Source organism: Ochotona princeps, chromosome 10, assembly GCF_030435755.1.
Source record: "Ochotona princeps isolate mOchPri1 chromosome 10, mOchPri1.hap1, whole genome shotgun sequence".
In the NCBI taxonomy this organism is placed as follows: domain Eukaryota; kingdom Metazoa; phylum Chordata; class Mammalia; order Lagomorpha; family Ochotonidae; genus Ochotona; species Ochotona princeps.
Window position 1 is genome coordinate 73,112,575 of NC_080841.1, and position 58,645 is coordinate 73,171,219.

Consider the following 58,645-nt stretch of genomic DNA (forward strand, 5'->3'; position numbering starts at 1 on the left):
CCATACCCCCATACAGCTCATACATGGTTCAGTAAGGGCTGAGACCTAGCCTAGTCTGTCACACATCTACCCTGGTCCTCCAGAGCACCCGGAGGTATTGGAATCTGGCCCAGCTTGGTGTATCCAGTTTCAGTCCACACTTCTGCCAAGGGAGACTACAACTGTTTCCTGATCATAACGCAGCCCCCATTCCAGTCCACATGCCCCTTGGTGGGAATCTCAACCAAGCTAGGGTGTCCCCTTACCTCCCCAACCGGGCCTGTTCCCAGCCATAGATCATGCGCATGCCAGTGGTTGCCCTGACTCAGCTTGGCACAGCCCTTCACCTGTCCGGCCCCTGCCTTAGATGCTGTGGCCTAGCGTCCCTGGCTCATGCAGACCAGTAGGTGCAAGAGCCTAGCTCAGCATGACCTGTGCTCCATGCTGGTTTCTAATTTTACTTATGGGCTAAGGTTTGCTCAGTCCTGCCAGGTCCATCCTGTTCCATTACCAACCCACACATTAGCCAGCCGTTGGAGCTACTTTGCCGAGCTTGTCCAACCCCCAGGTCTGGACCACATGTTCACCAGCGGGATCTATGACTCACCAGGAAAGTTTCCCGAGAGCCTCCACTTGACCCATTCCCAGACGCAGTTCTCATACATGCCAGTGGGTGTTAGGCCAGTGTCAGGCATAGTCTGGCCTTCAATTAGGCCTTGTATGAGCTGGTGAACATTGCAGCCCGGCCCACATGATGCACATTTGGATGCTGCTGCCTTGACCAGTCCAGACTGTTGTGGGTTCCTTAACCTGTGATTGATGGCAGGGTCCTTGGTCACACCTAGTTTAGTCCATCACCACTGCATCTCTTGAGCTAACCAGTGGGGCTAGAATTTCCACAGGGTTTGGCCCACGTATCCCCCACAGAATCTACCCCCAGGATATGGTTCTCTCTCATGCGCTAGTTAATGTCATGGCCCTGCCTCATGTGACCTGTCTCCTGACCCATCATCATGTCAGGTAATCCGATATGATCATGCTAGACAAGCCCCCAGCCTTAGCTTTTGCATAGACGGGTGTTTGGTGCTCAGCTTTGCTCAACAATTACAGATTCTACACAGGATTCATAGCAGGTTGGTATATCAGACTTTTCCATAAAGATCTGGTCTGGGCCTGGTGGCATGGCCTAGAGGCTGAAAGTCCTCGCCTTGAACGCACCTGGATCCCATATAGGTGCCGGTTCTAATCCCAACAGCTCCACTTCCCATCCAGCTCCCTGCTTGTGGCCTGGGAAAGCAGTGAAGACAGCCCAAAGCCTTGGGACTCTGCACCCGTGTGGGAGACCTGGAAGAAGTTCCTGGATCCTGGCTTTGGACTGGCATAGCATCAGCCGTTGCGCTCACTTGAGGAGTGAACCATCAGATGGAAAATTTTCCTCTCTGTTTCTCCTCGTCTATGTATATCTGACTTTCCAATAAAAAAATAAATAAATCTTTAAAAAAATCATCTGGTCCCTCTTCTCAAACCTACCAGGTCTCATTACCCTCCTTTACATTCAAATGAAAAGTTGCTCTGTCGTTGGGAGTCTTTTTTTTTTTTTTTTTTAACAAGTACAACAGGGACATAGTCCTCTTTGGTAGGCGTTTTATTTCATTTGGATACATCCCCATTATAAATGATTACACAACAAAATCTGCGTATAGCAATCGTTGTATGCCTGTATGTTGATTCCTTAGATCAAATTCTCTATGGCGAGTGACTAAGCACATACAGGTTACGTTATGACATGTTATATGATGACCCTATGTTATGACATAGGGTCAAGGAACAATAGGAAAAGTTACCACTGCTTACCTATAAACACAACTGGAATTACACTGTAAAAATAGATTAATTTGATAGGCAAAAGTATTGCTTTAACCTGCCTGGTTTTGCAAGACGAATTAGTTCAACACATTTTCAACTGTATTGGTCACTTCTAAGTCTTCATTTGTGTCTCGCTTGATCATCTCCTTTGCTATTTCTTTCTTTTTTTTTTTTTTCTACTCATTTATTCATTAATTACATTGTATTACATGACACAATTTCATAGGTACTGGGATTCTCCTCCCTTCACCCCAAACCCCTCCCCCATGGTGAATTCCTTCACCTTGATGCACAACCACAGCTCAAGTTCCGTTGAGATTCCCTAATTAAAAGCTCACACCATACAGAGTCCAGCATCCCACTTGTCCAGTCAAGTTCAACGGCCTCTTAGGGAGGCCCTCTCAGGTTTGAAGGCAGAGCCAGCAGAGCGTCACCTCGATCAATTAGAAGCTCCAACATATCATCAGCAACAGTCCAGGTACGTTGAGACTGGTGCAGAGTCCACTGACTGACATAGTCCATCTTAGAGTTTCCCCTTGTCCAGTTTTTCGCTGCAAGTCGTTGGGAGTCTTTAGGATTGATTGACATCCCAGAAGTACAGTTGGCTGAACAGGGAGGTACCTAAGCAGCAATTCAAAGCCCCAAAAACCCAGAGTTGGCTCAGGGACAGGTCACCTCATGCACGCAGTGGGTGGAATAGGGGCTCCCAGCATGGAAACGATCCTGGAGTGGCAACCACCCAATCTTTGACTGTTTCCTAGGCACAAGTACGGAGCTGGATGGGAAGCAGGACTGCCGGGATTAGAATCGGTGCCCACATGGTATCCCAGCATGTGCAAGGTGAAGACTTTAGCCACTAGGCTGCCACGCCACAGCCCCTGTAACTTTTATGTTGGGCTTTTCATCATATCTTTTAATTCTTGGATAGTTTGTGTTTGTCTGTTTGTTTGTTTGTTTTTGTTGTTGTTGTTGTTGTTTAGCTGTACCCAGCTTTGCTTCCAGCTTTTTGTGTATTTCTTCATGATTACAGGAAATATCTTCCAATTCTGAAATTCTTTCTTTGGCTTCATTCATTTATTTTTGAGACTCTCCATTGTACTTTTAATTTGCTCCACTGTGTTCTTAATTTCTGATGTGTCAGCCTTCATTTGATTCATTGCTGCTATTTCCTGCGTAACATATTCTTTAAATTCTTTGAACTTCTGTACATGTTTATCATTGTTGTTCAGAAGCTTTATAATGAGTTTTCTGAATTCTGTGTCCCCCATTTTTAAATATATTCCTCAGTTAACTCTGAGGGTGGTAGTGGTTTTTTCCCCTTTGCTGGAGAGTCTTCAATAACATTCACAGTGCCTTTGCCTTTTCTTTCCTAAGATTCATTTATCTTTCGCCCAATGATTCACTCCTCAAGCAGCCGCAACGGCTGGAGCTGAGCCATGCCGAAGCCAGGATCCAGGAGCTTCTTTCTGGCTCTCCCACACGGGTGCAGAGTCCCAAGGCTTTGGGCCGTCCTTGACTGTTTTCCCAGGCCACAAGCAGGGAGCTGGATGGGAAGCAGGGCTGCCGGATTAGAACTGGTACCCACATGGGATCCCGGGTGCATTGAAGGGGAGGACTTTAACTACTACACTATTGCGTGGGGCCCAACCTTTTGTCATTGCCATTCTGGTTGGGGGATTTTTCTCCTCAGTGCAGATTTCTAAGATATATTACCTTCATGTGTACAGTTTTGTTTTTATATTCAATCAGTGCCCTGGATTAGAAAACACCAGTTCTTCTGAATAACTGTTTTGCCAGTGGCACTGATGTTGTCCGCTGCAGTTGATCCTGCTGACATCTGCTGACTGATAAGTCTGAGTGACTCGGTGTTAGTTTGGTAGTGTGCCTCAATGGGACTGTTTTTTCTGAGGAGCCTGTGCAGTGCTCTAAGATGGAGGTGATTTTGTTCCCAGCTTAGTTCTTGGGCAGCTCAACTGTCCTCCCTTCAGTCTAACAGTGCCTGGTCCTGGGCCCGGCGGCGTGGCCTAGCGGCTAAAGTCCTCAGCTTGAACACCCCGGGATCCCATATGGGCACCGGTTCTAGTCCCAGCAGCTCCACTTCCCATCCAGCTCCCTGCTTGTGGCCTGGGAAAGCAGTCCAGGACGGCCCAAGGCCTTGGGACCCTGCATCCGCATGTGGGAGACCTGGAAGAGTTTCCTGGTTCCTGGCATCAGATTGGCGCGCATCGGCCATTGCGGCTCACTTGGGGAGTGAATCATCGGATGGAAGATCTTCCTTTCTGTCTCTCCTCCTCTCTGTATATCCGGCTTTCCAATTAAAAAAAAAAAACAAAAAAAAAAACAAAGCCAGTGCCTGGTCCTGTGACACCGGCATCCGGATGCTACTGACTTAGTGCATGCGCAGTTTATCACTCTTCCTCTTGCAGTTTACCAATGCTCTGAACCCTTGCATTTTTGGGCACGATGGTGCCTGTAGAGGCCACCAACAGAGATCTGGCTCTGTTGACCGTCAGCTCCAGGGACCACACAGACCCTGCACGATGCAAGACTGGCAACTGCTTTCTCGCTGGGCTCAACTCAGTGCAGTTAGCTAGAAACAAGCCCACTCTGGGCCATCACTTGAAATTGATACTCACTGCCTCAATACACCAGATAGCTCCTGGTGGGGCGCTGTTGGAGAATTGGGGCTGCTGGGTTCAGCTCTAGGGACCACACAGACCCTACAGGGAGTGAAGCTGGTGCTACTCTCCTCACTGGACCAGTTCCATGTGATCAGCCAGAAACGAGTCCTTCTGGGGCATTCCGTCCACTCTGTACTCTGCTTCTCCGCACAGGATGGCGCCCAGAGTCCCCTGCTTTTTCTCCGCTTGTGGCTGGTTCAAACTATTCAGCGAGATTGGCAGGTCTCAGACTGCATTCGCCTCCCACGTTCCCCGCGTGAACCCAAGCTCCCATCTGGCTGCCACCAGAGCTGAGCAGAGGCCACCACTGGATGTCCACCTGGTGCTGGAGCCTGGATCGCGGGAGTCTAGATCGTCGCTTGCTGGTCGCTGGTGTGTTTGTCCATTGCAACATTGCTCTGCCATCGTTGCCGCTTCCCTCTGTCCAGGGGGTCTCCAGGTACCCCCCTGCCTACTTCCTGACCCCTATATTCCCCCTGTACTCTGCCTCTTGTGTTTCATCTTGTCATACCAAACGTGTCTGTACCCTATGCCGTCATCTTCAAACTAGTTGTTTTTTTCCTCATATTAAATTCTTCACTGACTCATAGGTCATACAGTAGCATCATTTTCTTCAAGAAGGTTCTTGATCTTCTTTTTCATTTCTTCAGTGACCCATTAGTCATTCAGAAGCATGTTATTTAACTTTATGGCCTTGTAAATTTCTATTTTTCTTCGTGTTGTTTATTTTGATATGTGGCTTTTCATTTAAGGGGATGTAATAGTAACTATGTAATGGAAACTATCATATCTAGATTTAAGGATACAATGCAGTATGCATCTTTACTTCCAGAACAAAGATAGACTCCTAATGAACCTGTTAAATATATTTTGAAAATGGGATACTGAGCTCTCAGCCATCATTCATGTCCATCATGATAGACTTATGACTGTTTATGAAGAACTATAGTACACTGATGATACAGGGGAAATCAGTGGGGTCATGGTTGGGGGTTTCAGGAGAGGGTAAAGGAAATCCCAGAGCCTATGGAACTGTATCATAATAAAATAATGATAATAATAACAACAAATGGAAAAACTCTTTAAAAAGAGAAAGGAAGGGAAAAAAATGTAGGAAACGATGCAGTCAGATCTCAAATGGACAGTGATATGTAATGCTGGTGTCACAGACTTAGCTTGCTATGTCACGCTGCCAGCCCCTGACACTTGCTAGTTCTTTCTTTTTTTTTTTTTTTAAAGATTTTATTATTATTGGAAAGCCGGATATACAGAGAGGAGGAGAGACAGAAAGGAAGAACTTCCATCTGATGATTCACTCCCCAAGTGAGCCGCAACGGGCCGGTGCGCGCCGATCCGAAGCCGGGAACCAGGAAACTCTTCCGGGTCTCCCACACGGGTGCAGGGTCCCAAAGCCTTGGGCCATCCTCGACTGCTTTCCCAGGCCACAAGCAGGGAGCTGGATGGGAAGTGGAGCTGCGGGATTAGAACCGGTGCCCATATGGGATCCCGGGGTGCGTTCAAGGTGAGGACTTTAGCCGCTAGGCCACGCCGCCGGGCCCCTTTCTTTCTTTTTTCATGGTGAAAAACATATATTTAGAATTAGAAAGCTGGATGCAGTTTAGATGATCTCAATTTTGTTGGCAACATCCGGAGTATCACAATCAGGAGGCAGCCACACCTATGCGTGCTTTTCTCCATCAGGTCTGATCAGGGTATTGGCTTTGGCCACGTTAGTGTCATCGAGCTTCTTCATGGCTCGTTTGATCTGGTGCTTGTTGGCCTTGACATCCACAACGAACACGAGTGTGTTGTTGTCTTCTGTTTTCTTCGCAGCGGACTCTGTGGTCAGGGGGAACTTGATGATGGCATAGCGGTCAAGCTTGTTCCTCCTGGGGGGCTCTTCCAGGGGTACTTGGCCTGCCGGCGCAGGTGCTGCGTCTTGGGCCGCCAGAAGGTGGGAGACTTGCAGATCTTTTTCTTGTGGCTGTGGACACCTTTCAGTACCGCCTTCTTGACCTTCAGAGCCTTCGCTTTGGCTTTGGGAGGGGCAGGAGCTTCCTTCTCCGCTTGGTGAAAAGGACACTTGCTATGTCTAACAATGTTACTGTGCACAGGTCAGCATTCAGTACTCACTTGGTATACGTCAGCAGCATCAACCCCCAACTGCTTCTGCTCTTGCTCGACCGCCAAGGCAGGCCCGGAAGTAGCCTCTTTCCGTCCACCTACCGCTGCCCTGCATTGCCTCCCAACACACCTTGCATATTCGACCTGTCCTATTTTGTCTGCTTCCCCTGGACAGCCTATGTTACTGCTATGAAGTCATAAGTTCTTCCATCTTTTTGGTCATCACCTGTACTTAGGTGGCTTGAGATGAACAGCTTACTCTTTTTAGTGAGTCACTTGAGAAACACATCACTTCTCTCCCTTCATATACCCTGGGTGTTTTCTTGCCATCCCTTGCTTGGATTCTCTCTTCCCAGTTCTGAGCAATTGTAAGCACGGCATCTGTCTTGGACCGCGGCAAGTGTGAGCTTTTTATTTTTAAGCAGCTGTCAACCCCGCTTTGATCTTACCAAATATCCCTGTGACTGTGACTGGGACTGCAAAGAAATAAAAAGGATTCACAGGTAACTCTCTCCTGTTAAAAGGAGAGAATATGGGCCCGGCACAGTAGCCTAGTATCTAAAGTCCTTGCCTTGCCTATGCCAGGATTCCATATGGGCTCCAGTTAGTGTCCCGGCTGCTCCATTTCCCTCCAGCCCCCCGCTCGTGGCCTGGAAAAACAGTGGAGGATAGCCCAAAGTCTTGGGACCTTGCACTCACACAGGAAACCCGGAAGAAGCTCTTGGACCCTGGCCTCAGATTGGACCTACTTCTGCCTATTTTGGCTACTTATGGAGTGAACCAGTGGACAGATGATCTTTCTCTCTGTCTTTTCTTCTGTCTATAAAATCTGCCTTGGGATGCCTTGGGATCCTTGTACCTGTGTGGGAGACCTGGAATGGGTTCCTGACTCTTACCTTCAGATCAACTTAAATCCAGCAGCTGTTTGCAGAATGAACCAGCAGATGGAAGATCTTTCTCTTCTGTTTGTCTCTTCTCTCCATATATCTGTTTTGACTTTCCAATAAAAAATAATAAATCTTTAAAAACTTATTTATTTCCAAGGCAGAGTTATAAAGAGAGAGAGGAGAGACCAAAAGACAGGCCAGGCCAGGCAGACTTCAGATACCTTTTCCAGGTGGGAGGCAGAGGCCCGAGCATTTGGGCCACCCTCCACTGCTTTTCCAGGTGCATTCGCAGGGAGCTGGACAGGAAGTTGAGCACTTGGGATTTATATTGGGTATCATATGCTAGAGTCAAAGGTGGCAGCGTAGCCCACTATGTCACAGCATTCTAAATGATCCCTCTAAGTGGTGTCCTAACCTCTACCCCAAAACGGATTTTAAAAAAAAAAATTATTATTTTTCTTGAAGCGCAGATTTTACAGAGAGAGAGGTCTGTATTCTGGTTTACTCCCCAACTGGCTATCAGAGATCAGATCCTGGGAGCCAGGAGTTTCATCCGGGTCTCCTCTGTGACTGCAGACTCCCCAGGTCTGCGGCCATCCTGCACTGCCTTGCCAGGCCATAAGGAGGGAGCTGAATCAGAAGAGGAGTAGCCAGGACACCAAGCAGTGCCCATATGGGGTGCTGGCCCTTGAAGGCAGAGGATTAGCCTACTATGTCACCCACCGCGCCAGCCCTCTGAATATGCTTAATAAATGATGTAACCAGGAATGTAAGTTACTAGTGAACACCTAAGAAAAGTGTTACGTTTGTTATACAGAGTACAAAAATAAGACTGTGAACCTGGCATTCCACCTGGGCACTGATTCAAGTACTGGCTATTCTGCTTTTCACCCAGCTCTCTGCTGATGGACCTGGGAAACCACAGGGGATGGCCCAAGGTCTTGGGCCTCTGCCCCCCATAGAGCAGACCAGAATAAAATTCCTGGCTCCTGGTTTTGGCTGGGCCAGCCTTCAGCAGTTTCAGACGAGACTGGGCACATTCAGGGTGGTATGGCTGTAGACAGCAGTTTCACACATCTAGGTAGTAAACCAACCAACAACCAATACATGTAACTTTAAAAATTATGTAATTTTTATTGGAAAAGGAAATTTATAGAGAGGAGAAGAGAGAGAGAAAGATCTTCCATCTGCTGGTTCATTCCCCACATAGCCACAATGGCCAGAGCTGATCTGATCTGAATTCAGGTGCCAGGAGCTTCTTCCGGGTCTCCTGTGTGGCTACAAGGTATCAAGGCTTTGGGCCATCCTCCACTGATTTCCCAGGTGACAAGAAGGTAGCTGGAAGGGAAGTGGAGCAGCCAGAACTAGAACTAGGAACCATATGGGATGCCAACACTTGGAGGTGGATGATTAACTAAATGAGCCATTGCACTGGTCCTTAGAACATTTCTCTCTCTCTCTCTCTGTGTATGATTTTCAAATAAATACTTTTAAAAAAGAGAGAGAGAAATTGTTGTCTCAGCAAAAATAATCAGAAATGAGTGTAGGGTTAAGACATTTTCTTTTAAGATTTATTTTTTTACTTGTACTAGAAAGACAGAGTTACAAGGAGAGGAGAGACAAAGTGAGAGATCGTCCATCTACTGGTTCACTTCCCAAACGGCTGCAATGGCTGGAGCAGAGCTGATCCAAAGTCAGGAATCAGGAGCTTGTGTTTGGGTCTCCCATATCAGTGCAGGGGCCCACAGACTTGAGCCATTCCCCACTGCTTTTGTAGATAAGTAGGGAGCTGGATCAGAAGTGGAGCAGTGGGACTTATATGGGATGCTGGCTCCTCAGGTGGAGGCTTACCCTCCCGTGTCTTGGTACTGACCCCTAAGCCACTTGTTAGGAGGTCCATGATCGATTTCGGAGTCCTCTGTCTTGAGTAACTGGGCTCTTGCCACCCAAGCAGAAGACACGAGCTGAGTTCCTTGGTCGTGGCTGTGGCTGGGCAGGCCTGACCAGCGCAGCAGAGGAGGCAGCAAACGGCAGTATTCTTCCTGCCTCTCAAAGAGACACATTTGAAAAAATAAGTGACCAATCTGAGTCCTTTGGGTTCATATCCATTGAGGAGACTCATCAAGACAGCAGATGGGCAGAAGAGAAATCATGAAACAAATGTGGCCAACTGGAAGGACGAAAGTCTGCCAATGTACCTGGGAAAGCAGTGGAGGATGGCCCACCAGCTTGGGGTCCCGACACTCAGGTGGGAGGCTCAGAGGAGGTTTTGATTCCTAGTTTCAAACTGGCCTAGCTCCGGCAGCTATTTGGGGAGTAAACTAGCAAATGGAATCTCTCTCTTTCTGTACCTTTGCCTTTCAAATAAATAAATGAATAAGTCTCTTGTTAAGATAGTGCTTGCTTAAAAGCAAAAACAATGAAATGGTTTATGTGGAAATTTGGGTGTAGCTATCTCTACAAGAAATGGCTTAGGGGCTCCGCGCCGTGGCCTAGTGCCTAAAGTCCTCACCTTGAACGCCCCGGGGTCTCATAAGGGCACCAGTTCTAATCCCGGCAACTCCACTTCCCATCCAGCTCCCTGCTTGTGGCCTGGGAAAGCAGTCAAGGACAGCCCAAAGCCTTGGGACCCTGCATCCACGTGGGAGACCCGGAAGAACTCCTGGTTCCCGGCTTCGGATCGGCGTAGCACTGGCCGTTGCGGTCACTTGGGGAGTGAATCATCGGACAGAAGATCTTCCTCTCTGTTTCTCCTCCTCTCTGTATATCTGACTTTGCAATAAAAATAAATAAATCTTTTTTTTTAAAGTGGCTTAAAGAGCCTATTAGAAAGGATGTTTTCTTTTTAAAGATTTATTTTTTAAATTCATTTTTATTGGGAAGACAGATATAGGGAGAAACAGTGAGAAAGATCTTCCGTCTGCTGGTTCATTCCTCAAGTAGCTTCAACAGTCGATGCTGATCAGATCCGAAGCCGGCAGCCGGGAGCTTCTTCTGGGTCTCCTACGTGGGTGCAGGGGTCTCAAGGCTTTGGCCCATCCTCGACTGCTTTCCCAGGCCAGAAGTAGTGAGCTGCGTGGGAAGTGGAGTAGCTGGGACAAACTGACACCCATACGGGATCCCAGCAGATGTAAGGTGAGACTTTTGGCCGTTAGGCTATCATGCGGGGCTCAGAATTTTTTTTTTTTCTTCTGAAAATAAACAGGTTCACTGCCTTCTGAGAAACCTAGTTCCTGCGTCAGGCATGCTGGGTGAGCAGAGAAGCCCTGAGGAGGTCATGGCTGGCCTGTTCTTACCTGTGCTCCCTCCTACCTCAGGGCAGAGGGCGCTGTTGAGTCACAGCGGCCATTCTCAGACCTTCTGGTCACCTGTCAGTCAGCAGCTAGTGACCCCCAAGCGCTCACGCATATGAGGATTAAACCCACCAGCTGACACTGAATTAGAAGCCTCCAAGAGACAATATTCTTTATTTACAAGGCAGAGAAACAGAGTTCTGACATGCTGATTCACTGTCCAAATGCCTCTGATGGTCAGGGCCAGGCCAGGCCAAAGTCACAAGGCAGGAACTCTAGGCAGCCCTCCCAGAAGCGTCTGCAGGCGGCTGGATCAGAAGCAGAGCAGCTCCTAGGAGATGCCTGCCTCTCCAGCCACACACGCGGGGCCCCAAGGAAGCTCCCAAGTCAGCAGGTGCAACCAACAGGGAGCTTGGGGCAGTGGAAACAGTCCTCAGTGTCGGGATCTCTGCGCAAACACAACTTTGAGAACCCCAGGATTCCAGGAGGGAGGAAGATGGGGCAGGTTCCAGTCCCGGCCGCCCCACTTCCCATCCCTGCTCTCCTAGGATGCTCCTGGCAGGCAAGCAGAGGGGTGCATGGGGCATGGGCTGCTGTCCCCACGGTGGAGATGGGGAGCGAGTCCCTGGCTTGGGCCTGGTCCTAGGGCCGTGTGGGAAGATCTGTCTCTCTGCCTTTCCAATCAACAAACCAATCTTACGAAAAGAAAGAGGAGTGAGCCAGCAGGTGATGTATGGCAACAAACTGCTGAATTTGGAGTCTGTGGGGTCAGGGCCAGGGGAAGACGGGTGGGGCTGGAAGAAGACACAATTACTGGGGGAGCTGGGAGGATGGGGCCGGGCCTGCCCTGCACATGGGGACCCGGAGGACCCGGGGAATAAATCTGCATTTTTTTTCCGGGGTGGGGGGTTGGATTTTTGTGTTTTGGGGACTGCCGGGGTTAGGTGAACGAAAAGGATTTAGTGATAGGATCCACCCAGGCTGTGAGGCGAAGCTCCTCACCCGGGAAAACCTTTACAAACCGGAACAGATAAAAACCCTATTAACAAACCCATCATCCCGTCATCTAGTTTTTTGTATGTGTTTGTTTTTCTTTTCATCTTTGGCCATTCCCACCGCCAAGATAAAAAGATGAGCCTCCCGGTGATCACGCAGATCTGAACAGCTCCACTGCTGCGGCGGGACGCGCAGTAAGTAGGTTCCCCTCGGACCGCGCGGAGTTCGGGGACGCACAGAAGCGCCGCCGCCTCCTTTTCCCGGAGTCACTCTGAGGCGGCTTCCATTACGGCGGCCTTCGCGAGAACGCCGAGCTGGGCCCCTGCGCTTGCCGTACCGCGGGCTGTACCATCGCTCCGGGAGGGGGGTGTCCGGGAGCAGCGGAAGCTGGCGGCCGCAGGGTGTGTATGTGTGGGGGGCCAAGCCGGGCGCCCCGGAGGACGGTCGTTGTGCTGATCCCGCCGCCGGCCCGGCCTTCTCCCGTTCCCCCCGCGTCCCGCCTCGGGGGCGGCGGCGGCGGCGGCCTCGGCCTCACGCTGCGTTTCCTGGCTCCGGCAGGTGAGCGGCGGGCGCGCGGGCTGTCCGGGCTCGGCTCCCCCACCCCCGCTCTCGGGGGCCCGGTGGCGGCGGCCGGCCTGTGGGGAGGCGGCCTCGGCGCCCAGTAATGGCGGCGCGGGGATCGGGGAGCGCGAGCTGACAGCCGCCGCCGCCCACCTCCTCGCCGTGGGGGGAAGAGCTTGAACCTGTCCCACCGCGGGCCGCCTCCCCTGGCCGGGGAGTCGGGGAGGGGGCTGCCGGCGTGGGGAGACTTCCCCTCCGGTAAATGGGGGGTGGGGGTCGGCGGGTGCTGGGGCGAGCGGGGCCCGAGGAGGAGGAGGAGCGGGTGGACCTGGCCGTGACCTACCGGCCCGGCGTGCTGAGCCTCCACGCCGGGCCTTGTCCCCCACGCCGGGCCTGGGGCGCCTCTCGCCGGCCCCGGCGTGGATGGCGGCTGCCCGGTGCTAGCCGACGCGACGTGAGGTGTGTGTGTGTTGGGGCTGCGGGCTTGCGTCCACCCGGCGAGTGTCCTCACTTGTTTCCGTGGCCAGTCAGTCATGCAGCTGCGGGGAGTGTGTGTGTGTGTGGAGGGTGGCGCCGGGAGCCTCCTTGCACGTTGCACCTCCTGTCTGCACCCAGTGGGGTCTTGGGGGGCAGGCGGGGCTGCAGACAGGATCCCCTAGATTCTGCTGGCGGCATCTGCTGCTTGCACGCTGGGGAGTCGGGACCCTGCCCCAGCCGGGGCTTGCGTGCCCCCAGGACAGGCTACCCTGGGTTCTGTAAGGAACTCTTGAGGTACGCTTTCCCGGTGGTAGGGAGTAGGGAAATAATCTCCTTGACTACCCGACTGGGGAGTAAACGTTTAAAACCACCCTAAAAGCTGCTTTCCAAGGTATCTCTACCTTGCATCTGGTAAACCATACTCAGGATTTGGGAGGTCCTTCCAGAACAGGTAGAATACCAGACGTGTTTTGTCTCCCACTTTCTCTTTCTCCCCGCCCTTCCCCACTCTGCCCTACTGTCTGTTGTTTGGGACATTTCTGGTTGCTTTTCATTGTCTAGGGTGTTCACATTTATCTGGGACACTGTCCCTCAACCTCTGGTCATTTTCGTCGTATTATGAATGAATGTATTAGTGAATTTTGTTTTTTCATCCTTGCCAGTGGGTCACTAAGTATTGTATGCCTTGTTTCAAGTTGATTTTGCCTTAGTAACTGATTAGCAGGTATTTCTTCAGCAGCTGCTCCATACGCCAAGCTACGTTGGACACGTTGGGGAGAGTGAATGAAATCTCCCCCTGGTTGTGGAGGGAAGCATGCTGGATAAGAACAGCCCAGTGGAGAGGAAGTGCGGTGGTGGGGATAGAACAAAGGGGCAGGCGGCTATAGCAACGGAGAGCCGTGGTCCAGACACTGTGGTCAGGAAAGGCCTTGGCAGGGGAGCCTCTGACCTGGTGGCTGCAAAAGATCATGCAACAGCCTTTCCAAATTCTAAGGGAAGGTTTTGTATCCAGGGGACCCCTGGAGTGGTGGCATATCCAGTTAAGCTGCTGCCTGTCATGCCGACATCCACCATGGACACTGATTTGCATCCTGGCTGCTCTGCTCCTGATCTAACTTCCTGCTAAGGTGCCTTGGAAAAGCAGTAGAAGATGGCGCCTGACTCCCATATCAGAAACCCAGATGGAATTGCAGGCTGCTGGCTTCATCCTGGCCTAGCCCTGGTTGTTGTTGCCATTTGAGAAGTGAACCAGCTGATAGGAGATTCTCTTTGTCCTCTCCCTACTTCTGCTTTGCAGATAAATAAACTGAAAAGTAGCCAGGGGCCAGGTCATCAGTCCTTATCTCACTATCAGAAGGGATTTGGCTTTTGTTCATGAAGTACACTGAAGAGCTAATGAAACTTCTTTTGCTTTTTATTCATTTGAGTTACAGAGAAGGAGAAACAGGGCGAGGTCTTCCACTGTTTAACCCCCCAAAAGGCCACAGAGCCTAGAGCCTTGAACTCCTTGCAGGTCTCCTATATGGCTGTCAGGGGCCCAAGTTCTTGGGTCAGCTTCTGCTGCCCTCCCAGGTGCATCAGCATGGAGCTGGATTGGAAGCAGAGCAACCAGGACCCGAACTGGTACCCTTATGGGATACCATTGTGACAGGTGGCAGCTTAACTCACTGAGCCACAATGCTGGCCCCCAAAATGCTGGGCTAACAGGATCTGATTTACAGTCTGAGTGGAGAGGAGAAAAGGAGAGGAACTGTGAGAAGGGGAGTGAGAAGGTTTTGTGAAGATGTGTATTGAACGTGTGGCTGGGTAAGGGTGCAGTCAGTTGGAATAAAAGTGATTCGCAAGTCTGTAGTTTCAACTGGAAGACGGTGACCCGTGCTGGGATGGGAAGAGCTGGACAGCAAGTTGTTAGATGGGGTCGACCTGGGTCAGCTGTCTTTGCCTGGGTCTCGTGGTGCCGGCGGTAGTGGGGACAAGTAGGCGGTTGGATGTATTGGTCTGGAATTGAGTGGGAGTTAGGACTCAGCCATTGATTGCTTGAAAATTATTCAGAGTGGGCAATATGGATCCAGCAGAGAGCAAGTGAGCTTCATGGAACCTGAGTTGTGTTGGAGAGGGCAAGATGGAGGTGTGGAGTCATTGGCATGTGCGAAACCATGCTTCTGCTTTGAATGACTGTTCATGTAGCTCAAAATGCATGCTGTTTACTAGGAATTAGATTCTGTTTCCACACCTTACCCTGTCCTTCCATTTTCCTTGGAGCCGGTCAATGTCAGCTGTTTCAAATGTGTATCTTATTGTCACCAGTTTGCAAAACTGGTATGTTCCATGCTTTGAAACTTTGTGCTGTTAGAGTATTAACTAATATTCAAAAGTTGGAAATGCAGTAGCAGCTATAAAAAGGAAAGGACGCGTGCAGACTCCAGCATTTTCTGATTTTTGTCCCTGCCGGGAGCTGCTAAAGTACAGGAGTGAGTTTTGTCAAAGCTGAGACAAAGCTGAGTGTCCTTTGGGGAGATTTCCTGTGACACTGCGCACAGCAGCTGTTGTGTGCTGCCTTGTCCGCTGTGTCCCTGAATGTACTGTGAGAGTGACTAATTCAAAGCAGTGTTTTGGTGTGTTGCACCATCGGTGAAGTTGACGTGAACTGATGACAGTCATGCCTGAACTCAAGACTGGCCAATTCTGTGTCTCGGAAAAACAAGCCAAAATTGGGACCATTATCCTGGGGCATGCAATGAGCTATTTAGATTTGAGCTTTGTGGCTGAATTCTCTGCTTAGTGCAGGCCAGGATAATGGCTTCTGGGTGTTCTGCCTGGGTTTTAATCTGAACAGTGATGTATCTGTTACCCTGCAGGCCCAGTCGTTCTTGGAGTACTCTGGCAACAACTGTGGGTTTGTCCAGCGTGACTGCCTTAATTTTGGCTTTTCCTTGGGGAAGGCTTGCTGGCAGTGTTAAAGCTGGGTATAGTCGAAATTCTGAGTTACTAGGTAGCAAGTGGTGTTACTAGGTTGTAAGGTTAGGCTTTAGGGGTGTGTGATTGAACCATGTTGGTTGACTTGTTTTGCAGTAATTGTTTCCAGATTTTTAAAAATTTAATTATTATATATACATATATACAAGAGAGAGAGATCAAATATATATATATATATATATATACACACACACACACACATACATACATACATACATATACGAGAGAGAGCTGCCATTCTCAGTGGCCTCAATGGCTGAGGCTGGACCTTGCTGAAGGCAGGAGCCAGGAACTCTGTCCAGGTCTCCTGCTGCCTGCCCAGGCCATTGGCAGGGAGCTGGATTAGAAGTGGAGCAGCCTGGATTCCAGACCAGAGCTCATGGAATGCTAGCAAGGCATACTTTCTGTGGAAATTGATCTGCCTAGTTGGTTTGCTTTTTTTGAGGTTGTTCAGTCTGATTTTGTGGTTATTTTATCGTTACCTTTATTCTTGCTCCCTGAGGAGAAGTCTGGGTTGGAGAATTAGTGTTTGATAGGATCTTGTGTGGACACCAGTTGTCACGTTCAGCAGGAGTCTGCCATGTCCCGTCTGAGCTGTAGGAGCTGCTGCCACTGTGCGTGCCCTGGGCATGGTAACCCACCCCGGAAGGCTTATTCCGTTTGTGTTTGAATTTCACCTGTTTTTCCACTAACAACCACTTTCCATCTCAAGATTCAGAGCAGGGTCAGACGTAACATTCGTTCCTCTTGGTCACCTCCACTCTGCCACAGTGTTCCCTCTCTGACATCATCATGCTTGTGAAGGGTCAGTTGTTTTGGAGAAGGTCTCCTGGTTTGCTTTTGTCGTGTGTTCTTGTTAGACAGGGTGCACAGTGTAGAAGCAACCCCGAGTCCCCTCTCAGGGTACCAGGGCTCGGTGTGTCCTGAGAGGTGACGTGACCTCTCGGGATGGGGAAGTACCTGCCGCAGTTCCCACTTGTGGAGTAACTGGCTTTTCCAGGATGAGTTGATGGCATGGAGCGAGACATTGGCTCTACACAGATACCTGCTGGCATCTGGGGTGGGGGGATCCTGCCTGCGGCCGTTACCACCCTGACGCACTGCTAACGATGACTTTGTGTTCTCATTGCCTTCCACATTCAATAACGGCAATTCATCTGTTAGAGGTTTTGTGATTAGGGACTGGTCCTCAGGATTGGCTGTGCACATTAGTGATGTCCGGTAGTTGGTCATCCAGGCTGTGTGTGGCTGCTCGGTGCTTCCTGTTTTCTAACGCTGTAACAGTCCAGGCTCGTGTTGTGTTTGCTCCCCACTTGGAAACAACCGCTGTTTGGGGGAGCTCCTGTTGGTCTTGTTGGCCAGAGATGTTTAGAACCCTGAGTCTGGGTTCTCCCTGTGCTCATGGTTCCTGGATGTCAAGGCCCCCAGACCCCTGTCCTGCATGTGGAGCCTGGGTCCTGTGTGCAGGAATGTTGCGCCTCTGACTGCTCTTCAGCGACCCAGGGTTTGTGGCCACCCCCTTTACTTGTGGCTTTTCTGACAGTGACAGGTAGAGGATGCTTCTTCAAGTAGGGTTGTCATGTATGTTGTGTAAAAGTTTTAGCAAGCAGTGTGACGTTAGGGGAGGTCAGAGTGCTTTGATTAGTGAATGTGCATTTAAGATGACGGAGAGGGCATTTTGGATTGGGTTTAGGTTGCTGGCTATGTACTCTAGACCTTAAGTACCTCAGAAAAAGGACCATAGAAAGGTTTATTTTTATTGGAAAGGCAGATGTACAGAGAGAAAGACAGAGAGGAAGATCTTCCACCCGCTGGTTCACTTTCCAAGTGGCCTAAACAGCTGGAGCTGAACCGATCTGACGCCAGGAGCCAGGAGCTCCCTCTGGGTCTCCCATACAAGTGTAGGATCCCAAGGCTTTGGGCTGCTTTCCCAGGCCATAAGCAGGGAGCTGGATGGCAAGTGGAACATCTGGGACACTCTTGTGGTCTTGGCGCATGCAAGGCAAGGACTTTAGCCACTAGGCTACTGTGCCTGGCTCTGTCTTAATTGTGGTTAAAATTACACAGCAAAATCGTCCAGGGCAGCCATCTCTCAGTTTGTAGCCCAGTGTTGTCACTGCTGTTACACTCAGGGAAGCTTTAACTGTTTACTTTGCCTTGTCCCTGCCACGCACCCTCCGACTGGATCAATTTCCTGTTCTGGGTACCTTGTGTCAGTAGGATCCTACGATGCTTCTCGTTTAGCATGTGATGGATTTGGCTTAGCTAGTGTCCTCATGGCCCACCGCGTGTGTATGGGAGCTTCCTGGTTGAATATGTGCTTGTTTATTGTCTGCCTCTGTATCACATGCATGTCCGAGTGTTGTGTATGTCTGTGGCTAGTTTATCTGCTGGTGTCCACCCAGATTGCTTTCCACTGTGGCTGCTGTGAGCAGTGCTGAAGTGAGCCTGGCCACAGAGCCCATGCCTTCATGTATGTCTGTTATGCATATGCACATTGCATGTGTACCTCTCTTATGTGCATGCCTGTGTGTGTCATGAGTGATATATATGGCTTGTACACAATGTATGTGTGTATGTCATACACATGTCTGTTACGTGTGTTATATGTATGTAGTTTGTGCTATGTGTTTCTGTGTATGAGGTGTATGTTGTATGTGTGAGGTGTATGCATGCATGTGTTGCATGCGCATGTTATGTATGCATGTGTGTTTCTGTGTGATGTGTATGTTGCATGTATTGGGTGCATGTCTGTGTAGGTTGTATCTGTCTGTGGCATGTTTTTCACGGATGAGCACCAGGATTGCTGTGAGCAGTGCTAAAGTGAACTTGGCCACATGCGTGTCCCAGCCCTTTGAGGGAGCTCTTGGAGGGCAGGTGCTGGGTCGCATGGTCTCTGGGTTGAGCCCACTGAGACCCTACGCTGTCCTGCAGCCACTGTGCCGGTTCTCCTTCCCACCAGCAGTGACTAAGGGCTTTGCTTTCTCCGCGTTTCAAATTGCGGTTGTGATCCTGGGTATGAAGTGGTCTCACACTGTGGTTTGAGTTGCACTTCACAAATGATTTGTAATGTTGAGCATCTTTTCATGGGCTCACTGGTTGTTTGTGTACTTTATCTGAAGAAATGTGTACTTAACCTTTTCCTGGTTTTTAAAGTAGGTTACATTTTTCTTCTGTACTTTGGACAGTAATCCTTCATCAGATATAGGAAGAATACGGAGGATAGAAACTGGAATTAAAGGGACAAATGTTTCATGGAGGCCTTAGGTCACTTCCTGGGATACATATATCTCATATCAGAGTACCTGGTTCGAGTCCCCACTCTTGCACTTGTGACTTAACTTCTTGATGGTGTGATAACCCAGGAAGCAGCAGAACAGTGTGACTTGAGTTCTTGGCTCCCTGAGTCCCAGATGGAGTGATGGGCCTGTGGCTGTTGGAGGTAGGAAAGAAATAGAGTTTCTTAAAAAAAAAAAAAAACAACTTTAAACTAGATTTTTTTCCCCTTGAAATGATTACACAGAGGGAGAGAAGGCGAAAAGGAGGGAGGTGATGAGAGAGAGAGAGAGCTACTGATTCTTTCTCCCAGATGACCGTGGTGATCAGGACTGGGCCAGGTGGACGCCATGTGGGCAACAGGAATTGACCCTCTTCTTTGCCGTGTGTATTACCAGTGACCTGGATTGGAAGTGGAGGAGCCAACACTCCAAACTGCTCATGTGGCTTTGACTCACTGCCACAGTGCCAATGCCAAGTTTTATACTTTTAACTTCTTTGTCTTTAAAAAAAATTACCTATTTGTTTGAAAGGCAGAGTGACAGTGTTACACTGGCAGTGTTTGAAAGGCAGAGTGGCAGGGTTAGGCTGGCAAGTGTAGTACTTGAGGCCAAGCCAGGCAGAAGTCAGGAGCGGGGACTCCATTTAGGTCTGCCGTGCGGGTGGCAGGAGCCCATGTGCTCAGGTCTTCTACTGCCTTTTAGGTACATCAGCAGGAAGCCAGGTCGGAAACTTGGAGTAGCTGGGACCAGTAGATGCTGGCATGCCAGACTGCGGCTTTGCATGCTGTGCCTCAGCGTGGTTTATTTCTGGGATTCATTTGGTGTTTAATGTGTATACGGCATGAGCTAAGATTCTGAGTGGGTATTCTGAGTGGATAGCTTCCTGTTGGCATGTGCAGACTGCTGAGAAGGATCCCTAAGGAGGGTACTCAAGGAGGCAGCCTGTCGGGTTGCCTTGCATGAACTGCCTGCCAGAGTGATGCCACAAAGCAAGGGAGAAGGCCTGAGGACTTGAGCAGTGGTCTAGCTCCCTCTGCATCAGAAATGTGGACAGAAGAGCAAAGTTAGTGTGCAGCTTCAGATAACGCTGCCTGAGCTTAGCCTGACATCTCATAGGTGCTGTCTTCCTGAACTGTTCCTGAACTAGGATGACCATGTGATTGACAGCCAACGGGGGCTGGCACTGCGACTTACCTGGCATCCTCCACCCTGTAGTGTCAGGATTGCATATGGGCGCTAGTTTGTGTCCTAGCTGTTCCACTTCCTATCCAGCTCCTTGCTTGTGACCTGGGACCCTGAGCCCATGTGGGACACCCTGAAGAAGCTCCTGGCTCAGCTCCGCCCATTGCAGCCATTTGGGGAGTGAATCAGTAGATAGAGGACATTCTCTATATCTCCTCTAAATCTGAATTTTAAATAAATAAAATAAATAAATATTTTAAAATAAAAAATTTAAAAGTAATTTAATAGGTGTCAGTGCAGTGACATAACAGGCTAAGTAAGCCTCCACCTGTAAGGAGTGCCTCGGACATCAGTGTGAAGATTGTTAAGGTCTTGGTTTCCTTAAGGCTCGCACCCTTTAGGTTTAAATTTTGTTGTCTGCCAATCCACTATAACCTTGCAACCCTGTTCTCCACCAATCTGCTGTAACCTCATGGCAGCGTGCCACCAGTGCCCTGCAGCCCCTCCCTCAGTACCCACATCTGCCCCGCCTCCTGGCCGGGAGGGCTCTATCTAATCCCTCACAGCCCCTGATTGCCTGCCTTAGGCCCTAAGGGCTTGCTCCCACGTGCTCGCCTCCTGTTTTAGTGCTCCCTCTCCCCCCTCCCCAGACCCCTCCTGTCACTGGCTCTGCTTTCTCTCCCCTGCGGCTGCCTTTCCCACTGGAATAAAGGTCTCTTATGTGACTCATTCCATCTGGTGTCTTGTTAATGTCAAATTCCTATCCCTACTTATGGTGTTGGCATCCCATAAAGGAGCTAGTTCGTTTCCCGGCTGCACCACTGCCAATCCAACTCTGTACTTCCTCTGTTCATCCTTCTCTCTGTATATCCACCTTTCCAATTGAAATAAACGAATCTTTTTTTTTTTTTTAAAGATTTTATTCATTTTATTACAGCCAGATATACACAGAGGAGGAGAGACAGAGAGGAAGATCTTCCGTCCGATGATTCACTCCCCAAGTGAGCGTCAATGGCCTGTGCGCGCCGATCCGAAGCCGGGAACCAGGAACCTCTTCTGGGTCTCCCACGCGGGTGCAGTGTCCCAAGGGTCTCCCACGCGGGTGCAGTGTCCCAATGCATTGGGCCGTCCTCAACTGCTTTCCCAGGCCACAAGCAGGGAGCTGGATGGGAAGTGGAGCTGCCGGGATTAGAACCGGTGCCCATATGGGATCCCAGGGCTTTCAAGGCGAGGACTTTAGCCGCTAGACCATGCTGCCGGGCCCAATACTTACTCATTTTTAAAGGCAGACTTTACAGAGAGATCTTCCATCTGCTGGCTCACTCCCAAAATGGCCGCAATGGCCATAGCTGCTGCTTTCCCTGGTGATAAGCAGAGAGCTGAGTTGAAAGTGGAGCCTCAAACTGGCACCCATGTGGGATCCTGGTGCTAGCAGGATTAGCCTGAGTGTAAGTTTCTTAAAGTCTTAAGTCACAATCTTTCCCATGTGAAAAAATTTTTTCTTTATGTTTAAGATGTGACTTTCTAAGGCTGCTCTCTGGCTTCTACTTTGTCTGAACCAGCTCATGAAAGTGCAGCAAACAGTGGGGGCATCTGTGTGGGTCCTGGTTCAAGCTCCAGGGGGCCAACTAATCCTTAGGTGTAAATGTTGGTCTCTTGGTCTTAAAGATGGGTGGAGGGAGTAAGAGCAGCCATCTTTGGGTTACCTTGAGCAATTAGTAAGGTGATGTTTCACGAGGTGTCTAAAGCACGGGCGGTTACTGTGGGTGCTGCTGTTATGTAATTGGAAGCAGCTCTGCAGTGGGATGCTGTTAGGAAGATGGTGAGTGATGTGCAGCATGTGCTCTGGGAAGATGGGTGTTGTGAGTGTGGCATTGCTTTTATTATCCACCTTAAGGGATATTTCAGGGGAAGAAGGGGATCTTTGGCTGGCTGGGATATCACAGGAGTCAACCAAGTGCTAACAAAATGTGTCTGTCTAGAGCAGGGCGGGGACTTGGGTAGGAATCACATATTATATGGGCCCTGGCAAAATAAATCACTTTGTCTGAAGTGAAGAACTGGTTGAGAATGAGTGGTCTGTCCTAAGAGTGGCTGGTGAGGGCTGATGGTGCTTGGAGCTCTCTCACACAAAGCAGAGAGACAAGAAGTAGGGTTGCATCTGATCGCCCCCCCTGATCTCAGGATGCTTCAGCAACAGCACAGCAGCGGGCGAAGCAAAGAAAACCAAGAACATGTTAGCCTAGTGCTTGTAAGAAGCACTAGTGCCTGGTTGGAACAGTGGTTGGAGTCCCAGCTGCTGTGCTTCTAATCCAGTTCCCAGCCTAAGTACGTGGGCGAACACTACCTCCATGAGAAACCAGATGGAGTTCTGAGATCCTGGCAGTGCCTAAGCCTTGACTGGTACAGCCCCTGAGGAATGAACCAGCAGCACTTCCAGTCACTACTTTTCAGCTAGATAATGAAATCTTTCAAAAATATCAATAAATGGTAGTCATTAATACTTCTGTAAAAGTAGTAATTGACTCAGTTTTATTGCTGCCCACTGTGCCATTCTGTTATTAGGTGAGCATTTGGATTGCTTTCCATTTTTGAAGAATAGGAATATTGATGATATAAATATTTAAGTTTTGATGACTATGTTTTTTTTAATTACTTAAAATTTTTATTTTTATGGTATGATTCTGTATAGTCTGGGATTCCCCTCCCCCAAATTCCCACCCTCTGATTGATTTTCCCCATATTGTCACAACAGTACTTTCTTTCATAAGTACAATTCCATCAGTTTGCTATTTAAGTGTGCCCCAACATTGCTAGTACAGACAATGTTAGACAGTCCAGCATCCCATTGTCTTGATATGTCCTGAACCATGTGAATGTATGTCTTTGGCGAAGCCAATGAGAGTAGACCCAAAGTTATTCGTCATTATTGAGAACCATGTACATTTTTGTGGCCTGTGTATATTTTAGAGTAATTCCAGGAACATGAAATGCTGCTCACTTGTAGTGGTAGAAGAAGGAGTGGAAAGGACCTATGCTGCGCTGACATGTGAACATTCCTGTTTTCCCCTCCCCTCATTAGATTGCTTTAAAAGTCCTCGTGGGGTTTTGTACTTCACTTCTTGGGTATGGAAGCGCTTTATTTTAGCTTCACTTCTGTGGCATTCAGGAGACCCATTTAAAGTGTCCAGATCAGGCTCACAGTTGGTACAGTCACAGGCAGATCAGCGGTTGTGGCCACTGGCTCATCTCTAGGCTGCAGTCATGGCTCAGCTCTGCTGTGTTGCTGGGTTTGCCTGTTTGGGCTGTTCTGTGTGTGTGGAATCCACCATCTTTCACTTGGTGGACTGGTCCTTGTTGGTGGTATATATCGGTGCCTGTGGCTGGACTCCATGACCCAGAAGCTTTCCAGTGGGTGACCATTATGATCAATGGTGCAGCAACATGTTTCCTCCTGGCCAGACTTTGAGGACAGGTTTTGATTTCTCTTCGAAGTCCTTGTAGAAGTGGAGTTACTGGGTCATGTGGAAGCTTTGTTTATCTAGCTCACTTCTGTAATGATCATGAATCACAGTCTAGGAAAATCCCTACTTGTCTTAAAATATGGTAAGACTTCACAGGTATCTGTGAGTAAGGCTGACTCGGACACAGGTGATTACATTTCACTTTTTTTTTAAATTATAGGTGTTTTAAAAGCTGAGTTTGATGGAGTTCATGCTAACCTTGTTTTGTTTTTTTTCTAATTGACAGATTTCAACACTAAACCTGCACAATGTCTTTGAAACCAAGAGTGGTAGATTTTGATGAAACTTGGAACAAGCTGTTAACGACAATCAGAGCAGTTGTCATGCTGGAGTATGTGGAGAGAGCAACCTGGAATGATCGCTTCTCGTATCCTTCCCGAGGCCCTTCTGCCAGGGGTGCTGAGGTTGGTCAGCTTGCTCCGGAGCGAGAGCAGCCGGAAGCTTCTGGAGATCGGAGATGCAGGACAGCCTGCATTCCCAAGCCGCCTCGCTTATAGTGGTATTCAACACTTGATATCTCCTCATTCAGCAAAGCCTGAATGATCCCTGGTTGTTTTAGGGGAAGTACAATTATGAACAAAGCAAAAACTTTCCTGCCATTGTAAGGGAAAGAGGCAAGATACAGACTTGAGTCTAATGCTGGTTCCTCTGAAATGGGAATGGTCAGTAGAAAAGAACGGAGCTGGTGAAGGGAGCGGGAGCCAGGAAGGAAGGGAAGCGGAGCATGCATTCCTCTGGAAGGCTCATGCGGAAGGCCTGTGAGTGAGCAGGGCTGGGAAGAGAGGCAGGAGCCAGGCAGGGGAGTGGGGCCTCCAGGCACAGGCTGAGTGCTGACTCCCTGTGGTGAGAGGGGAGCACCTTCTCTGTTGCAATGGCTGCACTGTGGGTTGGGAGTTGGGTGGAAGTGCAGGCCATGGCTTTGCTAGGACACCCTGCGTGCCATCAACCTGCGGTTGGTCAGTGCCCTTTTCACTGCTCTTAGGGGGTAACGGTGTGCCTCCTTGTTTGGGGTGCCTGTTCCCTCAAAAAGCTCCTGTCTCATAGGACAGTGAGTCAACGTGTTCACAAAGCAGGAATGCTTTTACTTCGTCCCAGCAGCAGCTGTTGGGACCGTCTGCCAGGCCACCAACATTTGTTGACCAGCAGAACATGCAGCCTTTCTGGCAGGCTTCCATGTGTGCAAAGCTGTTGCACATTTTCTCTCACAAATTGTCGCATCACAGGGCAGGAACAGAGGAAGGGGCTGTCTTCAGAGGGGCCGGAACCCGCCCAGTTCAGGCAGTGGGTGCTCAGAGGCACACGGCCTTGAATGCAAGGCCTCTGCTTGTCGTTCGGCCTAGAGGATTGTCAAAGGAATTCTCCCTTTGGAGCTGTATTATTGAATTAATTTCTCCAGTTAGCAGGAGTTTCTGTGAACATGAGGCATTGTTTTTGGATAAGGTTATAAGTCGAAAAAAGTACTTAGGTGCTTTTATATATGCATTTTCTTTTATTACAAAGTCAGCTATACAAGCAGGAAGCTGGATGGGAAGCAGGGCTGCTGGGATTAGAGCCGGCAATCATATGTGATCCCGGTGCAAGTAAGGCAAGGACTTCAGCTGCTAGGCTATCGCGATGGACCCTAAGTGTACTATAAGTGTATATAAGTACATTATAGTAACAAAGAGGATAGAGGAAACGTTGATGGTAGAAAGTGACAAGAAGGAAAGCTGGCTGGCTCCCAAGTGGTTCTGTGGAGATGACAGTCCACAAAATGACCCTTGCAGTTGCTGATCTTGCTAAGATGCTTGTTTGATTCATCTAACCTACTGTTCTTTTTAAAAGATGCTTGGTAGAGAAATGGAGCGGTTGCCCATGGGTTGGTCATACCCAAATGCCCACAGGAAGCCAGGAGCCCAGCTGAGGGACACAGATAACTTGCACCTGCTGCGTCCTAGAGTGACCACAAGCAGGAAGATGTATTGCGAGTGGGGCCCAAACTCAAACCCAGGCATTCCAGTACCTCATGTGGTTATCGTAGAGAGTTTCCTAACCATGACGTCATGCTCACCCAATTCTCCTCCTGGTCATTAACAGTTCTACTCCCCACAAAGTTCTGTGAAAGAGCTTGACACAAAAGCTCAATTGGCTAATCCTGCACCACCAAGCACTGAGACCCCATGTGGACACCAGTTTATGTCCCAGAAGCAGTAGAGGACGTGGGATCCTGCATCTACATGGGAGCCAGTACAATAGCCTAGTGGCTAAAGCCTTACCTTGCATGCACTAGGATATCATATGGTCGCTGATTCTAATCCCAGCTGCTCCACTTCTTCATCCAGCTCCTGGCTTGTGGCCTGGGAAAGTAGTGGAGGATGGCCCACTGCCTTGGGACCCTGCACCTGCGTTGGAGACCCAGAAGAAGCTCCTGGCTCTTGGCTGAGCTCCAACTGTTGCAGCTACTTGAGGATTGGGGACTGAACCAGCAGATGGATCATTCTCCTCTCCTTCTCTTTGCATATCTGCTTTTCCTATTAAATAAATGAGTCATACACACATGCACACACGCGGCTGTTATTAGTTACTCTTAAGTAAAATATCCTTTTTTATCTTAATTTGCCTGAGAAGAAAAGGTTGGTTTCTCACTTTAGGATATATCTTTGTTTTAAGGCTTATTTATTTTTATTGCAAAGTCGGATATACAAAGAAGGGGAGAGACAGAGAGGAAGATCTTCTGTCTGATTCAGTCCCCAAGTGAGCACAACGGCCGGTGCTGAAGCCAGGAACCAGGAACTTCTTCCAGGTCCTTCTCCCTGTGGGTGCAGGGTCCCAAGGCTTTGAGCCGTCCTGGACTGCTTTCCCAGGCCACAAGCAGGGAGTTGGATGGGAAGTGGAGCTGCTGGGGTCAGAACCAGTGCCCATATGGGATCCTGGTAGCACGTTGAAGGCGAGGACTTTAGCCACTAGGCCACCGCACCCGGCCCCACTTTAAGATATATCTTTTTTTTTTTTTTTTTTAAAGATTTATTCATTTTTATTACAGCCAGATATACACAGAGGAGGAGAGACAGAGAGGAAGATCTTCCGTCCGATGATTCACTCCCCAAGTGAGCCGCAATGGCCTGTGCGCGCCGATCCGAAGCCGGGAACCTGGAACCTCTTCTGGGTCTCCCACGCGGGTGCAGGGTCCCAATGCATTGGGCCGTCCTCAACTGCTTTCCCAGGCCACAAGCAGGGAGCTGGATGGGAAGTGGAGCTGCCGGGATTAGAACCGGCGCCCATATGGGATCCCGGGGCTTTCAAGGCGAGGACTTTAGCCGCTAGGCCACGCCGCCGGGCCCTAAGATATATCTTTCCAAAAAAAATTAACTGTTTTTAGAGACAGATTTAAAAAGGAGAGACAAAGGTCTGCTGTCCACTGGTTTCACTCCATAAATGTCTGTAGTAGCCAGCGCTGGCCAGGGCGAAGCCAGGAAGTCCTTGCGGCCTGCTGTGAGAGTTCTTCGTCCCTCTTGTTGCCTCCCAGGCTGTGTAATAGCAGGAAGCTGGAATCTTGAGGGCAGCCAGGCACTGAATGCAAGTTGTCCACCACAGGATGGGTAGGTGCTGTAGAATGGTAGTATTTCCAGCCTGTGTAGAGGAAATTACACACATGTACTGGGTTAAACACTGACTCTTACACTTCTGCCAGTTGAAGGCACTTTTGAAAAGTCAGATATACAGAGAGGAGGAGAGACAGAAAAATCTTCCGTTCTTTGATTCACTCCCCAAGCGGCTGCAATGGCTGGAACTCCTCCGATCCGAAGCCAGGAGCCCGTAGCCCCTTCCGAGTCTCCCACATGGGTGCAGTCCCAGGCTTTGGACCATCCATTGCTTTCCCAGGCCACAGGCAGGGAGCTGGATGGGAAGCGAGGAGTTAAAGGCAAGGACTTTAACTAGTAGACTACCGTGCCAGGCCGCACAAGCACTTTTATGCACTGGCCTCTCTGCTTTGGGGTGTTGAACTGTGTTCTCACCCAGAGCTCCAGGTCTCCCAGCACACCTAGGGAGGTGGCTAGCCGCAGTCTCTCCCCTTCCTGCTGGCTGGTAGGAGTTGGTTCCCTGCAGCTTGCCTCTTGTTGACCCTTGACTGGGAGTGGCTCTCAGGGACCTGTCTTTCTGCAGCCAGCTCAAGGGAGCCACATGAATGTCCCAAATGAGGCAACTGAGTAGTACTAGTAGTTTCAACAGCCGAGTTCCTTCTGCTGCTCATCGGCCTGGTGTCTTATATTTGTAGTCCTGGGTATGGGGGGTAGCTCCTGTCAAGACTGGCCGGCACAGGTAATGATGATGTGTCCTCGTGGGAGTTGTCAGGTTTTTTTCTTCCATTTTATTACTTTTATTATTATCATCATTTTATGATACAGCTCCAAAGGCCCTAGGCTTTCCCTTACTCCCTTCCCATGTCCCCTCCCCCCCCCCCCACTGAGTTCCCCGTTTTACCACTGTAGTATAGTTCTTCCTTAAGTTAGAGCTGGGTGTGGACATGGTTCTTTGGCCTTTTGGCTTTTAGCTGCTGTCAGGGCAGGTCCCTGAGGCACTGTGGGACAGAACGGCTCAGGTGGCCTCCACATGGTCCTGTGTGAGCAGAGATTGCTCCAGCAGTGGAGTAAGACTGCTTTGCCAGAGGTACTCCAGTTCCTTCCAGATCTATTGGCATATTTTTCAAATAGACCTGATGTGGTGAGCTTGGGAGCAGCTGGGCTCTGAGGGGCCTGCTGAGAAACTGGAATCAGCACTTTGTGCCCCCCGCCTCGCCCTGTTCTGCATTTGTCTCCTGAGTGGATCGAGGCAGGCTGGTGTCATATCCACTTGTTAAGTGGTGGTTTCAGTGACACTTCATTTTTCACGTTGTATTGTCATTCTTGCTTTTTGAAAATGTCAGCAAATCTTGCATGGATTTTTATAGCCCAAGACTCTTTGATGTATTGTTTATCATTTTGAATGTAAGAATGATGTTTTAATTCCATTGTTAAGCCCTCATTGCCTTTGACCCGTGCTGTAGTGAAGGACATGCTATAGAAATCCATTTAAGCTCCATGTTTAGGGAGCATCTTTTAATATAGAGTGAAATAAGTGTCTGTTGCTGGTCCCCAGGAGCTTTGGCGCTGAAGCATAGCTTTGCTCGCGCCCGAGATGAAATGAAAAGTTCTAAGAGGTGGCTGTTACTGCTGTTCCCTGAATATTGACTTAGCAAAGGATGAGTATGGGGAGCATTTTCAAATTAAAATGTGGCCTCTGCGGTTTTTTTCTTGTAAAGTATTTGGTTCATAACCAAATTGTGACTGAGTGCTACACACTAAAAAAATGCATTCCTTGCTAGGTGTTTTTCCTAAGGGCTTAGCCTTTCAAGGGCGGGTGGGCCTTTCAGTAGGTCAGAGGGAGAAACAAAATAATTTAACAATTGTCTTTAGACCCTTGAGAAATGTCGTGCTAAAAATGGGACCCTCAGACCATATGCTAAATTTTAAGGTTCACTGAGAATTAGGGTGGCCTGTGAGTATGTTCTCACCTGAGGAATCAGGGGGCACAGGAGGTGAGCAAGCATTGAGTGGCAATCCCCACCCCTAACCTGCGTCAAGTTGGGGAAGGTAAGCCCTGAGGTGCACCTCCAGCTACATCTTCACATTTACGAGATACAGATCGTGACAGTGCCAAGCATTTGGCCACATATTCAACATGCTGTGGTAAAAATTGTGGCATTGAATCATTTTACATTCCCAGTAACAAGTTGTATGTGTGTCGTGCCAGGAAATATAATTGGCAGAAACACGGCGGACCACAAGCAGACCGTTAATCCTCACATGTACCGTCAGGTGCTGTGCCTTGTCCACCTGGACCGCCTCCGGCCCTGCTCCTTGTGCACACCAGTGCCAGGACAGCCTAGCAGGAGAGTAGAAGTTGTACCTGGGAGTGTTGGGCTTGACTTTGGGGTCAGCAGGGAGGGCTGCACACTTCCCTAGAGAACCGTAGTGAAGGTGACGCAGCTGGTGAGAAGCTGCAGCGGGGCCTGGCTGCTGCTCCTGTGTCACTTCTGTGAGGGCAGGTTCTCTGCCCACCTGAACTTGGCAGCACAGTCAGACTGTTGGCTTCTGAACTCTGACCTCTCCCTGAGGCTGTCCCCCCACATGTTGCACATTTATTGTACTTGAAAATTGGAATTAGAAGGGGAGAGACAGAGTGAGATCTGTCCATTATTGCACTTCTCAAATAGCTGTTAGAGCCATAGCTGGGCCAGTTTGAAGCCAGGAGCTTCCTCCAGTCTCCCACAGGAGTACAGGGGCCCAAGGACTTGGGTCATCTTGCGCTGCTTTCCAATTTGCAGGAAGCTGCCCAAATTGTCTGGCAGCACCGTACGTGGAGGATAATCTTGCTATGCTGCCATGCCAGCCTCCATGCACCCCATGACAGCCTCCTGGCACCACAGCCAGGCTGAGACACCTGTACAGTCTCCTGGGCAAATGGAGTTTCCCTCCTGTGATACCAGCCAAGTACCTGGTTTGAGCAGGGGTGCTCTCCTTACCGTTGATGCTATACAGCACAGATGCTGGAGGGTACTGGGAGAGTGAGTATGGGCTGTCCTGCATCCCGTGATGTGGGAATAGCACATCTGCCTCTGACATCCTCTTATGGGGTTCCCAGCTGGGCCCCTCCACTTCTTTCAACCCCTTATAGTGCTTTCTAAATAAAGCGAGGTTATCTACATATCTATCATCTAGTAACAGTATGCTGTACATATTATAATGTTATAATATTGTCATGATAAATCTGCCCTTTAAGAATTGAAACTTTTAGTGCTAAGCTTGAGTTAAATGTCATTAAGTCTTGAAACTGTGTTCCCAATGAATATGAAAACCTTAATAATTTACCTAGAGATATCTATGCTTTATGTGTGGCCTACCCTGAACCCCTTGGAGAAAGACTTTATACGGAAACCAAGATTTTTTTGGAAAATCACGTTCGGCATTTGCACAAGGTAAGAATGGCGTATACGTGATAGCGACATGCCTACAGCTGAGGCATTCACTGGTTTCTAGTATAACATTTCCATCAAGTTCAGGTTTGTGGTTTTGTTTCTTAAATAGCATTTTCTAGTGATCCCAGCTGAGGTTCGATCTTGTGTAGGGAGGCTGTCTGCCCTTTGCCTGGGGTCTCATTTGTTTGTGTGTATGCTTTGCTTCTGGGAGCTTTGATGCACAGCCACGTGTTTTGTGGCATAAATTCCTAGATGAATTCTCCAGACTTAAATGTTACTTGCTGCTTTAATGGCAAGGCGGATAATGTTGCCTTCCTCCCCACCCTTGATGCGAGTGACTACAAGGTATAGTACTTTTTGTTGCCTATCTGATAGGCAGAAGTCACTAGTTATTTTTCGCATCCTAAACCTTAGTTGTTAATTCGAAGTAGAGAAATATAACAGTTCATCAGATAACTAGATAAAAATTGAGGTTGTGTGGACAATTCATGAGAGTATTATGATCAGAGAACCCTAATACCAGTTCAGGACATGTACCTGAGGAGCACGTAGTGTTTGGCTTAGTGGTTGAGATGCCGATGAGGATGCCACTGTCGCGCCTTGGGGTACCTGGTTGGATCCCAGCTTCCTGCTAATGCGGACTCTGGCAGATCTGCTGGCTAGATGTGGACTGCCTGGCTCTGTGGCAGACACTTGGCAAGGAACCAGCAGAGAGAAGCTCCCTGTTTCTCTCTGCCTTTCAAAGGAAAAAGAAAAGTACATCCGAGATTGGGTTCTGTTAAGTAAATATAAAACGACTTGCTCTGACCATGCAGAAAAGATGCTAATTCTTACAAAAAGCCTTATTTGTAAAAGTGCAAGACTAGCAGGCTGAACAGAAGCCACACATCCAAGGAAGCATCCGTATGAAAGGAGGCTTCCGTCCTTCTGGTGTGGTCCAAGACAAAGTCACTCCATTACCTTTTGTCAGTTTGTTTACCTTGGAGAACAAAACCCTGTGATCTGTGTTGTGGCTACTTGCTTTCATACTGATGGCTCATGTTTATTCCACACTTGTTTCATTCTTAGTGAAAGTCATGAAAATGCAATGTATGATGCAATTTATGCTTTGTATTACGCAAAGTTATTTTAGAGCATGAATTCTAACACATTTCATAGTTTGCAGTGACAATGACCTGCATTTTTCTCTTCGTAGAGAGTTCTGGAGTCAGAGGAGCAAGTGCTTGTAATGTATCATAGGTACTGGGAAGAGTACAGCAAGGGCGCAGACTATATGGACTGCCTGTACAGGTCAGTGTGCCTTCCCCACTCCACTCCCACTCAGTCACCTTCCCCTTGCAGTGCTCGCCCAGGGGCTCTCGTCTGCCACGAGCCGCTCAGGTGGGTATCGGGAAGCCAGTGGGTGTGGTGTACAGAGGGACTCTGTAATGTGGAACTGCTTCTCGGGGGATGGCTGTGTTTCACGTGTTCTGGCCCCTGTGGCACTTGGTAAGACTTAGTGGAGATTGGAGGGAAAGTTCTGCTCGGGGAAACCCTATGCCCCGTGGCCTTAACATGCAGAATTCACTTCATGGAAGCACCATGGAGTCCTGGATGGTTTGCCTCCTGAAGTGCCTGAAATCTCACCGCATTCCCCTGGTCGCTCCTGTCCTGCCTCACTGTTTTATCCATCTGCTTTTCTGGATTACTGATTCTGGCATATTATTCCCATGGTCTTGTCTCCGAGTTTGCTACTGGCAGCTGGCCATTGTTACCAGGGCACTCTGCGCTGATCTTCTCCAGTATGTTCGTCTAAATACCCCACAGGTTATCTGTTCAGCAGTGTGGTCTTGGGTTAGTTTCGTTGTTGTGCCAGCATTGTGTGCAGTGTACAGCCTAGTGGCTGTAGTGTTGCGAAGCATTGTGGGCCTGGTGCAACAGTTGTTTGGTCCATCACTGGCTGAAATGTTGTTGGGTGGTGCAGAGCTAGAGATGGCGCTAGAGAGAGCATGAGGAGTGTGAGGGAGGGTGTATGTCAGCACGTGTGTATGTCCATGTGCGGTAAAGAGGGAATGATTAGCCCAGCTCCACGCAGCGGGTCCCTCCTGAGCAAGAACCTTTCTGTCAGGATTTCATTTGTTTCTTTGGCTTCTCTGCCTTTCTGGATATCAAGATCACTTGGCGCTAGGCTGCAAACACTGAAGCTGTTAACAGGCTTTCTGTCAGTGTTGTGATTCTCATGCATGCGTGTGTCCTACCTCAGTGTGTTGGTGTGTGTGTGATTGTTGCAGTAGTCATGACACATGTGTCTAAAGATATTACAGTACTCCACATGTGTGTTTTTAAAACCGTATGTCCCTTGGTATTTCCATTTTTGTAGCCGAGGAAGCAAAGATTCCAAGTGATGAATGACCTGGCTCCAGGAGTGAAGGCCTTTGCTTTGCCTTCTGAAGTTCACATTTACCTCTGAAATCATGTGGTGACTTTGGGGCTGCTGGCCCAGGTGGTGCTGGGAAAGGCTTGCCTCCTTTGGCATTTGGCCTTAGTGTTATGTGACTAGTGGCTGGTGATTTCCTTGTTTTGTAGAGTGGGTGGTAAGGATGTTGATAACTGGTGGTTAGGTAACAGCTGCGTCAGGCCACCCTGTGTTTCTACACCATCAGGATGCAGGTGTAGTGAAAGGCCAGAGGGGAAGGTCAGTTTTACCTCAAAGTGTTTGGATGCTATGTTTTATAAGAAATTCCTGCCTCTTCATGCTGAGGAAGGAGCTGGCCATTCAGTAGCACAAGTGATTTGCAAGAGGAGACATGAGCCTCCTGCTGCCAGTTGCTATTCTGTTTTAGAAGGGAAGTACTGAATGTATGAATGTATTGGCTTGAAAAGAAACAGGTTTTGAAACTAGTGTAGACTGAAACAGCTGAATTTTTTAAAAGGATTTATTTATTTTTATTGGAAAGTCAGATGTACAGAAAGGAGGAGATACAGGGAGGAAGATATTCCATCCACTGATTCACTCCCTAAGTGGCCGCCATGGCCAGAGCTGAGCCAGGAGCTAGGAACTTCCTCCGGGTCTCCCACACAGGTGCAGGGTCCCAAGGCTTTGGGCTGTCCTGGACTGCTTTCCCAGGCCACAAACAGGAAGCTGGATGGGAAGCAGGAACGCCAGGATTAGAACCAGCAACCATAGGGAATCCTGGTGTGTGCAAGGCGAGGACTTTAACCGCTAGGTTATTGCGCCGGGCACTACAGTTTTATTCTAAAATCTTATCAATTTGAATCTAACAAGAGAAAAAATAGACTTCACATAGAGTTTACTCAGTGAGAGAGAATCTTCCATCAGCTAAGTGACAATATCTTTGGGGAATGGGTTAGTGAATACAAAGCTAAACTGTATAGTAGCTGCCATGGGATTCTGAATAGAGAAATGTTACTCTAATGGAGAATTCTGAGATAAATGGAGATTACTGGAAATTGCTGGTTGGATGCATTATGGGAGTGGGGCACGTGATCCCAGCGGACTGAGTGAGTGGCTTTGGGAATGGAAGGAAATGAGAGGATATGATTATTGGTATTGGAGGAAACTGGAAGGGTGGGCTTTGTGAATCTTAGGATCCAGGTGGGCTTCCTGGAATGGCCAGGGTGCCGCTCATCTCCTGGGAAAGTTCCTTTGTGTGAAGCACAGGTCCGTCTCGTCTGACCCACATGGGAGCCAAAGGAGTGTTAGTGATAACTTGTGGTTCCTGGCTGTTGACGGCTCTTACAGTCAGAATCCAGGCTTTCCCCAAATCTGTGCTCTGTTACCAGCATTAGCTCTCCCGTTGTCTGGTATGCCTTCTATTTATTGGATGAGTGTGTTCTAGGGACTCTTGTCCAGCTCCTGTTCTGGACAACGTCTGGACTATTTCTTTGTGGGCTTTAGATTCTTGAGAATCTTGTGTTTTCAGCTGTTGCTTAGTTGGAGTGATAAGTTATGGTCAGTTTAGACTGGAAGGGCTGGCATTGTATTTCGTCCTTATTCCCGGGGGAAGGCATGCTTGAAAATACAACAGGAAGTCAGGATGGGGAGGCCGGAAGTTAAACAGCGAATGCGGTTTAGTAAACCCTGGGCTGGGTCTGCCGAATGTGCCATGGTCCAGTGAAGCTGTGGGTCTCCGAGTCCAATGTCGCGTTAGTGTGTGTGGCAGCACGTTGGTGAACATCCTGCTGCAAGGACTCCTGCGGACATGGTTGGCCAGGCTTGCTGGTGGAGCTGCCATGCACTCCGAATACTCCTGGGCCCTTCACTCTGGCAGAGCTCACCTTGGGAGGAGCGTGTTGTCTCCTGCCTAGCCGTGGTCATTGCCTAGTGTGTCAGCAGTGACCACTCCCACACTGGCAGGCCCTTTCAGCAGGGAGTCTTGGAGGTGCTGATGGCACCTAGGGTGCCCCCTGAGTGTATACTCACTTGAGCTTGTCACAGGTCTTCAGCTTGGCATCGCTGGAATGTGTCCTTTGTGGTTTGATTGCTCTGGATGACTGATGGCTGTCAGCGGTCAATTCATGGCCTTCCTAGTTATGGCCTTTTCTCCTGACACAGAGAACTAACTTGAGTGTGGCTTTAGAAAGTGAAAGCATTCTCTTTAATTTTTTTAAAGGGAATTTCACCTTGACTTCCCAACAGGAGTCTCAGAATTAGCAAACGAAGCTTTAAAGCTGAGGTCTTCCTCCCACCCAGTTACTCATCTATATGTTTCAGAAAGAGGATGTGTGAGACTGCCTACACATTGGAGGGTTTGTGCCCCCAAATGCCCATAGAGCAGAGGCTGGAGCCAGGAGTTGAGGGGTGTCCAGCTCTCCCCTGGTGTCCGGGAGGAACCCAGTGACTTGAGCCTTTACTACTGCTTTCCAGGCACAGACAGGAAGCTGGCACTCTGCCATGGGATATGAATGTCCTAACTTTTAGGCTAGCTCCCAGGTATTGGAAGTGTTAGAGCAAAGCCCTCTTGTTTGTAAGTGAGACTGGGTCATGGTGGTGTTGTTTTTAAGTTATAAACCAAAATTGCTGTTCCAAATTGCAAATTATTTCCTTTTTACTGCTTTTGACCTAACATGCAATGATATTGACGTTTGTTTTTCAGGTATCTCAACACTCAGTTCATTAAAAAGAATAAGTTGACAGAAGCTGATCTGCAGTATGGCTATGGTGGTGTAGATATGAATGAACCTCTTATGGAAATAGGAGAGGTAGGAAATTCCTTACGTGATTGGCAGACATGAGTGTGCTTTCATCCATGTGGCTAATTCAATTGAGTTGACCATGATAAAATTGTCAAGATCTTAGAGAACTCTCCAAAGATGTTTGCAAATGGCTGAGACTCCTGTAGGCTAGAATAGAGCAGGCCCAGGCTTGCAGATGGAACAAGCACAATGAAATGTTGTTCAAGTCATTCATAGCCAGCACCTGACACAGACTGGTGTGACTGTGCGTGCTTTATGAGAGATTAGTGTTGTGTAGTTGGGCTGGAGCAGAAGTCGTGAGACCATCTGCAATGGCTTCCTGTGTTCTGCTCTGACACATGCCGGGGCTTTGGGCATGGCTGAGCAATGCTCTCTACGTGTTTGCAAACCCTGTTGGGTGGGAGGTTGCCCATAGCAGAGGGTGGAGCAGAAGGGAATGTTAGGCTCTTGTGCAGGAGGACACTGTTGAGAATTCATTGAAACGAAGGCAACTTAGGTGACTTTAATTACAAAAATCAGGTCAAGGAGTGGGCTTTGTGAGAGAGGGATACCTGAGAGCAAGCCCCAGCACGTCTTGGATGCCAGCCATGGTTGTGCACAGCTTGAAGGGTGCTCCTTGCTCTTTCTGAACCATGGAATGAACATGCACCACAGGAGACACAAAAAAGAGGCTCAGCTAACCCACAGTGGGTGAGGTTCAGTTGGTACTAGAATATTCTTCCCTCTGGATGGGGGAAATACTGACATTTAAAGGCTTGAATATTAACAGCAAAGTTGGAAACCATCTGGAAGTCAAATTAGAGGCACACATGACTGAAATACATGAAAAGCACAAATGCAGGATTGTAGCATGGCAGGCTTGGTCATCACCTGTCGGCAGCATCTCATGTAAGTGCTGATGCAAGTCCCAGCTGGTCACTTCTGATCTACCTCCTTGCTGGTACATCTAAAGCATCATGGGCTGTCCACACAGGAAACCTGGATGGGGTTCCTGGCCCATGACTTCATCATGGCCCAGCTCCAGTCGTTACGGCCATGTGAGCTAACACATGAAAGATATATTCCCTGTGTCTCTGCAGCTGGCAACTGTACCTTTCAGGTAAATGATTAATAAAAACACTGTAAAGAAACTAACCACAGTATACAAACACAAACACACAGACACACATAAGGGACTCAAGGTCTCACTTGGAGCAGTCTGATTCAAAGGCAGTCTGATTCAAAGGCAGGAGCCAGGAGCCTCAAGTGGGTGCAGGATCCCAAGGACTTGGGCCATCCTCTGCAGCTTCCCCAAGCCACAAACCTAGAGCTGGATCGGAGATGGAGTGACTGGGACACAAACAGGTGTCCAAATGAGATGCTGCTGCCACAGAGTGGAGAATTAGCATGGCGCCAACCCCAAGATAAATGTATGGATAAATTTTACTCACTGGAGAAGAACCAAGATGCATTTAGAGTGGTGCCTGGCTGTATTCAGAAAGATGCCAGGAAAGCCATCAAGAGACTGGACTCATCCTGTAGACCAACAGTTTGGTAGACGCTATCGCTTCCATAGCCCACCCACTGTGCCAGACACATTGCAGTTTAGTAAGAATCAGTGATTTATGTTGATTCTCACTAGGTATACGAATGTGGATTCTGGGCCTGGTGCGATAGTACAGTGATCAAAGTCCTCACCTTGAACGCGCCAGGATTTCATATGGGTGAAACTTACATGAGCCAGGATCCCTTATGGGTGCTGGTTTATATCCCTGCGGTCCCGCTTCCCATCCAGCTCCCTGCTGGTGGCCTGGGAAAGCAGTGAACGGCCCAAAACCTTGGGACCCTGCACCCACTTGGGAGACCTGGAAGAGCTCCTGGCTCCTGGCTTCGGATTGGCTCAGCTCCAGCTGTTGCAACCACTTGGGGAATGAACCATCAGACAGAAGACCTTCCTCTCTGTCTCTCCTCCTCTATGTATATCTGACTTTCCAATGAAAAAAAATGTGGATTCTATTCACAGTTTATGCCTAATGTGATGTGATTTTTACCTTTGAGCTTTTCCATTCTCATTGAGTTTTCTTTTGAATTTGAAACGTTATTTTATTTTGGTGAGTACTTTTATTTTCAAAGCCTCTGAGTGATTCAGTGTTGAATTGATGACTTTATGCTTCCTGGCAGCTGGCATTGGACATGTGGCGGAAGTTGATGGTTGAGCCACTGCAGTCCGTCCTCATCCGAATGCTACTCCGCGAAATCAAAAGGTGAGTGCTGTTGTTTTCTGGGTTGCCCCATTCAGCTGGCACTACCCTCTAGCTCCCCCTGCCCACTTGGACAGCGTGTTCATGTTGTTTGGCTCGCATGGAGTTTAGGCCTCCCTTTTTCTCTGTATCTCATTCTGCTTCGTGCTGGTATTCTAAAGTTGTCACTGAGTCTTGTCTTGCATCCTCAGACATTTGGTTAATGGATGCCCCAGGGCCGGTTGCCTGCGCCCTCCCCACCATGCATCCCACTGTCCCTAGTCCCAGGTGAGGGCCTGAGCAGGGTTCTTGGGCCAGGAGACAGGTTCTCCTGGTTTGCTGTACCTGCTGAGCCCCAGCCAGGCAGTGGAGACCTTGTCTCCCTCCCAGGTGGCTGTGTGAGAACTGTAGGGATGCAGGAGTTCCCTGCACAGCGTGGAACACAACAGGTCTGGGCTGCGGCTCCGAGTCCAGCACATTTGTGCTGAGGAATCTCATGCTGCTGGTGCCAGTGGGACAGGAATCAGGCCAGCACAGGGAGGCCCCAGTACAGGAAGGATGAGGCCTGTGTGATGTTACAGTATCAGTTCTCTTTAGTGTGCTGTTAGGCATGCTTTACCCCAGTCACATGTTCCTCACATTCACCCCACATTTTACAGATAAGGAAACCAGCGCTCTATTTTCATCATGTTGAAAATCCTTGAGAGGCTGGTGCCATGACTCAACAGGCTAATCCTCCACCTGGTGGCACCAACATCTTATATGGACACTGGTTCAAGTCCTGGCTGTTCCACTTTCGGTCCAACTCTCTGCTTCTGGCCTGGGAAGGTATCGAAGGATAGCCCGAGTCTTTGGGATCCTGCACCCATTTGGAGGCCTGGAGGAGGCTCCTGGATCCTGGCTTGGTCGTCCCTGCAGTCCCTCCAGCTTCAGTGCCACCTACCTACCTCGTCACCACTCGTGCCACCCTCCTTGCAGTCCAGGCCTTCTCTACCATGTACCGCACTGTTACCTTCTACCCTTTGTGGGCAAGGCAGCTGCAGCAGTGGGGTATAGACAGGTGGGCGCTCAGCTCTTGGGGAGCAGGATCTGTGTCCAATTTGCAGCACCCCCTGTTCTCATTGCAAACATAAGGAGTGAATGCTTGTAACACCAAGAACTTAATTTTCCAAGTGTTACACGTCAGCACCAAGGATGCAAGAATTCTCTAGCCTACCTTGTATTTTTGAAGTTGTAAAACTTAATTAACTGCACCCAGTAACTGCATCAAGACACCCTGACTAGCATGTCAGAGCTTGCAGTATGCCTTGGGCTAACTTGGTGTAGATCTTGGAACATTGCTGTGAAAAGGGGCCAGCGTGGACACCTACAAACTAAGAGTCCAGTGCTTGTGAAACAGACCACTACGATTCCGCACTTGGCTTCTGTTTCCAGCTGTCACTTGAAGGCCTGCAGGGTGGTTTCCATCTGTATTCCTGTCTTTTTCCATTGCAGCTTAGGAGCTTTCTCCCTAGCGTCCTGGGGTTGTGCGAGAAGTAGAGTGCAGGCTCATACATGAGTGAAGTCCATCTGGCTTGCTGTCTCAGTAAATCTTCCTGTCAGTGACCCTCACAAGCCGGGTTGGTCAGTGTGCATTCAGTCTCAGGCAGGAATTTGCACATTGAGCTTGTTTTTGCTCTAATTTGTTCATTTGATCTTAAAGGTTGGGTTCTGAGTTCACAAATGATTGCTGTAGGGAGGACAGTTGGCTCATTGGGTGCTCGGAATAGCACTGGCCCAGGTTGGCTCACTTGGGCCTGTGGGGCAGGGGCAGCAATGCAGGAAACCTTCCTGGTGCTTGGAACCAGCTGGAGGAGCTGGCTGTGTGCAGATGGTGATCATTGAGGGCAGATTTCGTTTGGCCCTGGTCAGTGATATGTCCCGAGCAGGGATTGGAGTCGGATTGTGTGTGTCGGCAGACTGAGTGTGGGCTGCAGGTGGCCTTCTCGGAGTGAGCCTGGGAAGCAAGCCTGATTGTAGTGTCCTTATTTGTGAGGCTGAGACAGAGGCTGTGGCTGGTGCTCCCTGGCTGGACTGGTGTAGGCACATTCATACATGGGCACGCACTTTGCCTAGCAGGAACAGAGAATCAGAACGAGGGGAAGCAGTGAGGACTGGCAACAACAAAGCTGACTGCCTCGGTGCTTTTGTTAAGTGCTACTCAAGGGTCCTCCGAAAAGAGGAAGGGACAGTCACTAACTCAAACATAGGCTGCAGGTATGTGCCAGGTGGCCAGCAGGGAGGAACCCTAGGAATGCACAGCCTTTGAGTTGACCTGAGCTTCTGTAATGGAGTCAGAAACTCCCCCCTAGCACCAGTTTCTCTGGGCTTGGCACGCTAGCCTAGTGGCCAAAGTCCTCACCTTGCATGTGCTTGCATGTGCCGTCTGGGTACCAGTTCTAATCCTGGTGGCCCCACTTCCCATCCAGCTCCCCGCTTGTGGCCTGGGTAAGCAGGTCTAAAGCCTTGGGACCCTGCACTTGTGTTGGAGACCTGGAAGATGCCTCTGGCTCCAGCTTCGGATTGGCTCAGCTCCAGCTGCTTGGGGAGTGAATCAATGCACAGAAGATCTTACTCTCTGTCTCTCCTCCTCTCTGTATATCTGACTTTGCAATAAAAATAAATAAATCTTTTAAAAATAAAGTAAAAAGGTGGTGCCTTCAGTTGCATAGTAACTTGGCACATGTCGCATCAGTGTAAGGGAAGATAGAAATACCCCCAGCCTGGTCACCAGATTTCTGTCTTGTTCCTAAAGCTAGCTGTCAGTCATCTCTTGGGACAGGTGGTGTAGGGCGCCCGTTCACTGCAGGATGCCTCCAAGACTGGCACTCTCCGATTAGTCTTTTCATATGAGTTTCAGCAGGTGCTTTTTGCATTCTCCTAGCCGCAGCAGTAAAGTCTTGGCAGTGAAGGACTCTGACCTACTAGGTTAAAATTACAGAAGCATCATAGTGTGACCCAACACCCTTATGGTCAGAGCCTTTATGTACTTAAATGGCATTTCCTGTGTGTGTGAACTATCAGCTGAGGTGTGGAAAGTCATTCCTAAGCTTCGGGCACGTGTTGAGCTTTGTGCAAGATGGCGGGACTGGCCAGCGGAGTCCCAGGGATCCGTGTCCTCAAGGCTGTCTGTGTTGTGCTTTATTTCAGTGATCGCGGTGGAGAAGACCCAAACCAGAAAGTAATCCACGGGGTTATTAACTCCTTTGTTCATGTTGAACAGTATAAGAAAAAATTCCCCTTAAAGGTAAAGCACCTCGTTTAAAAACTTACATCATCAGAACCTTGAATTTTTCAAATTGCTTGTTTCATTTTCTTTCTAATCTGCTATTTGGTTTCTTTAGTTTTATCAGGAAATCTTTGAGTCTCCCTTTCTGATCGAAACAGGAGAGTATTACAAACAAGAAGCTTCAAATTTATTACAAGAATCAAACTGCTCACAGTATATGGAAAAGGTAAGAGCCAGGCTCTAGCTGGTCAAGAGTGGCTCCCTGAGGTGCGTGCTGCAGGGTCTCGTTAGCTGTGGCTGTGTCCCAGGAGGCAGCAGGGGCTGGCTCAAGCAGTTTGGTCCCTCCCACCTGCTTGGGAGACCTGGAATTCTGGCTCCTTACTTCAGCTTGGCCCAACCCTGGCTTTTGGGAACATTTGAGGAGGTAGAATAGAAGCTGTTTCTTTGTTTCTCAGATGAAAAAGAGAAGAAGCTAGTTATACAGCTTCACAGCATACAGTGCTTTGAAAGCCTGACAGTTGTGCCGTCCGCGCGTGCTTTCATTGCAGCAGTATTGCTGTGATTTTGTTTTGAACTACAAATCAGTTAATTCCTTGTCAGTTCTTAATGTTAACCGATCAGTTGTTTACAGCTTGGAGCTTTTTATATAGGCTAAACTTTAATAGCAGTCTTTACGTATTTGATTGTAAACTAAATGTTTTGGCTGTCATGCAGGTAGGGTTTAATTGTTTATTAATATGTAATACTTGTCCACATCCTTTGTTGGTTTCCATTTCACACAGAGAGAGGCTCAGGTGGGTTAGTTGTATTTGCATGCGTGGTCCAACCAGTGGGAATTACCTCTCAGGATGGGGAGTAGTCCCACGGAGAATGCTTGTCCTGGCTCTCCCTGCTGCAGCCTACATTGTCCTTGGCATTGGACAGTTGGAGCTGATAAGTGAACACAGTTGTAGGCCTTGAACTATGATGCTGTGTGGGTGATACCGTGCATTGATGTCTAGAATTCACGTTTGGACTGCTTACGCTATGCTTACTTACTCATATCACAACTATTTGCTCGTAGTAAAACCTAGTATATTTCTGTAGGTCCTAGGTAGATTAAAAGATGAAGAAATTCGATGTCGAAAATACTTAAATGGAAGCTCATATATGAAAGTGATTCATGAATGTGAGCAGCGGATGGTAGCAGACCACTTACAGTTCTTGCATGCAGAGTGTCATAATATCATTCGACAAGAGAAAAAAAATGGTGAGTGTACCAGACATAAATGGAAATAGAACCAACCCTCTTATGACATGGGCTTTGGCACAGCAGTCCAGTGGGTTCATGTGACACCCACGTTCTATATGAGTGCCGGTTCAAGTCCCAGCTCCTCTCCTGCATGCCCCAGTGGTGGCTCAGGTGCTTGGGGCCAGGCCAGCCGTGTGGGAAACCCGGATGGAGCTCCCCACTCCTGGCTTTGGCCCAGGCCAACCCTGGCTGTTTCAGGAATTTAGGGAGTGAAGCAGCGATTAGATCTTTTTCTCAGTGTGTCTGCTTTTCAAATAAAATGAAAATAAATAAATAAAACAACATAAGAGTCCCTGGAAAGCAGTTGTAAAATAAAATATTTTCAGTGACTGAAAAAGGATTATATACAAAATGTAAGATGATCAGAAACTTGAATACTGCAGAACATATCCAAAAGAACAATAAACCCAGACCCAGCCTCTTTAAAGAAGGGAGCTGCAAATGGAAATCACATCGAAATATCAGTGTGAGGAGTGGTAAGAAGCTGTACAGTTTCTTGCACCCAGTTTGAAAAGCTGCTGTGGTCCACAGGGGATATAGCGTGGCACATTCAGACAATGAAGAGTGTGTGTGTGCAGGCTGCAGACAGCAGAGGCTCTGAGAGGAGCTGCATGCAAATTAACTGGTGTCCTGCTCAGTGCAGCAGAAGCCTGGGAAGGAGGGATTGGAAAGGGCTTGAGTGGACTTCAGGCCCTGGGTGATGCTTGTCTCTTGGCCTGGTAGTGTAGATTTGAATGTGTGTCAGAAATCATGATACACATTTAATAACTCACATACTTAAAAATTATTGAAAAATTTATAATGTGCTGTTTCAATCCTGAAATGCCCACAATAGCTAGTGGTGGACCAGACCAAAACCAGGAGCCAGGAACTCCGCCCAGGTCTCCCAAGTGGTTGGCAGAGACCCAGGCCATTGAGCTATTGCTCTGCCTCATTCCCAACATGCCAGCGGAGAGCTAGGTTGGAAGCAGAGCAGTCAGAACTCATTCGCATTTAAGTACAGGATGCCAGCATCCTGTGTTGTGCCTGTGTGCTCTTGTAAGTGTGTAAATAGTGCAGCCTGAAGGCCTATACAGAGACAAGCTTGTCTCCCCTCAGTGCCAGACAGAATCTGTTGGGAAACAAACTGTTGGCATGGGAGCTCCTTGCCGTCTGTCCACAGGATTATTTGGATTCAGTAAACCTGCTTTTAGGGACGGATATTCTTGCCTACAAGGTGGTTAATCTCAATGTTTCTAATCTTGAGAGGTTGGAAAGGCCCTGGATTGCCATCCATTTGTTAGTGATTGTAATATATCTCTAATGGAGTTCCCAAACTCATGGAAGTGCTTTCTGTGCTGACCTACACCATCCCTTAAACTGTGCTCTGTAAGAAATATGTAAAAAAGGCTCCTCTGTTTGAGTAGCAGGAGACCAGGGAAGAATGTGCGTGTTTGCCTGTGTGTGCAGCAGGCTTTCTCAGGAGTGGGTGTGGGAAGAGGGGTGGAGTGGACGTGGGGCAGGAAAGGTGAACCTGGTGTGTTTTGAACTGTGTGCTACCTGACAAGTTAGAGCTCTTTGGAAACTTCTTTCTTCCCTCAGACATGGCAAATATGTATGTCTTACTCCGTGCCGTGTCCACTGGTTTACCTCATATGATTCAAGAGCTGCAAAACCACATCCATGACGAGGGCCTTAGAGCAACCAGCAACCTCACTCAGGAAAATGTGAGTTGGGTAGGAGGGAACGGGGAGCTTTCTGCCAGTCAGATCTGGCAGTGAGCCATCCTTCTCACTTTACCATTGGAAGAGATGAGGGAATAAGTCTTCAACAACAGACCGGGTATCTTTATGTGCATGCTTTAATCCTAGAATTTGGGAAATTTCGTGTTAGTGACAGGGTGTTGCGTGAAACTGACTGCCATCTAACTATGCTGACACATCCCTTCCGCACTTGGACTTCCCAGCAAGAAACTCATCTGTTCCTCTATGTGACTGAGGGTAGCAGTGGCAATCGTGGGTCATGGAGGCAGATTGAGATTACGGTTTGCCTCCTGCACATGCCTGTGTGCTAGTCCGAGTACCCACACGGACACCCTCAAGCCCAGGTGCCCGTTGTTCTCAGGGCTCATCCAAGCCGTGTGCCTTCTGGCACAAGTTGTCCTTGCTGCCAAGGTGCAGTCCTGGTGGAACGCCTTGTCAGGCCTCCAAGGCAGGCAGGTCTGCTCTCCTCTTGCATGCCTGCCTGGTCTGTACCATGGTGCACTGACTGGGGCCAGTCACCAGATGGAGACATGGGAGGGTATGTGTAGTGGATTGCAGAGCATTCAGCTGATTTCAGTGTTGGGAGCCAGGTTCCTCATGGGGTCCTTGCATCCAGCAGGACCACTCACATCTGTGCCACTGCTGTTTCATCCCTCCAAGCAGAGTTGTTGCACTGCTGGGCCCGGGTTCTCTGTGCCCACTGACACGGGTTCCTACACTCTCCTCCATTGGCCCTCAGTGACCGTGCAGGAAGTCTGTGTCTTTGACAGCCCTGTGTGACAAGGGAGGCCAGGTGGGTCAGAGAAGGTATCTACTTTCCTATCACAGTTTCTAGTGGGTGCCTCTGGCAGAGCTCGCACCCTGCCTGGGTGTAGCAGTAACAAGCTAATGTTAATGCCCAGATTCCAGACTTTGCAGAGAAAGAGAGGAAAACATTCCACTAGGGATTTTAATCAGCCTGAGTTTATTCTCAAAAATGTGATTTTATTCTTTATATTAAACAAATTTTTAGATGCCAACACTGTTTGTGGAGTCAGTTTTGGAAGTCCATGGTAAATTTATTCAGCTCATCAACATTGTTTTGAATGGCGATCAACACTTCATGAGTGCGTTGGATAAGGTAAGTTTTTGTTGCACTTAAACTATATGTGACATACTCTGTTGTTCAGTTTCAGACTTATATTTCTTTTGCAGACATGGAGAATAACCTTAGGTAATTAATTTAAACGTGAAAATCAGATTAGAACTAGCATTAAAGTTCTAAATTATGAATTGAATATTTAAATTGTGGGATTTCTTACTATGCTATATATTAGAGGAATTATCAATAAGCTCGTAACTTCTGAGAATTTTAAATTTTCACTTTTTTCTTCAAATATAGCGAACTATGCTGAATACTTCAAAAACTGATTACATTTTATAAGCACAAATTTTTTTTTAGCACAAATTTTGATACATTTAGAGACTTCACTGTTGTGAGAAAGTACTGGTTTATCTGTATTCACTTTTCACTGAGGCATGCAGACTGTCTTGTCATTGGCAAAGGGCATGTGACTATCTGTAGCTGGGTGTGCAGGTGGAAGCACTTGGCAGTGAACCTGTAGTGCTGAGGCTGTGGGTTGCATCATAGCTCTGGGCAGGCAGCTGTGTGCATGAGTCCTGTGCCTGTGGCTGACGCCTGCCATGTTTCTCTCCAGGCCCTCACATCAGTTGTCAATTACAGAGAACCTAAGTCTGTTTGCAAAGCTCCTGAGCTGGTAAGCATGAAAGTAACCTAGCAAAAACCAGAAACGGGACAGTGTTAGATTCGTTGGATTTGTTTATAATAAGAAAGGTACATTTACAGAGAGAGAAAGAACTTCCATCTGTTGGTTCACTCCCCAACTTGCCATAACGGCTGGAACTGAGCCAATCCAAAGCCAGGAGCCAGGAGTTTCCTCCGGGTCTCCTATGCGAGAGCAGGGTCCCAAGCATGTCCCTGCTTTCCCAGGCCACAAGCAGGGAGCTGGATGGGAAGTGGAGCAGTGGGGACACGAACCAGCATCCATGTGGGCTCCTGATGCTTAAAGGGGAGGATTAGCCAATTGAGCAATTGCACCAAACCCAGACTCGTTTTTTTTTAAGGTTCATTCATTTTTATTACAAAGTGAGATATACAGAGAGGTGGAGAGACAGAGAGGAAGATCTTCTGTCCGATGATTCACTCCCCAAGTGAGTGCAATGGCCGGTGCTGTGCCGATCAGGAGCCAAGATCCCGGAACTTCCTACAGGTCTCCCACAAAGGTGCAGGGTCCCAAGGCTTTGGGCTGTCCTTGACTACTTTCCCAGGCCACGGGCAGGGAACTGGATGGGAAGTGGAGCCGCCATGATTAGAACCGGTGCCCATATGGGATCCTGTTGCGTTTAAGACGAGGACTTTAGCCGCTAGGCCACAGCACCGGGCCCACCCGGACTCCTTTTTTGCCCTGGTATCTAATTGTCAAAAATGAGGAAGATTGGCAAGATTTTTTCTTGCTCAGGATTGTTTGACAGAGAGGGAGGGAGTGAAGCGCAGAGTTGCCTGCTGGGTGTGGACGGCTGGTTAGGGAGATTTACTGTCCTTTTCCTCCTTGAGCTTGCCAAGTACTGTGACAATTTGCTAAAGAAGTCAGCAAAAGGGATGACAGAGAATGAAGTGGAGGACAAACTCACAAGCTTCATTACTGTTTTCAAGTACATCGATGATAAGGACGTTTTTCAAAAGGTAAGTTGTAAGCTGAAGTTTTAACTTGAATGGGTAACTGATTTATATTTGAACATCAAATCATTACATAGAAAGTTTTTTTTTTCCAACTATAGTTCTATGCACGGATGCTGGCCAAACGTTTAATTCATGGATTATCTATGTCCATGGACTCTGAGGAAGCCATGATCAATAAATTAAAGGTAATGTCCTAGAGTTATCCCACTGGTACATAAAAATGATGCTCACTGTAGCATTGCGTGAAACACCAGGGAAGAATTCACCAGTAAAATGTATAAGGATGTGTCTACACTATGGAATCTGTAAATGCTATGTTTTACTTATGTATTTGAGGAGCACAGAGAGACCAAAATAGAACTCCCATCTGCCAGTAATTCGTTCCCCAAGTGCTTGCAGTAGCCAGGGCTGGGCTGTGACCAAAGTTGAGAGGCCACTGGGAATTCGTTTCTGTTCTCCCACGAGGGATGTGCCCCACCTTGCATTTTAAACTGACTGTAGCTGGAGTAGTCCAAGCCAACGTTCAATTTGTTCAGTTTGTCTCATAAACTAACTTACATGTAGGGATGCATTATGTTGCATTGCTGGAGATAAGTGAATCTAGGGCCCAGCGTGGTGGCCTACTGGCTAAAAGTCCTCACCTCAAATGCTCCAGGATCCTATATGGGCGCCGGTTCTAGTCCTGGCAGCTCCACTTTCCATCCAGCTCCCTGCTTGTGGCCTGGGAAGGCAGTCGAGGACGGCCCAAAGCCTTGGTACCCTGCACCCATGTGGGAAGAAGAATCTCCTAACTCCTGGCTTAGGGTCGGCTCAGCTCCGGCTGTTGTGGTCACTTAGAGAGCGAATCAACGAATGGAAGATCTTCCTCTCTGTATCTGACTTTATTTTAGACTTTGTCTTTCCTTTTTTTTTTGTTGTTGTTTTGTTTTGTTTTTGCAGCAAGCCTGTGGATATGAATTCACCAGCAAGCTCCATCGGATGTACACAGACATGAGCGTTAGTGCTGACCTCAACAATAAGTTCAACAATTTCATCAAAAACCAAGACACAGTGATAGATTTGGGCATTAGCTTTCAAATATACGTCCTGCAGGTATGAGGGTGTGTTGGCTTGTTGGCACTCAGCAGCATTTCCATGTCAGCCACTGTAGCTTCCACAGCTTCATGCTGCACCGTCTGGAAATGCTGATGGAATGTGTGAAGAAGTGGTGTTAAATGTGTTGCTCAAACTACGTACCCTTGGATTCAGTGTGGATCTACTCACTGTTTCATTCCGTGCTGCCCTTTTTCAGGCTGGCGCGTGGCCTCTGACCCAGGCTCCGTCCTCCACATTCGCCATCCCCCAAGAGCTAGAGAAGAGCGTCCAAATGGTGAGTGAGGGGATGTGCACACAAGGCTGCGCAACTGCTTCCCCAGGGCTGTCTGGGTCTGGCGCCCAGATCTGCCCTTTGAAGAATATGAGTCATTGCAGCCCGAAAACCAACAGTGCTGGGTGGCAGGTTGCCTTGCTCTCAGATTGAATGCTCTTATGCAGTTTTGAGTGATACCAAAAGAAAGATTAGAACCCAGTGCTTCAAAATGTTTATCCCTTGTTTATCCCTGGTTTAACTTAGGTCAGTGCATATGGATTATCCAGTAGCATAGGAAAAGCTGTGTTCAAAGATAGATTGCATGAATGTTTGGCTGGGTGGAAACTTGGGGCCTGTGTTTTGCCATATTGGTAAAGCCATGACCTGTGATGCTGGCATCCCATATGGACACTAGTATAATTCAGCAATGAATGAGAAAATGTGCAATTTCTGAGTTTCAAGATTATGATTAACCCAGGGTTCCGAAACATGACCTTTTTTTGTGAGGCATTGGTTAGTTGTGTTCTTGTTCAATCCCTTGCCCTTGGGTTGCAGTCAGAACAGCTGGGCCATGCAGATACTGTCCTGCCCTCAGCAAGGCAAGTGGCGCTGTCTCCTTGGCCACCTGCATTATACTCATGACATAGTAGGGAGCTAATCTTCCACCCACTATGCCAGGACCCCATATGGGTGCTGGTTCATGTCCTGGCTGCTCACTTCCCATCCAGCTACCTGCTTGTGGCCTGGGGAAGAAATGGAGGGTAACCCCAAATGGGAGACCAGAAGAAACCGCTGGCTCCTGGCTTCAGACCAGCCCAACTGCAGCCATTGTGCCCATTTGGGGAGTGAATCAGCAGATGGAAGATCTCTCAGTATCTCACATTCTCTGTATCTCTGCCTTTCAAATAAATAAAACATGAGTAAAAGAGGGAGACTTTATATATATGCTAAAACCTATATATATGTTATATATATTATAGGTTATATATGTATATAGGTTTTAGCATACAACTATATAAAAATGGAAATTCTGAATTTATGAAGGTTTTTAAAGAGATAGGCCTGGCACAATAGCCTAGTAGCGGAATGCTCTCCTTGCATGTTCCACTTTCCATCCAGCTCCCTGCTTGTGATTTGGGAAAGCAGTTGAAGATGGCCCAAAGCTTTGGGACCCTGCACCTGTGTGGGAGACCTGTAAAAAGTTTCTGGTTTCTGGCTTTGGATCAACGCAGTTCCAACCGTTGTGGCTGCTTGGCGAATGCGCCAGTAGATGAAAGATCTTTCTGTCTCTCCTCCTCTCTGTAAATTGGACTTTGCAATAAAAATTAATGAATCTTTAAGCAAAAAAGAAGGGGTCCAGAACAATGGCTCAACTGGCTAATCCTCCACCTCGAAATGCCTTGATCCCATATGGATGCCAGTATATGTCCCTCTGTTCCTGCTTGTGGGCTGGGAGAGCAGCGGAGCATGGCACAAAGCCTTGGAACCCTGCAGTGGGCAGTTCATATCATCTTTCAAGGGAAATTTTTATTCCTTTGAAATAGCGATTATAAACAAATAGTGCAGCTGGGTACACATGTGGTCACCAAAAGGAAGAACACGACACAAGCCATGCGCAGCAGCTAGCATGGTAGCTGAAGGAGAAGTGATGATTTCAATTGTACGGTAGTGAAGAAGAGAGGTACAACCAGCCAGCTGGATTTGTGGATCCCAGGCCTGGGGGGAAGTCTCACTTAGGCCCTTACAAAAGGATTACGGTGCAAATTATCCCGGAAACATCATAAAGAAGCACGTTGGTCAGAATGTGACCCCAGCTGTGAACCAAAGCAGGGCAGTGAAACCACCAGGAAGGCCTTTGATACGTGGTCATTGGCACCAGCAAGGCAAAGAAGTGACCTACCTCTGTGTTGACCAGCCTAACACCTCTTCAGAGGAACTGAACTGAGGTCTCCTTCTGACTTTATTTCGCGCAGTTGTTTGGTAGTGCTAGTTCTTAACTCCTCCAGCTGCGTTCACACGCGGCCTTCACCAGGCTGTTTCCTCATTGACAAGTATTCCAGGAATATGGGTCTGTCCATGTGCATTTTCTCAAAAATCCAGTAGAGGGCATTTGTTTTTCCCCAGTAAATCCAGGTTCTCAAGTCATAGGATTGAAATCCATTTGTGTAACTAACTGTGCACTTTTTGGCCTGTAAATTAGTCTTGCCTTACTGAAGTACAACTTTTTTTTAATGAAAAATCACTTCCATTTCATGCTTAAGTATTGTAAAACTAAGAAAGTAATTTCTTTCTTTTTTAAAGATCTTATTGTTATTGGAAAGTCATATTTTACAGAGAGGAGAGACAGAAAGATCTTCCTTTCACTGCTTTATTCCCCAGGTGGCCAGAGCTGAGCAGATCCACATCGAGGAACCAGGAGCCTCTTACAAGTCTCCCACGTGGGTGCAGGGTCCCCAGGCTTTGGGTCCCTGTCCTGAACTACTTTTCCGGGCCACAAGCAGGGAGCTGGATGGGAAGCAGGGCCACTAGGACACCAACCAGTGTCCTGATGCACGCAGGGCGAGGACTTCAGCCACTAGGCTACTGTGCCAGGGCCTCGATTTCTTTTATACCAAATGCACAAGTGTGAATAAAGTTAAAGAAACACCTGAAGTACTGCATCTCTCGTTGGCCACGCTGCTGTTAATCTTCCTCATCAGAACCTCACCAGTACCACAAGAAGAGTAAAGCAGGGGCTGGTGCTGTGGCTCAGCTGGCTAATCCCTCTCCTCTAAGCACTGGCTTCCCATGTCGTCACCAGTTTGTGTCCCAGCTACTTCACTTCCCCAGCCAACTTCCTGCTTATGGCCTGAGAAAGCAGTGGAGGATGGATCCTGCACCTGTGTGGAAAACCCAGCATTTTGGGCTTTTCCAATGAATTCAGCTGAGTCCCAAGTTGTGTAGTGGCTTGGGTTTCAGTCCGCCTGGGGTGTGTTCTGATTTGCTGTTCCTCCTGCAGAGGGGCTGGCGGAGGGATTGCTGTTTCTCAGTTTCCTTTGGCAGGCAAGTGCAAACTGAATCACATACATAGAGGCCCTCATCTCGTGGGCTTCAGCTCTGGAGAGACAGCAAGTAACATACCTGATAGATCAATGTTGCTGCTGTGCAGGTGTGGGCTCTGGCTGTGTTACTGGGGCACACCACATTAGCCTGGGTCCACAGCTGTGATTGGATCACTTTTCAGTTTATGCAGAGCTTTGAACAAGAACTTGAACATTTAACTTCACATTTCTTTATGATTTTCCCACTGCATGCTGTGTAGCTGCTGCTTGGTAAACATGAGCCCTCTCATCCTGGGCTACCATTCCTTACTTAGACATTCACGCAGGGAGGAGTTGTCAAGTTTCAGAACCACATTTATGGAACATTAAATTTTAATTGTCCAAAGCAATGTCAGTGAGAGAACATCCAGAGGACCCGGAACTCTGTAAGGGTAGAGGCCACCTGGTGGGTGGTCAGTCGGCCCCCTCTGCAGGAGTAGACGTCAGCACATAGAACGTGAGAAGCAGAAGGTATGTTGTGTGATTCCTACCGAGATGCAGGGCATGGTGAGGAGAATTTATCGTTCCTAAGCGATGGCAACCTTGTTGCTGCATGTCTACCAGAAGTGAGAAGTGGCAGGAGCTGAGATGGTGCCCGTGTGCTCTGGGCCAGGGCCTGCCCGGGTGAGCGTTCTCCTGACGCACGTGTGACCCAGACGTGGACATGGTTTCTCTCAAGCAGGGGATGAGACACTAATCTGATGGCTTTTCTTCTATTTTTCTCTTGCAGTTTGAATTATTCTATAGCCAGCATTTCAGTGGAAGGAAACTCACCTGGTTACATTATCTTTGCACAGGTAAAATGTTCCCAGCTGTACCTGGCGTAACAACATCCCCTGTTAAGATCATGTTGATCTGGGAAGAGGCTGCTTTTCACCTGCTTAGAGTTGTAACCTGTTCTTCATGTGCTGAAAGCTGCTCATGACACATTCCAAGGGTAGCATGTTTCAATAGGATTTTAAAATTGGGCTGCTTTTACAGACGTTTTATGAAATTTGTGACGACTACTTAAATGCAGTCTTGACAGGCCGGTCCTCCTGAACACTCAGTGTGTGAGAGGGCAGGTCCCCTCAGTGCTACTGCCTACACCAGGATGAGGCTTTCGTCTGTGGCAATGCCACGAAGCCACGTGTATTGTTTCTTGAGGAAGTTCTCTGCTTAATTTATGGTCATCTCCAGGATAAGAATTGGTTAAAAGTGTTTTCCCTACTTGTCCCTATCCTATACTCTGATTTCTCTTCAGGTCAAACAAATCTTTCGCCTAGTTGTCCCAATCCCAACAATCCTAATTGAAAACTCTGACCAAAGTTAGTGGAGGTGGCCATTGAGTTTTGGGACCTCAAAAATCCTTCCTTATTTAACTAGTCTCAATGTGAGAGTTAGTAACTACACCCAGAGGGGGCACACTCTCAGGGTGGCTTCAGATGAAGCACAGACTTTCCTGAGTAGGTTTCATGCTGTAGGACTCAGATACAGTGCGGGCGTGTGCGTGACTGTGTGCGAGCTGTGCATGTGTGTGTCCTAAAACCACAGCACTATGCCCTGGGAGGCAGCCGGCACATTTGAAATGGAGCAGAGCAGGACTGTGTCTTCCCTGACTGCACAGCAGCTTTGTCAGTAGGGAAGGGGCCTGCCTGTTTGTCTCTCTTCCTATGCCTGTTTGCTTCTGGCAAAACAGCACAGTACAGATAGAGCCACAAAGCAAGTCCTGTAAGCTTATGGAACTTGCTGGAACCATGCTATCCTCACTCCCTCCTTCTGATTGTTGCTCATGTTTATACCCACAGCACCATGCCTAGCCCCTGGCACAGAGCGAAACAGAATCACTATGGTTAAACCACTGTGTGGTTAGCGGGAAGGGCTTCACAGGCATTTAAGAAGCAGTTCCCCCTCCCCTCACAGTATCTGTCCTGGCTCCAGGTGAAGTGAAGATGAACTATCTGGGCAAGCCGTATGTTGCCATGGTGACCACGTACCAAATGGCTGTTCTCCTTGCGTTCAACAATAGTGAAACCGTGAGCTACAAGGAGCTCCAAGACAGTACTCAAATGAATGAAAAGGAGCTGACAAAAACAATCAAATCATTACTCGATGTGAAGATGCTTAATCATGACTCCTCAGAAAAGGTATGTGGCGCATCCCCGATGGTCCTGGGCGGCCTGTACAATGCTTTCTCTCGGGACATTTGCAGCTAATGGTGGGGCTGCAGCTAGCGGCCCCTGCTGTGCCATGGCAGGACCATACTTCCAGCCAGGAACTTCAGGAGCCACACCAAATGTTCTGGAAGTGGCTGCCTCCGCGTTTTACCTTATCTGCTGTGCTGAGCCAGCTGAGTGGAAAGCTGCTGAGGAGGGTCCTTCTGGAGGGTCCAGTGAACCAAGTGTCTAAAGCGCAGCTGGCCCTAAATCTCTCTGCATGGTTCTCCTGTGGATCTGGTTCTGATTTCATGGTTCTTCAGCAGAGCGTGGCAGCCTGTGACATGCACACAGAGGTCAGCCTGCTGTTAACCCACCAAGTGCCGGGCTTTCCTTTATGCAGCGTTGTAGCCTTTGAACCACCAGTGGGGAGTGACTGCTCCCTTGATGTCCTCAGAGGTGCCCTGTGCACAAGACAGCAAAGCCAGGCTCCGGGCTGGCACAGGAGCCCCAGGCACATTGTGTGTCTGTGGCGGGGTAACGCTTGAGGCAGCGTGAAGAGCAGCAGATGTGGGCACTTATAAAGCAAAGCTCTCTCATTTTGGTGAAGTTAGCAGCCCACAGCTTTTAAGTTCATTGTTTCGTTCTGCTTTTTACCTTTTCAAGCGATTGTTTGAGTGCCTAATCTTTACCTTGTTTAAACAATATTTTTATTGCCCAGAAATTTATACGGTAATATCAGTTGATCAGATGCACCTTAAATCTCGGTTAGCAGCAGAATTTCTCAGGCTGACTGCTGCCATAAGCACTGCGCTGAGAGGGGCTTCCTCCCCCAGCTGGAGCAGCCGAGATTCTGCAAGGTGGGAGCCCCACTGAGAGGCCACCCTGGGTCTCACAGGGGACTGTCTAGCTGCCAGCCTGCTCAGCCAGCTCACCCAGGGCTGTGCCTTATTCTCATAGCACCGTGTGGTGTGGTCACAAGCTTTGGTGTGTCCTAAGAATTAGAATTTTCGCTTCTCCTCATTGAAGCCAAATGGCTTACCTGTTTTCTGGAAGGTGGAGCACTCATGTGTTAGCAGAAAATAACACATGCTGGCAGATGTACAATTAAAATCTTTTTTGTGTGTTTAACAAAGGACAGTTGTTATACGGCTTGCCCAGATAGTTCTTTTTGCTGGGTCAATATAATTGCATATTTGCAGTAAGCTCTTTTTCAGTGATTGTTTGTGTAAATAAATGATTTTACCTGCAGGAAGACATTGATGTGGAATCCTCATTTTCACTAAACATGAGCTTCAGCAGTAAAAGAACCAAGTTTAAAATCACTACATCGATGCAGAAGGATACACCACAGGTACGGCTCGTTTGCAGCGTCAGACCAGGGAACAGCTAGGCACACAGCTTGGCCTGGGTGGGACCAGAGAGTGGCCAGCCATGGAGCTTGATGGCGACTGTGGGACAAGGGAACAGCCAGGCACACACCTTGGCAAGGGTGGGACCAGGAAATGGCCGCCAGGTGCTGCTCGAGCACTTGTTAGGTGTGTGACTCGACCATTCTCTCCCAAGATATTCCCACCCAGGTAGGTCTGTTGATCTCTGATCAGCACTATGGCTCAGTGGCTAAATCCTCGCCTATAGAGAGCTGGTTTCAAATCAGCTCAGGTCCAGACTTGGGGTGTGAACCAGCAGACAGAAGATCTTCCCTTTTTTTCCCTCTGTATGTTGGCCTTTTTTTTAAAATTTTTCCATTTTTTTTATTATATTTTTGACAATCTTTACATAGTTAATTAGGGTAAGAAGGTTCAAGGGCTACAGGAAAGTGGGTAAAACTATTATTTCCATATTGTTTCCTTCATGCATCTGAGGTAAAGGGGGATATTGTGAGAGAAGCCCCACCCAGTCTCCCACCCACCCCAGGTCTCTGATGTGGGGCATGCTCCGAGGGTCTTGCTCAAGTCTTTTTTTTTTAAGATTTATTTATTGTATTACAAAGTCAGATATACAGAGAGGAGGAGAGGCAGAGAGGAAGATCTTCCGTCCGATGTTTCACTCCCCAAGTGAGCTGCAACAGCTGGTGCGCGCTAATCCGAAGCTGGGAACCAGGAATCTCTTCTGGGTCTCCCACGCGGGTGCAGGGTCCCAAAGCTTTGGGCCGTCCTCGACTGCTTTCCCAGGCCACAAGCAGGGAGCTGGATGGGAAGTGGAATTGCCGGGATTAGAACCGGCACCCATATGAGATCCCGGGGCTTTCAAGGCGAGGACTTAAGCCGCTAGGCCACGCTGCCGGGCCCCTTGCTCAAGTCTTGATAGTTCAACCGTTGTGAATTGCTGCCACTCTCACCACTCCGAGCACGGTGAGGTCGTTGAAGAATCCGCTGATAGACGTAGTCCATCATAGAGTCTCCATTTGCCCAGTTTTTCACTGCCGAGATATGGCTGAGGTGTTCTGTCCTCTGTCTGAGCACCTTTTTCAGCTGGAACATGGGGACAGCGTCTGGTTCCAGGTGGATGATGTTTGGGCAATAGTTGTGTGACACAGCATATCCGAGTAACTTGATTAGAAATGTAGACCCACTCTCAAGCACAGCTCACTGACTCTTCAAATTTTGGTTTTCCTTCATAAAACAGGAAATGGAGCAGACGAGAAGTGCTGTCGATGAAGACCGGAAGATGTACCTCCAGGCTGCCATAGTTCGTATCATGAAGGCACGGAAAGTGCTTCGACACAATGCCCTCATCCAAGAGGTGAGGGGGGCTACCGGGGCAACAGGGATTCCTGTCTCTGACATACTAAGGCCGTGGGTGAACTTCACATCAAGGAGGGCTGCAACTTAGAGATCTAAAACCTAGTGAGTGATTTGGTCACATCAAAGATTCTGTTCATTTCTGAGCAAGCACGGAGCATGTTGTGGTGCCTGCCTGACCCCCCCTGGTGGAGCAGGGAGCAGCATGCTACACGGCAGCCCCATGGGGCCCCTGGGCTAACAGGGCAGACATGCATTGTTGAAGTAGCTATGCAGATGCACAGAGAGTGGCTGGTCATGTACTGCACCAGGGTTCTGCGTGCAGAGTCCCATCCTGGGGGTGCTGGGAGGCCGGCTGGAGGCAGTGGTCTCTGAGCAAAGGGATGGGAGTTGGGGCATGGAGATATGTTTAGGTCACTTGGTTCACTTGGTTTCCTCTGCGTTTTAGTTCCTACACAATACAAATGGCAGGCTTTTCCCTGTTATGTGAAAGTTCTCTTGGCTCCCGTGTCCATCCTGACAGGTGTGATTTCCTCTTCTGGTGACATGATCTGGGTCCCCTCCTCCCATCCTGGGTGGTGGTGCTCAGTCTAACTGACCGAAGTTGGAGGCACTCCACGGCCAGCAGGCCGCACGTCTTTGCTCTTTTCCGGCGGGCAGCCGTGGTATAACGTCTTTCTCTCCCGCAGGTGATCAGCCAGTCTAGAGCCAGGTTCAACCCCAGCATCAGCATGATCAAGAAGTGCATCGAGGTCCTCATCGACAAGCAGTACATCGAGCGCAGCCAGGCGTCTGCAGACGAATACAGCTACGTCGCGTGAGGCCTCACGCCCAGTGCGCACGGAGACCGGTGCCGTTGGTGTGTCCTGTGGGAAGGCGGGCCTGGGCCCATCACCTGGTCACTCGGCAGCCCCCGTTTCTCTGCTGTTTACAACATCACCAGTGCCACGTCATGAGCGTCAAAGAAAATGCCTAGAGAAGATTCCAAGCTCATGTCATTGTGACATTTCTTAAAACTCTGTTCAGAGAATGAGTGAAGTGTTGCTGACATGTGGAGATCGGGTCGGGTGCCATGCTTCTCCCCCTCATGTTTGCAGTTGATGTGTCGGTTTTTTTTTTTAATGTATCTTAAAGGACATAAAATAATAAAAAAAGAACCTTAAATATTGTAATATGACAGATAACCTAATAATTGTATCTACATTAAAATGACAAACATGATAATGCTGCTTGTCAAATAAAAGAAAAATAAAAAAATAGAATGCCTTCTTTCATGCAGAGGGAGTGTAACAAGCGCTCCCAGTGAGCATTTGGGCCTCGGCCAAGCCAGCAGTGCAGCGTGAGTGGCGTTCTGGGCCCAGGGGTCACCTCCCTCCCACCTGAAGCCACCGCGAGAAGGCGCAGCTCCGCAGCTCCATCGGAAGCAGCGACCTGGGGGTGAGTGTTGTCAGTACTGAGGGTGGGATTCCACTACTGTGGCAGTACCACAGCCTGACACCCCTCACGCTGGACCACACTGGGAGGTCCCAGGTGGGCTCAGAATCTGTAACCAGGAAACCAGGCCCGAGTTACATAGGTACAGATATACTGTTTATTTAAGTATCAACAGTTGTACTAGCATTCTGCTTTAGTACTGTATTTATTCTTTGTCTCCCCTGCCCCTGTAGAATGTAATTTTTTTAAGCTGGACATTTTCCTTTGTGGGTTTTATGTTATTTATTGGAAAAAGCAGAGTGAGAAGAACATTCAGAGATTCTGTATGCTGTTTCACTCCCCTGATGGCCCCGACAACCGAGGCTGAACCAAGGCCGCAGTTGGGGCCTCCCACGTGCGGCAGGGGCTCTCTTCCACCGCTTCTCCAGGTCCCTTAGCCGGGAGCGGAATCAGAAGCACAGCAGAGGTTGGCATTGTGGCACAGTGGGCAACACAGGCGTTCCATGTGCATGCCAGTTCATGTCCAGTGCAGCCCCCTGCTGATGGGCTGCGGAAAGCAGCATAAAATACCCAAACAGTTTGGGTCCCAACCACCTAGCGGGAGACCCAAATAAAACTCCTGGCTCATGT

At 48.6% G+C, this 58,645-nt stretch overlaps 1 protein-coding gene across 2 annotated transcripts; it reads left to right on the forward strand.

The window, feature by feature from the left end:
* The first annotated feature begins 12,185 nt into the window (after positions 1 to 12,185).
* Positions 12,186 to 57,824, forward strand: CUL2 (cullin 2). 2 transcript variants are annotated; one of them, XM_004588425.3, is made up of 21 exons: positions 12,186 to 12,384; positions 24,051 to 24,191; positions 30,716 to 30,818; positions 32,014 to 32,108; positions 35,915 to 36,020; positions 38,175 to 38,257; positions 41,423 to 41,519; positions 41,617 to 41,727; positions 42,588 to 42,750; positions 44,374 to 44,498; positions 45,547 to 45,654; positions 46,232 to 46,291; positions 47,149 to 47,277; positions 47,373 to 47,459; positions 48,214 to 48,366; positions 48,566 to 48,643; positions 52,433 to 52,499; positions 53,623 to 53,828; positions 55,090 to 55,191; positions 56,466 to 56,582; positions 57,271 to 57,824. In XM_004588425.3, exons 2-21 carry the CDS (start codon positions 24,073 to 24,075, stop codon positions 57,400 to 57,402), a joined length of 2,241 nt encoding a protein of 746 aa, XP_004588482.1. In that variant the 5' UTR covers positions 12,186 to 12,384; positions 24,051 to 24,072; the 3' UTR covers positions 57,403 to 57,824. The 2 variants fall into 2 exon arrangements, with proteins under 2 accessions (XP_004588482.1, XP_058525610.1); XM_058669627.1 differs by lacking the exon at positions 12,186 to 12,384 and adding an exon at positions 12,434 to 12,645.
* The last annotated feature ends 821 nt before the right edge of the window (positions 57,825 to 58,645 follow it).

What these genes read in the sequence shown, in the direction of transcription:
- CUL2 (XM_004588425.3), top strand. Translation starts at nt 24,073, where the DNA reads ATGTCTTTGAAACCAAGAGTGGTAGATTTTGATGAAACTTGGAACAAG. An exon ending in ACGTTCGGCATTTGCACAAG is followed by an intron (nt 30,819 to 32,013) that starts GTAAGAATGGCG and finishes TTCTCTTCGTAG; the next exon opens with AGAGTTCTGGAGTCAGAGGA. An exon ending in TTTGCAAAGCTCCTGAGCTG is followed by an intron (nt 46,292 to 47,148) that starts GTAAGCATGAAA and finishes TTCCTCCTTGAG; the next exon opens with CTTGCCAAGTACTGTGACAA.